Below are 72,089 nucleotides of genomic sequence, written 5' to 3' on the forward strand. Positions count from 1 at the left end.
ATTTAGCTGACACTGTATGACAGGACATCAAAAAGGGCACAACTCTATCAGCTGAGTAACAATGTTCATCAAAGTGTTGAGTGCCACAGTGTAGGTTAGTTTTATTAGTGTTGAGTGCTACAGTGTAGATTAGTTTATTAGGACAAATGCATGACAGTAAGGTTAGTTAGGGTTAGATGATAAGAAATGATTGTTTTTCATGCAAAATTAACTGGCTACCTAGAATTTATGTTTTTTCCCCATGCTATGCTATGATGAGCCACACTGAGATGTGAAGAACAACCGAGAAGTCATGGCGAGGTAAGTATCTTGAAGAAGCACACCATCGTACGCGGCCTGAGGTAAGATCAACTTCAATTTAAGACCATCAGAATATGAAGACAAGGAGCTATTTTATCTGATTCAAGACTTTGGCCATTCATTTACAAATTTTATTTAAAGCCTAATGCTGTAAGATCTAGTTAGACACAAGATCTGATAAAATTGTAGTGAATGTGACCTTCTTGACGTAAGGAATCACTGCTAATGCAATTGGCTTGCATTTCCTATTGTCAATTAAGTGATTTTATTTAAAATAAATTGAATTAATCCCAAAATGATTTTCCACTTTAGCAGAAAGGCGTTGAATCATTTATGTGAGGAGTTTTCTAAGGCAGTGTTTATCACCCTCAGATCACGAATTGGTGAGAGGACAGGACGAGTGAGACGACGCGCGACCTGAACCACGAAGCTGCGGACACAACCAATGACGATTCGGACAATAAGAAGAGATCTAAAGACGATAAAGGGCGAGAATGTCTCCTTCACTATCGCAGCAAGCGGGCAGCCAGAGAGACGGTATAGGATTACTAATGCTTTCACCAGCCAAGAAATAGGCCTGTCGCAGTACACCTACCCCATCGCCAAGCTGATGGATAAATATGTGCACCTGCGTCAACTACCTATCCCGCTCATAGACGGTGCCACCCCGGCCCTGCTGATAGGCTCCGACCATGCAGACCTCATAGTCCCGATAGACCGGGTCCACACAGGGCCCAGAGGCTGTCCTGCAGCAGTCGAGACCCGCCTAGGATGGACATTACAAGGCTCCCTCGCTAAGTCTCTTAACCGAACAGCAGCCACTAGCTGCCTCCACTCCAGAGTGACAGAAGAAGACACCACCCTCCTACAGCATGTCGAGAGGCTATGGACACTAGAGACAATGCCCTTTAAGAACGAAAAGAAAGACATTCGTTCCAAGGAAGACATTTACACCATAGCACTCCTCGAGCAAGGGACAAAGAGAGTCAAAGTCAACGGAGTGATGAGATACGCAACTCCACTCTTGAGGCGAGAGGGTATGCCCACCTTCCACGCCCCAAAAGAAGCGACGGAGCGGTATCTATTGAACACAGAGCGGCACCTAGCCAGAGACCCCGCTCAAGAGACTGTGTACCGCGCTGAGATTAACAAGCTAATCACAGCAGGACACATAAAGAAAATTGACAACCAGAGGCGACGACAACAACCGTGGGAGAACCATCCAACCCAGCCCACAGACATCCCCAAGAAAGTGGAGCAGAGGACCACGAAGGAGACTGACCAAGGAGACACTGACGAAGAGGAGATCAACCTTTGACGGCCTCCACCCCGGCACTGCAGACCAAACCCATCACCTGCAGATGGGAACCAAAGCCCCGACCATCAAGGTGGATTCCCATGACAAGATTGTCATCCGTGTGAGAGAGAGCGTCCTACTGACTAGCCACTACACCGGCGGGCCCTCGCCCTCCATCAAGTGGTACCGCAATGACGAGGAGAGGACAGCGAAACCAGCACAACACATTCAAAAACGCCCTGACCACCATGTCTCTGGGCCTGATGGGAGCCAAGCGTGAGCACAGTGGCGGATGTGTGGTGGTGATGGAGAGCAGCGCAGACAAGTGACCCTTGACAGGGAATGGACGGCGACCAGTGAATATTCCCGACTGCATCGTCAAGAAGAGACACATAGCAAATGAGACTGTCTTACTGCCACACGACAGGCTCACAGAAACATCAACTGAATGTACGATACGTTCAACACACAGCAGGTCACACAGAAGGACACATCCCCGACCGAGAACAGATGATCAACACTTCACAGCAACTGTCAGATTCACAAACAAGAACTGAAATTTTATAATGACAATGAGAAATGATCACAGAGTCACATTGCAAAATGGTATTGTTAAACAGGGCAGAACCAGTTGGATTGTTCCAAGACACCAAGTTTGTTTTGACCACAGAACAATGCATAACGATTATCATAATCACCTTTTATATTAACCACTAGGTTAACGGTTTTCAATTTTATTTTGACACATTAGCCACTAAGGTAATGTCTATTGTATGTATTTATTTAATTTTTATGTGTTACTGTTTGGCCCTGCCACACGACCGACAGAGAACACCTTGTCAACAACGACGCAACATCATTCAGATTAATACCTTCACAAGCAGGAAACTTTTCACACAATTGTATGTATCTGCAAAACGATGAACTAGGGATGTGATGAAAAGAAATCAATGAGAAAGCATTAACAATGGTTAGTAATAATGAGCTAAAATGTATTGCTGAAGGAAGAAGTGACCACATGATCACATTACATCACATTAGAATTACTTAGGTTACAAAATTGTATTGTCAGACAAGAAAGAATCAGTTGTTTTATTCTCTCATAGAAGAGGACATGTAACGTTGTTTTGCACCTGTATGGTGAACCATTGATAGTATATGCACTAGAATTACATACAGAAGCGATGCATAAGACGTTTTATCTCCTCATTTATAGAGAAGAAATGGAGAAAATTGCCTGATTCTAAGTAAAGACCAACAAAGCTGAGGCAATCACAGATGAAAGTGACACTCAAACTCAGATTAAATACAACTGGATCCTAAGTAATTTCATCAAGAATCATCACAAAATGTGCAAAAATATATATATATATTTGTGAACAGTTTCCCATAAGCAATCATGTTAGTTTTATTAACCACCAGGTTAACGGTTGTTAAAATGTTTTTGTACACATTAGCCTTATGTGTAAATCCGATTCCTAATAATTATGAACACAATTTTGTTTTTTCACCCTGGGCACTCTGACCACACAGACAGTGCATGTATTTAATTGGTTTATTACGATGCCTGTATGCACAAACGATCACATTAGCTCCCCAGAGTCACGACATGAACGACTGAAGGTATGCCAAGATATTTGCACAGCGATAGCTTCTAATGATTATGTTAATTGTTGTTTGATATCAGAGATGAGGACCACTCATTGATATAGGTATTTTGAGCGATTAATAAAAGAAAAGGGTGATATCTATTCCCACATCTCTGATATCAAAATAACACAGACCGCAGTCCAGTCGATCATGTCATGAATCATGTATGTAAATAATTCTATTAATCATGTATGTAAATAATTCTATTTTAAACTATTATCCCCACTTTTACCTGTTCCAAACAATCCTGGTATATTATACATTAATCTCACCCACATTATAAGAAAGAAAAGTGAGTATTGTGGTATAATGTGTCCTCATGTAAATATATCCACCTCCCCTGTGTTCCCTTTACCTGTGCCCCCCCCCCCCTCTCTGTGGAATAATCACCCCCCTCCCCTGTGTCCCCAAACCTGTACCCCCTCCCCCCCATCTGACCTATCAAATGGGACCACACCCCCTCCTGTTAACTATATAGATCTCCTCTTGAGATCTATCCAGGGCTTCTTACCTGGATAATTTCAGCTGATCACCTGGGGCGAGAGCCTCAACCATTCTCTCTATGTATTCTATCTGTTTGGTTAATAAACCTTGTTATTATCCAAGCCTCGGTTGACTGAGACATTCTTCATCAGGATATCCACAAATATCCCACACTATCCTGCTGTTCGGCTGCCTCCAATACCTCTGCCTGTGCTATAGCGACGGCTGCCTCTCTTTGGATGGCCAAAGCTTCAGCGTCCAGTCTCGCCTTGGCCAGCTCATATATTAATTTAGCCTCTTCCACTGCAAATGATGCACGTACACGTGCTGCCTCTGCCCTTGCACGGGCCCTTGTGGTGTAGGCTGAATATGTAGGTGTGCCGTCGCTGCTTGCGCCGACCCGAGAGGCCCTGCCGCTCTCCCTGGCAGGGTCCGTCATGCTGTTTTACATGCTGAGGTTGATCTGTTGAAGGGTGGCATTGCACCAGCTGGTCGCTTGTCTTTTTACTGTGCTGTCCTCCCGATGATGTTTTTAATCAAAGGTAGACGGCCAGCCAAACTCTTCAATAAACAACACAAATCAAACGTAGCTTCCTTGCTTCTTGTTTAATGCAGTTCTTGTTGCTAGGATAGGAGTAAAACTGAAACAGAATGAAGTGCATAGTGTTACTAAAGATGCAATCCTTATACAACGTAAATGCACCTTCTGGTTGTACTGGTATGCGCTTGGTTGACGCGCTCAGATAGCAGCACTCGGGGGTTCGGATTTTGTATGAGACATTTATTTTCCTTTCATATTTTCCATATAGATCTTCGGATTCCAATAATCTCCACAATGAACCATAGGAACTGTTTATCTTACCGTTTGACGGCGAAATCATATTGTAGAATCAAAACAATCAAAACATAGGCTGCTCTGCAGCCGTCAAAAAACTGTGTCGCCACATACCAAACATTCTTAGAACACTGGCTGTGTGACGGCCAGCCCATTTTAAACACCTGATGCCTGTTTCCCCAAATTAGCCACATGCATCTCAATTGGCATCTCCCTAATTAGCTTATCAAAAATATAATAATTACAACAATACATGATCACAAAACCCATTATGTATATAAGTCATGACTTCATTCATACCGATAACAATAATAATAATAATAATAATTTCACAACAATACATTTGGCACTAACAGTGATTATATGGATTATGGCATTTTAAGTGCTTCTATAGGCCATGTATGAAATATATGAAATATAGACTATAGACCTATACAATTATTTACAAAGTAAACAAAATCATACATTTGGCTCCAACATTTCGGCCCACTTGCGACGACTCTGCAGTGTCGGGAGGTACTCATGTCTCCAGCGGGTCCAGAATGTGCTGGCAAGGGCTTGCACCTGTCTCCATTGGCTTCGGTGGAGGTCCTTGTCTGAGAAATCTCCAGGTTTCCTGTCGAAGGTTCGACACAGTGAAGTAGGGCGAATGAGTGCCTGCTTGCGGTTGTTTGGGAGTCGTCTTCGTGGCATCTTGAAGGGTAGTGGGGGAACCCAGCTGTTCCTCTCATCCCTGTACGTCTCTGATAATATAATAATAACCATAATATTTAAAGTGACGGTATCTTCTATGGATAAGGCAAGCCTGTTGTCGTTAGCAGTCGTTTGGCACACACTGCGACCCAGGTTATCCTCTGTAACTCTCTCTGAGTTGGAATTGTGTGCACTGATCAGGCCGTTCTGTTGCTCCCCGCCGTGCCGCGTTCTCTCTTTCAGGTCTGTGAAGTTGGAAGGGTGTCCTGAAGCAGGGGAGGGGGAATGTCCTGAGACAGCAGGGGCGTGTCCGGGGACGGCAGGGGAGTGTCCGGAGACGGCAGGGGAGTGTCCGGAGACGGCAGGGGTGTGTCCGGAGACAGCAGGGGAGTGTCCGGAGACAGCAGGGGCGTGTCCGGAGACAGCAGGGGCGTGTCCGGAGACAGCAGGGGAGTGTCCGGGGACAGCGGGGGCGTGTCCGGAGACAGCAGGGGAGTGTCCGGAGACAGCAGGGGCGTGTCCGGAGACAGCAGGGGCGTGTCCGGAGACAGCAGGGGAGTGTCCGGGGACAGCGGGGGCGTGTCCGGAGACAGCAGGGGAGTGTCCGGAGACAGCAGGGGCGCGTCCGGAGACAGCAGGGGCGTGTCCGGAGATCGCAGGGGCGTGTCCTGAGATAGTGGGGGCGTGTCCTGAGACGGCAGGGGGGTGTCCTGAGACGGCAGGGGCGTGTCCTGAGACAGCAGGGGCGTGTCCTGAGATAGCGGGGACGTGTCCTGAGACAGCAGGGGCGTGTCCTGAGACGGCAGGGAAGTGTCCTGAGACGGCAGGGGCGTGTCCTGAGACGATGCGTGTAATGTGTGCGTGTGTAAAGGGAGGGGGTAGCGTGTCTTCTTGAGGGCGGGGGGGGGGAGTGTGTCTTCTTGGGGGGGCGTGTCTTCTTGGGAGGGGGGGGGCAGGGTACGGGCCATCTTAGGGTGAGAAGAAGGGAGTGGATGCAGGCTGTGGTTCCTCTTGGGCCTCTACCAGCAGAACCAGCTTTGAGATTGGCCGGCGAAGTCTTTGTCCTAACCAGCACTTGCCGCACGAATCCTCTTGCATCCGGTAGGACTTGAGTGACTTGGCCCATTAACCAAGAGTTTCTTGGGGAGGTGTCATCGATGATGAGGACCACGTCTCCTTCTGTCAAGTTTCTTCTTTTTTCTTCTTTTACTGAAAACTTTGTAGTCTTCATCAAACTTCTTGTTCCTTTGAAACGTTCTCTTTAAGTTTGAAGCTCTTTGTTCCGCAACACCACGATTGTTGGGGAGCTCAAGTCGCTCTTCTCTCAGTGGGAGCCCAATAGCATAATGTCCGTCCACCAGTGTGACCGAGTTGGAGACTAACTCCAAAAACGTATAGTCTTCTTTGGACATTTCCTTCCTTTCCTTCCTTTCCTCGTGCCCGTGTTCTGAGAGGTCGAGCTTGACTTGCTGCTGCAGCAGTTCCTCCACTCTTGTGACGGATATTCCGTTTGCACTTATGACAGGTTTTCTGGTGCGGGATGGAACCATCGTCCTTAGCGGTCCATTTACCGTCCAACCCAGGATAGTCTTAACGGCGTATGGGCCATTCCCTCGGCTGTTAATGACTCTCAATGGCTCTAGAGCCTTTGGCACGTTGCATCCAATTAGCAGACCAATTTCTGCATCAATCTGAGGGATCCTGATGTCTTCCCTCAGGTACGGCCATGAATTCACGTCCTTTTGGGTGGGGATGTTATTTTTACGCACTGGAATCTCCTTCTGAGTGTACACGTGTGGAAGCTGCACGTACTCATCACTCTCCAGACCACATATTTCCAGGTCACATGCGACACAGGTTTTAGTGGATTCCTCTTTGTTTAGTGTTTTCAACAGTATTTCTGCCTTTCGGCCGGTTACTTGGAGCTGCTGTAGAAGTGCTTCAGTGCAAAAGGTTGCGGTGCTTCCAGTGTCTAGGAACGCACAAGTCGTTACGATGTTATTACCCTTCTGTGCTTTCACTTTTACAGGCACAATTGCTAGGATGCCTTCGGGCTCCCCGGCCCCAGTATCCTTCCATCCATCCTTACCCCTGTCCACCAAGTCCACACTGGAAGCAGCACTTGCTACAGCCTTTTCAATTTGCTGTGGCCTTTTAGCGATGTGCAAGATTGTGGGGTGTTTTAGTTTGCACTCCTTACAGGTAAGCCTCTGAGTACAACCCTTACTCATGTGCCCTAGATCCAAACATCCAAAGCACAGCCCTTTAGTCTTCAGAAACTCCAGCCTGTCCTTGTGGGCTTTCTTGAGGATCTTAAGGCAGGTGGCAATAGTGTGCTCTCCCTGACAAAACATGCAGCGGTTGGGCAGCCGATTAACCCTTTTGTCTTTCGGTCCCATTGCTGCTGGTGGTGTTGTTATTTCAGTAGCTGCCTGTAGCGTTGTTACACTTGTGGCAAAACCACTCATACTCTGTTTGGCCCTTAGGCTGGTTGTGCTGGATGCAGTAGGCGCAGGAGTATAAATGGTTTTGGCCGCTGTGGTGGCATAGGAATCTTTGAGGTTACCAAACACAGGGTGGGAAAGAATCCTTGACTGTTTATCTATGAACAGCACCAGGTCTTTAAACTTGGCTCTTCTCTTCTCTCTTTCTTGTATGTCACAAGCTATAGCTCGCCATTTCTCTTTGAATGTATATGGGAGCTTGGAGAGAACGGCTTTCATATTAGTTGGGTGGTCCATTTCTTGCATGTAGTCCACTGTATCCATTGTGTTCAGACAGCTGCTGAGAAATACTGAGAAGGCCTTTAAAGCTTCTGGGTCTTCAGCTTTGATAAACGACCAACTGAGAGCCTTGTTGATGTAGGCCGTGGCGATCTGATAATCATCTCCGAAATGGTGCTTCAACAATCTTTTTGCCTCTGTGTATCCTGTGTCGGGTTGCATGTACTGGCAACTACGCACCAGCTCTCTTGGTTGGTTAACAGTGTATTGCTCCAAAAAATAAAGCCTGTCCTTACTGTCCTCTGTCTTCTTCTCAATACCATGTTCAAATGCTCTGATAAAGAACTGGTCATTTAAAGGATCTCCATTAAATGTTGGGATACTGAGTGGCGGTAATGAAGACATCTTCTGTTGTTTAACGAGTGTTTCAGTTATCACGTTTTGTTTTTCCATTATGTTTACCAGGTTGCTCCTTTCATCTCCTCCAGAGCCGGAAGATGAGCTGCTGGATGGGGGTGGCAACTGCCTTGGCTGGGCCTTTGTGGCTTGTGCACTGGAGTTTGTGTTTTCTTGTATATTCTGTACAAGACTTTGGAAGTTGGAAGTAGCTCCAACTACATTGAGGATGCTTGTATTATCATTGGGGTTACCCACTCTGATAGCTGCTCTCTGTATAGTTGGGGGAGGCAGCTGAATGAACTCAGGTTCCAGGTTTGTGCTTGAAAATAGATCCTGACCATGCACATCCACAAGCCCATCATCTTCTATGTCAAGTAGTCCATGTTCCAGATAGTCATTCATCCCATCTTCTAAATGGGGCATGGTGGGATGTGGGAGCATGGCAGTGGCAAGTTGTACATCAGAATGCTCATATTACCTTATGACACTCAGTTTTGCAGCATTTGCTGCTATTTCCGTTTCCAGTTCAAACTGCTTCCGATTTGCCTTCAGCTTGGCTTCAAGCTTGGCTTCCTCCACTTCCATAACTTGTTGCCGTGCCGACCTGTCAGCTTCAAGCTTGGCTTCCTCCACTTCCATAGCTTGTTGCCGTGCCAACCTGTCAGCTCTTGCCATAAGCTCCGCCTCCTTACATTCCAGCGTAACCTTTAGTGAGCCAAGAGATGCTCCGGAGATGCTTGACCTTGACCTCCGTGAAACTCTGTCACGTGGTCTTACAACATTTGATTCACTCTGAACGGAAGCAGCAGAAATCTAATTTTTAACTGTAGCCTTGTACTCCAGAAGAGACTCCACTTTGGGGTCATACCAGTCAACTTGATCACTTTGCATCTCCTCTGTGGTCAGTAATTCACACAGTAAGTCATTGCATGTACCCAGGTCACTGCACAATCGTGGAAGTTCATTTTCCAGTTTGGATCTCACCAATTCAACATTGCACACATTTTGCATTAATTGTGTTATTTCATTTTTCATTTTGGTTATTAAACCCAGTCTTGCACTTCTGGAAGCCTTTAAACATTTGAGCTTTTCTTTTTTCTTTTCCAGCTCTCTCTCTTCATGCTCAGCTCCACCCTCTTCCTTCGAGTGTTCAGAACCCCCTTCTTTCAATTGATCAGGCATTTTCTCCATTCACAAAACACCAACACAACGTTTCAGTTTTATTTTACTTCAGCCGCGTTGCGCGTTTTAAATGCACTTCATTCATGCAGTCCTTCTGGGTGCATTGAAACCTCCCTTTATGCTTTTACACACACCGCGGTGACGCGTTGCCGTTCAGCGGAGGGCGGAGCGCATTCATTCATAAACAACACGGCAACGCGGAAGTATTGGATCCGTAGTAAATGTCAGATACCGCTCGCTTTCCATTCGCAGCGCGAAACATGTACAACGTCCATTAACTCCATTTCATCAACAAGCAGCGGGGTTTTTTGACTATAAAGATGCAATCCTTATACAACGTAAATGCACCTTCTGGTTCTACTGGTATGCGCTTGGTTGACGCGCTCAGATAGCAGCACTCGGGAGATCGGATTTTGTATGAGACATTTATTTTCCTTTCATATTTTCCATATAGATCTTCAGATTCCAATAATCCCCACAATGAACCATAGGAAATGTTTATCTTACCGTTTGATGGCGAAATCATATTGTAGAATCAAAACAATCAAAACATAGGCTGCTCTGCAGCCGTCAAAAAACCGTGTCGCCACATACCAAACATTCTTAGAACACTGGCTGTGTGACGGCCAGCCCATTTTAAACACCTGATGCCTGTTTCCCCAAATTAGCCACATGCATCTCAATTGGCATCTCCCTAATTAGCTTATCAAAAATATAATAATTACAACAATACATGATCACAAAAGCCATTATGTATATAAGTCATGACTTCATTCATACCGATAACAATAATAATAATAATAATTTCACAACCATACATTTGGCACTAACAGTGATTATATGGATTATGGCATTTTAAGTGCTTCTATAGGCCATGTATGAAATATATGAAATATAGACTATAGACCTATACAATTATTTACAAAGTAAACAAAATCATACATTTGGCTCCAACATACCGGCCCCTAATTGTCGTGGAACCTTACATGGCAATTACCAAAAACATGCTTAACGGAGCCAACACAATACTTCTTTGTTTTACAAAGTCCGCGTCACATTGCACACTGTCCAATCTTCTGCTCCTTGAGCGTAGCGCGAATGTGAAAAACGTAGCGCACAGTTCATCTACGAAATAGTTGTGTGTATAGACGATGCGTGTAATGTGTGCGTGTGTAAAGGGAGGGGGTAGCGTGTCTTCTTGAGGGCGGGGGGGGAGTGTGTCTTCTTGGGGGGGGGGGGTGTCTTCTTGGGAGGGGGGGGCAGGGTATGGGCCATCTTAGGGTGAGGAGAAGGGAGTGGATGCAGGCTGTGGTTCCTCTTGGGCCTCCACCAGCAGAACCAGCTTTGAGATTGGCCGGCGAAGTCTTTGTCCTAACCAGCACTTGCCGCACGAATCCTCTTGCATCCGGTAGGACTTGAGTGACTTGGCCCATTAACCAAGAGTTTCTTGGGGAGGTGTCATCGATGATGAGGACCACGTCTCCTTCTGTCAAGTTTCTTCTTTTTTCTTCTTTTACTGAAAACTTTGTAGTCTTCATCAAACTTCTTGTTCCTTTGAAACGTTCTCTTTAAGTTTGAAGCTCTTTGTTCCGCAACACCACGATTGTTGGGGAGCTCAAGTCGCTCTTCTCTCAGTGGGAGCCCAATAGCTTAATGTCCGTCCACCAGTGTGACCGAGTTGGAGACTAACTCCAAAAACGTATAGTCTTATTTGGACATTTCCTTCCTTTCCTCGTGCCCGTGTTCCGTACTAGTGCACGTAAAAAGTATAGATATACAGTAAGTGTACTAAATGATTATATGTAGACATGTTGTACTAAACATTCCAAGTATTATGCACATCTACTGTATCTGCCATTAGCATGTATCATAGGTAATAGAATACGAACATAACAGCGACCCATCTACGACAATATACTTCAAAACTGAAAGATAACCTTGCAAACAATAAAGGATTACTTACAGACAATGCTTACGATGGGGCAAATCAAAGGATTACTATAGATAAGAACAGCATGTTGTTCATAATGAGAACTCTCTTCCTGGTGAAGCTGCAGGTCCCACTTCCTGTTTATCTGTGAGCTACCACTTCCTGTTTTACCATGAAGTCCCACTTCCTGTATATACCAAGTTCGACCAACAGGTGGTGCTAAAGCAAATCAAACCCATATACACTGCCTGGGAGGCAGAACAAATATAGTCAATATATTACTTATGGCCAGGGCCGTCTCAAGGGGCGTGCGAGCAGTGCGGTCGCACAGGGCCTCGCGGGAAGGGGGGCCTCGCAAATTATTTTTTTATTTTTTTATAAAAATAAATAGAATGTTAACAATCACTTTCCATCACAAACCTAAAATCTAGTTTTGCTTACATGCTTATATATTTCACATTAGACACGTTTGTAGAATAGTGTTCCGGGCTCTGCGGCTCTGCAGATATACTATTGGTTTCATTCAATTACATTTGTGCAAAGCATCGTGGGAGGACTAACACTAGGGGGAGCTGGTTGGCGTCGGTCTGGTAGTCGGTAGAGAGATGTGAAGAAGACCGGTATTATTCACGAGGGGAGGGGGTACAGGTACAGGGTCTATTTGGCGCTATCCACGGGAGCGAGTGGATGTCTTGGCCAAGAGGCAGAGCATCCTACTTTTGAAAACCAAATGTGCAGCATCGGAGCAGAAGAAATAACGCTGCATGCCGTAAGCTTATCAATACCAAGTATAGTGATTAGGTTATGCCAAGACGAAGAGGACTGAAGATGAAAGTTGTTGCGTGTTAGAACGTTCAGTCAAGCTATAGCTATGTCGGCTAGTAGCTTAGCTAAAGGCAGGGACAGCTAACTAGCGTTAGCTAACCTAGCTACGTTATCGAGTGCTAACGTGTGGCAGATAAACTAGGAACAGACTCCCAAGTTCATCCCAACGGGGGGGACAATATCATGATGGGACTGGTGAACTTTCTCCACGGTCGTCTCCTTCCTCTTGGACCTGACTCTGTGTTAGGGTGAGTTTTTAATGCAATCTACTCTGTTCCCGCCGTGGATCTCTCTCTCTCTTGCACGCTCTCTCTCTCACGCTCTCTCCCTTGCTCTCTCTCTCTCGCTCTCTCTCTCTCTCTCTCTCTCTTGCTCTCTCTCGCACTCTCTCTCTCTCTTGCTCTCTCTCTCTTGATCTCTCTTGATCGCTCTCTCTCTCTCGCTCTCTCGCGCTCTCTCTCTCTTGCGCGCTCTCTCTCGGTCTCTCTCTGTCTCTCTCTCTCTCACTCGGTGTGTTGCATCGTGCAGTTTGTGATGTGTGTACTAAGCTTATAGAGTTCGATTCAAATAAGGCAAAACTGCAAATCTGCATGTCGTGCTTGAAAAATGTACCTGGCTTTATCAGGTTCCAGGGGTGTTTTATGCATTTTCCCTGTTACTGCCAGGTGTACGACTGTACAGGTGCATTGCCACTAAGCCTCGGGCAGCGCTATTATTTAAGAATACGTTGACTGTATCATATGCCCAGCCTCGGGCAGCGCTATTATTTAAGAATACGTTGACTGTATCATATGCCCAGCCTCGGGCAGCGCTATTATTTAAGAATACGTTGACTGTATCATATGCCCAGCCTCGGGCAGCGCTACTATTTAAGAATATGTTGACTGTATGCCCAGCCTCGGGCAGCGCTATTATTTAAGAATATGTTTTTTTTATTTTTATTATTATCTTTTCCCCCCTCCTTTTTTCTGATTTTTCTCCCATCCCACTGTTAGTAGTTATGCTAATTCCCAACCCCCTTCCTGGTTGTTGCTCCGGGAGGCCGGAGACTGTCACATGTTTTCCTCCGACACATGTGCAGCCAGCCGGCAGCCAGCCTAGCAGCGTAGATTCTCACGGGAGAGTGTAACGTGTGGAAGGTCACACTACCTTTCTCCAGATCCTACCCTCGCTGTACAGGTGTCCCGACCGAACTGTAGGGGTCGCTGTCCACAACGCCCAGGACCCACCCACGGCTTCCCTCCCCCTAACTCAGCCAAACAAGTTAGTATAGCGATCAGCCCAAGCCAAGGCAATGCTGACTCTCCGGGAGTCGAGACCGCAGCCATTGACTACAGCTCAGCGTTCAACACCATAGTCCCCACCAGACTGGTGAACAAGCTGATCGAGCTGGGTCTGAGCTCCGCCCTGAGCGCCTGGGTACTGGACTTTCTGAGTGAAAGACCCCAGGCGGTCAGGGTGGGGGGTCAGACCTCCAACACCATCACCCTGAGCATCGGGTCCCCCCAGGGCTGTGTTCTAAGCCCCCTGCTGTACTCACTCTACACACACGACTGTGTGGCCAAGTTCAGCTCCAACTCCATAGTGAAGTTCGCAGACGACACGTGGTGGTGGGGCTGATCTTGGACAACGACGAGAAGGCCTACCGGGAGGAGGTTGAGGTACTGGAACGCTGGTGCCAGGACAACAGCCTGCTCCTGAACGTTGGTAAAACCAAGGAGCTGATCGTGGATTATAGGAGAGGACAGCAGGAGACACACACACCACTGATGATTAACGGGGCTACCGTGGACAGGGTGAGCAGCTTTAAGTACCTGGGGGTCCACATCTCAGAGGATCTGACATGGTCAACACACATAGACACAGTAGTAAAGAAGGCGAAACAGCGCCTCTACCACCTGAGACAGTTAAGGAAGTTCAGAGTATCGGGGAAGATACTCCAGTCCTTCTACTCTGAGCTGTAGAGAGCATCTTGACCGGAAACATCACTGCCTGGTATGGAAACAGCACGGCACAAGACAAGAAGGCCCTACAGAGAGTGGTGCGCTCAGCCGAGCGTACCACGGGTATTGCACTACCTCCCCTGCAGGTTCTATACAACAAGAGGTGCAAATCCAGAGCCTGCAGGATAATGAAAGACCCTCACCACCCCAATAACAGCCTGTTCCAGCTGCTGAGGTCAGGCAGACGCCTGCGAACCCCAGCTACTAGGACAGAGCGGCTTAGGCTCAGCTTCTTCCCCCAGGCCATCAGAGTCCTGAACAATGAACATTGAGTACCACTGTAACACTCTAGCATGAGCGGGCACACACTCAGGCCGCACGCACCCTCACTTATTGCCAAAAGGAAAGGCCACTTTAAATTAGTATTAGCAACAGTAACAGTGTATTGCACTACTATTACTACTACTGTTAACTGTCAACTGTTACCCGTCATTGCACAAATTTATTGTTACCTGCTACCTGTTATTGCACAATTTTATTGCACACATTTTTTGTATTGGATTCTATTATATGTTATATGTTGTACCAATTGCACATCGTTGCGGGCAAGACCACCCGCATTTCATTGTATATCCGTATGCCGTGACAAATAAAACTCTTGACTTGACTTGACTGCAGTCCTCCTTCCTCTTGTCTCCTCTCACCTCAGACTGCAGTCCTCCTTCCTCTTGTCTCCTCTCACCTCAGACTGCAGTCCTTCCTCTTGTCTCCTCTCACCTCAGACTGCAGTCCTCCCTCTTGTCTCCTCTCACCTCAGACTGCAGTCCTCCTTCCTCTTGTCTCCTCTCACCTCAGACTGCAGTCCTCCCTCCCTCTTGTCTCCTCTCACCTCAGACTGCAGTCCTCCCTCTTGTCTCCTCTCACCTCAGACTGCAGTCCTCCCTCCCTCTTGTCTCCTCTCACCTCAGACTGCAGTCCTCCCTCTTGTCTCCTCTCACCTCAGACTGCAGTCCTCCTCCCTCTTGTCTCCTCTCACCTCAGACTGCAGTCCTCCCTCTTGTCTCCTCTCACCTCAGACTGCAGTCCTCCCTCCCTCTTGTCTCCTCTCACCTCAGACTGCAGTCCTCCCTCCCTCTTGTCTCCTCTCACCTCAGACTGCAGTCCTCCCTCCCTCTTGTCTCCTCTCACGACCCGTCCGACACACCAGACCCACAATCCCCCGCGCCAGGGACAAGATGGAAGAAAGCAGCGGCCGCAGGAGAACAATGTTTTGGCAATAAAACCCCCGAAGCGGCGAACAAGGGAAGAAAATAGGCACGTTTTTAAAACGACCGGCGGTCATGTGTGGGTAAGTAGGAGAATCAAAGTCACCTTTATTCACGGATAATAGTCGGGATTTGTCGAAAGATCGCGCAGTGGGACTCGCCGAGAGAGAGAGAGAGATGCGCCGAGCGGCAGCGCTCAGCATTGTTTGTGTGTGTTGCGTGTTGAGCCATAATGCGGGGTTTTCAGTTGTGGAGCAGCTAGCTGGGTTAGCTTAGCTTATAGCTCGTGGTTAGCTTCTGATTAACACAGACGGGTCGTCGGGATCTTTAGCTTTATTTAGCCCTAAAGTGATCGTGTGGTGCTGGACGTTGAGGAATGCATTGCTAGCTAAACGTAGAGCCAGGTCTGATTCTACACAGCTATAAGTGAATAGAGCTAGCTGTAGTTATAGTGAACAGAGCTAGCTGTAGTTATGGTGAACAGAGCTAGCTGTAGCTGTAGCCCTGATGCTAGCAGCAGACAGATTTGATTTCAACAGCCTCATCAAAAGCCTGGGGAGCTGAGAATAGTCATTCGTTGAATTGGCTTTCATTACAAAACCAGGCTACTAATAAAGCCACGTTTGTTATCCAGCGTTGAGTTGCACTCATTTCACTGTTCGGCCTTTTGATCGTTCGACATTTGATCAATTGATTTTCGATGTTTGTACTGTAGTCCTGGGGCTTCTTTATATAGCGTCAATAAACACGTCCCGTTACTGTTAGCTCGCATGGTTCGGTGTTAGCTGAGCTAACAGACACATACAATAGTCTGTGACGTTATGGCTAATATCAGGCGAGTTATATACCGTTTATGATAGCATGTATTGTTTGGGGGGGGGGCAACCAATCATACATATTGTTATGGTTTTATATTGATACGTGATTGTGGCTTGCGGGGTGGCTTAGCCCGGTTGATTGTTTTGATGAAAGCCGTGCAGATGGATTGATTGTGTCCCATTGTGGTTAGCTAGCCTTATGCTATCTTAGCTAGTTAGCCAACTAACGTTATTCATCATAAAAGCTCATCCGCTTAATGTGCGGAATTCAATGTCGCCTTTACTGGAGTCTCTAGACTAAACAATAAAGCAGAACTTCAGGCAATCGTCTCTCCATCCCTGCCTGGACATTATGAGACGTGCGTGGCAAACATCCACAGAGATCCTTGAAATACAATAACGGTCAAAATATGGTTTGTTTTAGACTCAACCGGTGAATTTGTCAATAGGGAGACCATTGGGTCATCCGCCGAATATAGTTATAAAGTCAATTGTGTTAATGCTCACATTTCCAAAAGACGCCAGCAAGCCCTAATGTAACACAATACCCATTTCAATTTTACAGCCAGTACAAAGGCATAACATATCTTTGTTTGGCTACAATCCAAGTCCAATCCATGTGATACAAGAAAATGTCACACATAGGAGTAGCACGTGATTAGGATGGAATATTTCAAAGGTATGGATTTGATTTCGATTTTCTTTATATATATATATACTACAGAACAAAAGGCACAAGACACTTTTCTTTACCTTCCCTATGTGCTCCTCAATACATCACCTGTGTTTTAGATGCTGTAGCCCGGACACACTTTTTTATTATTAGACTACTAGGTCACGTCGCGCAAATAAACTGTGGGTTATTTTTTTTATTGGCCCCCTATGAAGATCACATGTTTTCATTAGAGAGATCACTCCTGATGTTTGAAATTGTCTGTGTACACCACAATGCTCATTGATATTTGGCTAGACTTATCACCAAGCTTGTCTACGCTCCTACCTGTCCAGAATATTTGACTGGGGTTTGATGTTGAACTCTGTTCGGCTGGTCCATTATTGAAGGCATGCTGGCAGTTGGGAGCGGTTAATCTTTGGCGTTGCTCACTTAAGTGGTTTCTTTAATCTGGGTTGACCCGGTGAGACGGAGACTTAGAGCTGGCAGTAATGGCCTTGAATGTTTCCTGTGTCTCTCTGTTGTCTCACTCTTGAACCTCAAGTCAGGCCGTCTCGGATCTATTGCTCGGCCTAAACTCCCTGACCGCTTTGCCTTTGGATGCATACGCTGTAATAGTATGTATAATATCGTAACCAGAACAGGGATTTCTACTTATGGCAGCTATTAAATATATGGAGTACTCTATAAATTGACCTAAATGTTAGCTAAATATATTTGGAGTGAAAAAGGAACAAGGTTACCAGTAATTGCCAGCCTTTCACACGCAGCTCCAGTGAGGTAAAGCCCAATCAATCCTATCAAGTCATTAATAGCTGACTGAGAGTAAATAGCTGTATCTGAGACCAGATTGGCTCATCAGTCATAGTGAGGTGTATATGGGCATGTGGCTTGAGTGCTGATTCTAGATCAGTGGTCCTGTTTCTAGAAGTCTGATAAATGGGGGGGGGGGGGGGGTTCTGGATTGACACTGTTTAGTTTTTTCCTATCTCCCCTTAGCTGTCCTCAGGATGTTGCTGTGTAGCCTAGGTCTAACGCAAAACAAGCCTGTTGTTACCATTCTTTCTTTGTTTTTTTGCATTCTTCCCTAGTAAAAATGGTGTCTCTCCATTCTCTTCCAGGATATCCTCCTGCACCCCTTTCTAGTGTTCTGGCCCTCCCTCCCTCCCCCCTGCACCAAGCGAGACCACCAGCACCATCATCATGAGTATTATCCAAGACAAACTAGGCAACGAGTTTCTGCGCAACGGCGGCATGGACCCCAACTTTGCGCCCGGCATGCTGATGTTCAGCCACCTCCCGCCCGTCACCAGCTTCACGCGGCTGGCCTCCCAGTCCGTCATGGGCGAGCTGCCGCAGGAGATGATCCTGAAGAAGGAGCGCGACTCGCCCCCCGAGCACCAGGGCGGTGGTGGCTTCCTCCACAGCATGGGCATCAAGCAGGAGCGGCTGAGCGAGCTGGACTACCGCATGCCCCTCTACGGCGGCGGTGGTGGTGGAGGAGGAGTAGGGCTGGGGGTGAACTGCATCGGTGTGGGGAAGAGCGGCGGCGACATGCTGGAGATGTCCTTTGGCAACCATCACCACCACCAGAACCACCAGAACATGCTGCTGCATGACCTCAGCCTCAGCACCGTACGGCCCATGGGAGAGCCGGTGAGAGAGGGGGGGTCTTATTACAGTCGATACAGAGCTGGGTTTGTCTAGTTGGAGCCTATGCCTTGACATTTGACTATTCGTTTTTGAGAAGGTGTGTAATGGCTGTTTTAGTTGGCGAATATGACGGTCCTCAACTAAACAAGAGTAGTCGACTATTCATAGGGTTTTATTGACTAGAATATTCCTGTCCTCAACTAAACAAGAGTAGTCGACTATTCATAGGGTTTTATTGACTAGAATATTCCTGTCCTCAACTAAAGAAGCGTAGTAAACTACTCATAGGGTTTTATTGACTAGAATATTCCTGTCCCTCAACTAAAGAAGAGTAGTCAACTACTCATAGGGTTTTATTGACTAGAATATTCCTGTCCTCAACTAAACGGAGTAGTCTACTGTACATTAACTTTTTTTGCACATAACACTGGTGCTACAGAGGTTGATAGTTTTGTAGCACAGGCCAAAATCTTGTAGCACAAGTATAAAACGTGTTATATTTGTAACAGTCACAAATGTGCCTATTGTATTTGTGTTATTTAGTTGCAGTGCCATGTTTGGCTGTCATTTTCATGCTAAGTTCACGTCACACAGCCAGACACGTTACGTGTAAGGAATTATGGGATTTGGTGTTGGATGTATGGACTCTACTAGGGGTGGGAATCACCAGTTTCATCACGATACGATATTTGCCGATATCTGCCACGATATGATACGATGCAGGTGCCTGCAATCGATATGAGACAATATCATAACTTCATAAGCCCAATCGGTAACATTTAGATCAACTAAAACTAATTAATTTACCTCTTCCAGACTTTTAAAGGAAAAACAATTGTTTTTAATACAAAATAAAATAGACATCCTATTCACTGTAAAGTGCCACGTTTTGATATATTGAGCTTTAAACTTTTATTTGGAACTCGCAACAACCTAAAACCCCTTCCTCTCCCAAACCGTTCCTGCAATTGTTTTATGTTGCATGATGATTATGTATGTATTATGTATTGTATTTTTTATGTTTAAATATCAACATTATCTGTCCACCCTCAGTACATTTACTATCAATATAATATACTCGTCTGACTTCATCAGATCTTTTCAAACGCACACACACACAGAAGGGAGAATGCCTGCCCCCCCCTCCTTCTGCTGTTCTCTCTATGGCTCTGATCAAGGTTAGCTTGTTGTTAGCTTACGCTAACGTAACGTTAATTTCGGCCTTTAACACGACGTGGTCATAAAGGAATGGCAAGGATTGCAAAGCATGTTAGATGCATTTGACCCGTTGCGGAATAAAACAGCAGGGACTTGTTTTGGGTCGCAAAATAGGCACACTAGCCTTGCTATGTTGCAATGTCCGCGTTCCAGACGCTACTGCTGTGTTGTGAGCCGAGCGGATACGACACCACGAGATTTTCAAAATAAGAGTATCGATATGAACCGAACGTTGCTAGCTGCCGGAGCCATAGATATTATGGCTGGAGCTACGCTTCTGCGGAGATGAGACTTGCCACAGGATTTTCAAAATAAGAGTATTGATATGAACCGAATGCCTATCACACGGTTGCTACTGAAGTAAATCCATTCATCGCACAGACCGATGTTGCTGTAGCACGTGCAACACATACAGGCATTAAAGCGTTCAGTCTTGAGACGGATTTCCGTCAATTTGATTATATTTATACAATATTTTGATTTATATTTAAAAAAAAAACTTTTTTTAAAACTTTTTTTTATTTTTTTTTAATATAAAGTTTGCCAATAGGGATGTATCAGTAGTATTGGCAGTGGTAGTAGTCGTAATAGTAATCCAGTCTATTTTTTTATTTTCTAAAAAATAAACTAGTTCAACACAGGTAACCACTTTTGCTTAATTTCTTTGATGGCTCAAATGTATGCTCTAGTGTCTAGTCGATTTTGTGTTTTGAGCACAAAGTTCATCATAGATCTAGCCTCTTAATTTTGCTCTCAAAGTGCACCACATTTAACTTTAAAACTTAAAAAAAAAAAAAAATGTTCCGGGGGGGGGGGGGGGGGGGGGGGGGGGGGTCATGCCCCCGGACCCCCCCTAGAGCATACCCACTAAATCCTGTGGGAAACACTGAGGATAAAAATTTTTTACGGCTGTTGGTAGGGCGTTCCACATTGTTGTGGCATAATTGCGAAACGTGTTTAGTCCCTTGTTTGTATGATAACAAGCCTTTTAGTTCATGGCTCAAAGTAATGGGAAAAGGGTGCTAGCTCGCCATCAATCAGAAGCTAGCCACAAGACTTGCATTCACGCTCTCCAGCACACAGCCTCCCTGCCTGGCACAACAACCACAACAGTAGGGCCTATAGTCACAGTCAGGACAGTAGGCTCTACAAGTAGGCTCCCTTAAAACGCTAACGCTAGTGGAGGTTAAAATAAGAATATGACTTGGCCTGAAAAAAAAGCTCAGGAGATATTTTTCTTTTCTTTAATCCCTGAACATATATCTCGCACTGTTCAGCCCTGGTCTACTGGTCATAGGTTTTTATTGACTAGAATATTCCTGTCCTCGACTAGTAGTCGACTACTCAGGGTTTCATTGACTAGAATATGACTGTCCTCAACTAAACAGAGTAATCGACTAATCACTAGGGGTGGGACGATACATCGATCCAGATCGATATATCGATCTATTATCAATAATCAAATAGGATCGATGCCACGTAAAAAGATCGATTCATATTGCGATACTCTTATTTTGAAAATCCGGCGACGGCGACGTCATCGCCCCGCGCCCAGTGTTGTGAAACTCAAACTCCGTTTAACATCAACAGCATTAGCGTCTAGAGCGTCACTAGAGCAAGGCTAGTGTGCCTATTCTGTGACCCAAAACATGTCCCTGCTGTTTTATTCCACAACGGGGCCAATGCATCTAACCTGCTTTGCAATCCTCGTCACTCCATTATGCCCACGTCGCGTTAAAGATCGAAGATAACGTTACTTTAGCGTGAGCTAACAAGCTAACCCAGAGCCATAGGCAGAGAGAAGTGGGGACTGGGAGGGTGCATTCTCGGGGATAGCCCCACTAACAGGATCTGGCCGGTACTGCACCTTGGGACTCCCAATATGCTTTTCCAGCCAAAATACAGCTCTGTGACAGTGAATAGGATATTAATATCAAGAAAAAAAAAATGAACCAAAAACAGTGAACAGGAGGTCTATTTGTATTAAAAACAATAGATTGTTTTTCATTTAAATGTCTGGAAGAGCTCAAAAATAAAAATGTCATGATATTTCCATTGCCTTTTTTTTGTTGATTTAAATGTTACTGATTGTATTAAATGGGCACATAATATCGTCTCATATCGATCGCAGGCACCTGAATCGAATCGTATCGTGGCAGACTGTGTGATATCGGATAATATCGTATCGTTGTCCAAAGAATCGATATCGTATCGTATCGTGATTAAACTGGTGATTCCCACCCCTACTAATCACAGGGGTTTCATTGACTCATTTAAATAATTTCCCTCTGTAAATGAACAGCACAAAAAACCAACTGCAAGAAACAAAGTCCAAGACCCTATATTAACCAATTAACTGACTAATTGACAAGGACCAGGCAGAGAACAGGCTCATATGGTCAGTTTGTCCTTCCCACTGTGACCATCAGTTCCGCTGTGTCCTCAGATGTCGGGACGACCGGGTAAAGAGCCAAAAGAGTCCTCGGGGAGAAGAGGGCGGAAGAGCAACGGAGAGGGGGGGGGCAAGGCCCGGCGGAAACGAGGCGACTCTGCAAAGGTAGAACTATCTGTCTTTCTTAAACCAATCTCAACCAAGCATATAATGTTCCCTCCTGTCTATCTCAACCCAATCTCAACTAGACATATGATATAATACCTCCTATCTATCCTAACCCAGTCTCATATGATATGATGCCTTCTATCTATCCTAACCCAGTCTCATATGATATGATGCCTCCTATCTAGCCTAACCCAGTCTCATATGATATGATGCCTCCTATCTATCCTAACCCAGTCTCATATGATATGATGCCTCCTATCTATCCTAACCCAGTCTCATATGATATGATACCTCCTATCTATCCTAACCCAGTCTCATATGATATGATGCCTCCTATCTATCCTAACCCAGTCTCAAATGATATGATGCCTCCTATCTATCCTAACCCAGTCTCGTATCATATGATGCCTCCTATCTATCCTAACCCAGTCTCGTATGATATGACACCCCCTGGGCCTAAAAGAAAAAATGGTTTGTTTCCGGTTGCCGACCGACCCTGCCGATTTAGGTGCGACCCAATTTATTTTATGAAATTTATTAAAAAATATATATATATATATATTTTTTTTTTTATATATAAAGTTTCATAAAAATCTTAGTCAAACCTTTAGTATTATGGTTATTAAACATTCTGGCAGAGTACATGCATCCATGTTGTTGTGAACATTTTTATTAAATAAAGAAATTCCCTATCCATAGTCGCTGTGGGAAAGAATAAAATAAAAAATGTAATAAAATAAATTCCCTACCTACCCATGGCCTTAACTGACAACCAACAGGAAACAAACAATATTTTCTTTTATGCCCTATCTATCCTAACCCAGTCTCGTATGATATGATGCCTCCTATCTATCCTAACCCAGTCTCGTATGATATGATGCCTCCTATCTATCCTAACCCAGTCTTGTATGATATGATACCTCCTATCTATCCTAACCCAGTCTCGTATGATATGATGCCTCCTATCTATCCTAACCCAGTCTCGTTTGATATGATACCTCCTATCTATCCTAACCCAGTCTTGTATGATATGATGCCTCCTATCTATCCTAACACAGTCTCGTATGATATGATGCCTCCTATCTATCCTAACACAGTCTCGTATGATATGATGCCTCCTATCTATCCTAACCCAGTCTTGTTTTGATATGATACCTCCCGTCTATCATAACCCAGTCTCATACGATACCTCCTATCTATCTTAACCCAGTCCCGAATAGACATGATATGAAACCCCCTGTCTATTTGAACACAGTCTCAACTAGGCCTGTGATACTGTTATTGTATATCGGGCAAATCCCAGGCTCAAACCGGGCATCTGTATCAAAATAATTTCACCACGACTAAAATACCAATACCCAGCATGTCATTTGACATTTTCAATAAAATTTGATACTTACATTTTTTTACAAGAGGTATCCAGATGTGAGGACACTGATCCAGTCAGCAATATCTGTATGCAATTAAACAAGCCATGGTATTGATTCACAGCATTTAGGTCGTAAATTAATTCAATCAATAAACACACTTTAATTCGCACACCTGATAAGCTTAGTGTCAAAACAAAAACGGTGCGTGCGTCCGTATTAATATCAAATGTACAGATTGATACAGTTGGGTTTCCGCATTCATATCCGTGCATCATCACAATATATATATATATATATATATATAATGTTTTTCTACAGGGTATGATGCTGGATGCGGACGGGTCTTATCTGTCTCCCAACTCCAAACCACACATCTGTGAGCACTGCAACGCCGCCTTCCGCAGCTCCTACCACCTGCGCCGCCACGTGCTCATCCACACAGGTGAGTGGCTCTCGTTGTAGGGAGAGTGTAGGGGCCATGGGGTTTGTTTTCCTCTACTACTAGACTGAGTGTAGGGGCCATGAGGTCTGTTTCCCGTGCCGTCTTGGAATGAGCCCTAATGTGACGTGGTTGTTCCGAGACGTCGGTCTGAAGCGTAGGAAATGCGGGAGGCTTGTCGTTTTTGCATTATGGATGGTTAAGACGTTTGTCAGCATGTCATGAATGATGTGGATTAACACTAGTATGGTTCGAGACCCTTTTTGCAGCACTTGTCTGATGGCTCTGCATCAATTACATTACTGTCATACCACTTGTTGTAACAAATAAAAAATCTGAACCATCCCTTTTTAATATCTTTCCCATGTGTGTGTGACTGGGCCCTTCTGTACATCCAGACAATAGCTAAAGCCAGGGTTGAGTGAGTCGGCGATGAGTCACATGTCTCAGTAGGTCTTAGTCATTCTTTTTGCCGGGAATTATACAATTGGCTCTTTGAACATGAACCTATAAATACTTAACCTCATTTCCATGATTTGTCTTTTATCCTGGTTTCATTTCTGACTAATCTTTTCAGTCCCAAGGTGAATTGCTTCCCTTAGTAATGGACACAACAAGCGACTACTTGGTTTTTGTGTTATTTTATTTTATTTACTTTCATTTGTCCTCTTTTGTAAAATGCACATTAACACTTTAAATGCCGAAAACGTGTTTAGGCGTCTTTCCTAGCCATGCTAAAGTTGCCGAGGACGCCCTAACTCGTCTTTAATATCAATATTTCAAAAATCTGTGATCGGAATCATATTTCCCCTCTGCAGCCTTCACACACAGTTCTGAGCTCCTCTCAATCCTCTAGCGGTTCAAGAGCGCCATCTGGTGGCCGATCGGCAGACGCGCCAAACAGGAAGTCATGTGGATGAAGTAGTGATCACCCATATTACTTCCGGGCACTCTCTATAGGTCCCGGGACTCGAGCTCGACACAATACATAGCGATCCGTTGCCAATAACTCGATAAACAACATGATTTGGACGTATACTATTATACAACCTGGAAATGGACCGGGTATTTCGACATCCCATAATGGAAAACTGTCTACCCCACGCTGATCGCCCAACGGCCCGTGGAGACTGGGGTGAGTTTTAGCGTGTAGTATTACCGTGTTCGACACTAACTGCTATGATGAACATTTGACCCACATTAGATGAATGGTATAACGTTGCCCACGGAATTATAAACGATCCCCCGCCCATCCGGTCATCATCAGATGATACGTAGAAACTTCTAGAAGCACGTCCATTTGAAATTTTTCATCTGGCACCGATCGCTACCAAACTGTATTTGATCATCAATATAATGCATTTGGGGCTATAAATCACGTTCTGGAGAAAGCTGCAGAAAGAGATGAAAACATACTTATACTTTAGATCATATTTTAGTATGAATATGTGAATGAAAAAGTTTAACGTTCATACACCATGAACAATACATATAGGACCTTGAATGGGCCCTAATAATGGCAATCTAGCAATAGAATTTAAAAAGTTATAGCCCTGCAAAGAAGGGGAACTTCTCCATAGACAAATAGAGCTGGCAAGGGATGGTATATCATGAATTTAGCCTTATGCAATCAAAGTGTTAACACTTTGATCGCCATGGGTTAAATTCATAATTTACCATCCCTAGCCAGCTCTATTTGTCTATGGAGAAGTTCCCCTTCTTTGCAGGGCTATAACTTTTTAAATTCTATTGCTAAATTGCCATTATTATGGCCCATTCAATGTCCTATATCCATTGTTCAGGGTGTAGCAACGATATACTTTTTCATTCACATATTCATACTATAAGTATGTTTTTATCGTTTTCTGCAGCTTTCTCCAGAACTTGATTTATAGCTCCAAATGCATTATATTGATCATGAAATACAGTTTGATAGCAATCGGCGCGAGATAAAAAATGTCAACTGGACTAGGTTCTAGAAGTTACTACGTATCATCTGATATTGACCGGATGGGCGAGGGGGCGTTTATAATTCCGTGGGCAACGTTATACCATTCGTCTAGTGTGGGTCATATGGTCATCGGAGCAGTTTATATGGAATACGTTAGAAAATAACGCTGGATCTTACCGTATCGGCCACCAGATGGCGCTCTTGAACCGCTAGACAGTTGAGTGGAGCTCACCAGTACATCTCGTGTCTCCGGAGGAGAAATATGATTTCGATCACAGATTTTTGAATTATTGATATCAAAGACGAGTTACGGCGTCTTCGGCAGAATGAGCATGGCTAGGAATGACGTCTAAACACGTCATCTGCGATTTAAAGTGTTAATATTCAAATATTTTATTTTGAATACTCAAGTATTTTGAGTTGGCACTTGTCCCCTTTTGGTACAGACCAGGGGTTCTCAAACTTTTTTATACAACAACCCCATTTTATTTAGGATTTTCTTTTGCGACCCCACACTTAAAGGAACACGCCAACTTTTTGGGAAATTAGCTTATTTGCCATCTACCCTGCAGTTAGACAAGCAGATACCATTTTCTTCTCTGTGCATGTATCAGGCTTAGGGAACAGCCGCACTGTTAGCCTAGCTTAGCATCATTCACTGGAAGTAGGTGTGCCAGTGTAGCCTAGTTCCCAACTGTCACGAAATACACTCCAAATACAAATCCAAAACTTTCCTGTAAACATGTTGTGACCTGTGTATTTACCACGTGGAGAAATCATAAAAAAAAATTGTTTTTTACATTTTCATTTTCTAAGCAGATATATAGGTACTCGGAACTATTTTTGGCCGAACCACTGCTGCCTGGGCGCAGTGATTTCATCACCTCAAAAACCAAGTTTTTTTTTAAAAACACATGCCAATGCGCAACCCCACTGTCACCTACCCACGACCCCACTTTGGGTCACGACCCGCAGTTTGAGAACCGCTGCGCTAGACTTACTATGACCAGACCAAGACCTTTAGAACCCTGAGTACTGAGTCATGTAAACACCTTATCCTGTTGACATTCTCCCATGTTAATACCGGCAACATTCTGTTTACAAGTGTAACGCTATGTACAAAGACTACAAGCGGTGAAACAAATAGTCTTTTAATATCTTTAAACATTTTGTGTTATTGGCAGTGTGGTGCTCTTGTGCTTGGGTGAGCACATCATGAATTAACGTGTTGGGCCGATTGTTGTACTCTTGATCGCACAGGTGAGAGGCCTTTCCGGTGCAGCCAGTGTAACATGAGCTTCATTCAGAAGTATCTGCTGCAGCGACACGAGAAGATACACAGCGGTGAGTCATGGGTGATGTGTGTGGGAGAGAGAGACATGGGTGATGTGTGTGGGAGAGGGAGAGAGAGAGACATGGGTGATGTGTGGGAGAGGGAGAGAGAGAGACATGGGTGATGTGTGTGGGAGAGAGACATGGGTGATGTGTGTCAGAGAGAGTTATGGGTGATGTGTGTGAGAGAGTCATGGGTGACGTGTGTGAGAGAGAGTGATGGGTGATGTGTGTGTGAGAGAGAGTCATGGGTGATGTTTGTGAGAGAGTCATCATGGGTGATGTGTGTGAGAGCGAGCCATGGGTGATGTGTGAGAGAGAGAGTCATGTGTGATGTGTGTGTGTGTGAGAGAGAGTCATGGGTGATGTGTGTGTGTGAGAGAGAGAGAGTCATGGGTGATGTGTGAGAGAGAGAGTCATGGGTGATGTGTGTGTGTGAGAGAGTGTCATGGGTGATGTGTGTGAGAGAGACATGGGTGATGTGTGTGAGAGTAATAATATCTAGAGGGATCAATCAGATTCTAGTCGATCTAGTCGTACATCATATTGGATTGCAGGGTAATGGGGATGTGTGATACATTATTGAACTGGAACAGACATTGAATCCTTCTTTGAGAGATCTGATTTAATGTTTGCTTTTTTGCTGTGACCAGCAGCTCTATAGCTCACTCTGTTGCTCACTCTGTTGATTGGTTGGTTGGTACACAAATGTTTCCCTACCCTCTAGTGCAGGGGTTCTCAATTTTTTTTTTTACCACAACCCCATTTTATTTAGGATTTCTTTTGGCGACCCCACACTTAACACTATGCCGTCCGTCCACGAGTATATACGTGTTTCGATTCCATGCGTTGTGGACCAGAGCCACGTATATACTTGTGGCAAGTTGTTATTGTTTTATTCCATATTTATAATCGAGATCCATTACCTACCCACATATTTGATTTTCGAAACATGCACTACCGGCCAGATCCGCTTAGGGGCGCCATCGCTCCACTGCAGTATCATTGAGGGGATTAAAAAAAAATAAAAAAAAAAAATCTTTTACAGTCCTGTGGGCGGATCATATGAGCCTCGATTCCAAACGAAGACCCTCCATCTTTGATCCAGTTACCGAACGTATTTTTCAGCCTCGAATAATGGGATTTATGATTAGCCAATGTACATATCGATCTACCAGAATCCGATGACCAATGAAGAAATGCTGCCGGCGATCACATGGCCTGACGGTAGGACACTATTCCCCCAAATTACAGCTGGATTGGCCATTGTTTTAAAACCTAACGTGATGATCAGTGAACATGGCTGATTGAACGCACACTATATTGCTAATCAATAATACTAATCGGCGTTCCCCGCCGCCCCCATTTCATTCATAGATGCTCTGTAATAGTCCGGATGCTACGCAGTTTGTTTTATTTCATTCGTATATATACAGCAGAAATGGCATTTGATATAACGGCGCCAACGTTTAGCCTATTTTCTAGCTTCCTGGAAAAAAGACTAGACGAAAAGCGCGATAAACCTTATATTCACGACGCTATAAAATGACAACCAACCGATGGATTTTTATTTTCTTTAAGCCATTATGAAGGCACGGTTTATGCACTCAAGTGACAATGAGAATGGACAGATAGCAATACTATAAATGATATATATATCTCTTAGAAAGTACATAGGTTTGTAAACAAACCGCTGTCCTCTGAGGCATAAATCGCCGCAAGACTGCGGACGCCAAAGTGTTAATGTATCACGTAATTTCAATGTGGAATTAAGGAATATGAAAATAAAAGCACACGTTGTTGAACTTGATCATGGATATTTATTAGAACATTTTATTACAGCACTATGTTATCAATACATATTTATAAAACGAGGCATATTTGGCCAAAATAGGTTGCAAGAATTTTTTTTAAAGAAATCTGCGTTGCGACCTGTAGTTTGAGAACTGCTGCTCTACTGGCATGTAGGTCATTGTGTGTGAATATGCATGTGTGGATGAATGCACATATATATGGTTTCAGCTATTGCGGATTTGCGCTTATCATTTTTTGTATCACTACAACAACATTTTGTATCTTAGGGGTGTAAAGATTACGGCTGGGTATCGTTGAAAAAAAGAAGTCGATACCGGTACCAATATCTTGATTTTGATATTGGTTCCTGGACGACACCAATTTTATAAAAATCCAAACGAGAAAATTACATTACACATTACATGTTATATTTTTCAGATCCTTGGCATTTTTACACTCAAAGCAGTTTCATAACATCCAAAAATATAAACATATCTAGCACAATGTGAACCTTTACAGTAGGGCCTCTTTAACTCCAATAGCAAGTGTTAAAGTGTTACCAAATAGGAAATTCATTGGGGGATCGTGGGCCACACAGAATACAGTATAATGTTAATAGATATATTACTACATGGAATAAACAAATCATGTGCATCCCCTTTCTTTAACTTTTAATGGTGGTGTTGAAATAAATTCCAGGCGGCAGCCAGTTCATAGGGAAGCTATGGGTACAAGGCTTTGATACAGAAGTGCAAAAGGTTACAGCCAATCACAGCTTTAAAGGTGCTTTAACCTGTTAAGCCCTAGCCCTATTTTCTTAAAATCCGCCTAAAAATACATACCTAAGTAAATGGAAGATTGCTCCACTTCTACAAGGTCCATTTGCATGTTCTTCTATGGATCTCAGGGAATGTATTCCCAGTGTCAGAAATATTGTGTCTGTTACTAGGCTTGAGTAAATTGTGATGAAACAAAGGAGAATATATATTATGATACATTTTTTCATCTTTGACGGTGAATAACACTATGCTAAAAATCACCAGACATGAAAAATTCAGTACCTTCTTGAGATCATGGGTACAAAAAATCTAAGAAAATGAATAAAGGGAAGATGATTAAACAGACTGTTTTGTATACATTACTGAATTCTGCCATCCGGACACACAATTTGAAATATGATTATAGAATATCAGGCCTATAAATTACCTTATTATAGCCAAGTTGCACATCTATAGATCGGGCCAAATCTCCCCTTTCCAATGGCAGAGTTCAATCTTTAGTATCACCAGGGCCCAGGAGTTCAAAACTTTTAATGCCTATCTGATCCGATCAGATCTTTAAATCCCCTTTTTTGTGATCCAGGATCAGACAACTCGGCCAGATTTTGTCCCGGTATTTCAAAGCAATCCAGGATAGGATCACCCTGATCCAGATTCAGACTTTTCAAGATGACTAGATCCTGAATATCAGTGCTTTAATCCTACCGATCTCCATCTAGTGGATATGAAAAAGAATACAAGGAAGACAACAGACCACCACATTGCAGAGACACCTATAATGTCTAATTATATTGTTAAATACATAAAGGACATAAAATCATAATGAAATTGTCTTTAAAAAGAATACTCCCACTAGGGTAACAACAAAAACACATTCATAATAATTCCATAACATCATCCAGGTGTGCTTTGAGGAGCTGAATTCTAAGTGAGGTTTCAGTATGCTGAAGGTGATGACAGATGATGAACCTTTTTTTTGTTGAAGAAAATCTTTCTTTAATCTAAATGACATTTGTGATTGACAATCTTTGTTGTGATACTTTTATGAGCATAAACATTTATGTCATCAACATTTGGTTGAAAACAAAATAGGCCACCACAAATGTGGAAGAAAAAAATTATAATATTGATTTGCCATGAAGGCTAAAAATGGTGTAGTCAAGTCAAGAGTTTTATTCGTCACGGTATACAATGAAATGCGGGGGGTCTTGCCCGCAGTGATTGTGCATAATACAAATAATAATAATATAATAAGAATCCAATAGGATGAGAATGACATTTGTGCAATAATACAAGTAATCAAAGTAGGGCATATCTGTATATGTACATGAGTTTTTACAAGAGCATGGTAAGACATGCTAGGTCCTGTGATAGTGCAATACACTGTTAGCTACGGATGAGGCACTGGGTCTTTATGTACACTGCTATACAATGCTATATTATACAATCTCAAGTTATACTATACTATTTCTTAGGGATGCACGATAATTATCGTGTCGATAATTATCGGGCAGATATCAGCAATTATGACGTCATCCCGATAAACCCGAGACTAAAGTACCGAAAAAAGGTACCGTTGGGTACCGGTATCGATTCACAGGTACCGGTACCGTATCGGTTGAAATGTGAACGGTACCCATCCCTACTGACAAAGCACAATACCTGTTGGTTTTTAGTTCACTCATTGTTCAGGGAAACACATTGTTAATGACATTGACGGATTGTGAATTTTGTGATAGACTCAAATTATATTTATTTGGAAAAATAAACTTTATTTGAAGAGTCAAAACTGTTCTCTTGGCTTTGTTTTGTTCATAGTAGTAACGCTCATGTCATGATAAATCTGGTTAGGTCAACACTACAGGAATATACATAATAAAAAAAAAGGTATAATACAATAAATATATATCGGTTATCGGTATCGACCTTGAGGAGCAGAAAGTTATCGATATCGGGGTCAAAAAATCAATATTGTGCACCCCTACTATTTTCTAAGTGACCTTTCCTTTTGTAAAGTGACCATAAGTGTGAGCGTGTGCAGCATGTGTGTGTGTGTGCGTTCATTAAAGTGACTGTTAGTGTGTGAACGTATACAGTGTGTGTGTGTGTGTGGTCATGTGTGCTTGTGTGTGGAGAGTTCAGTGTTCAAGACTCTGATGGCCTGGGGGAAGAAGCTGAGCCAAAGTCTCTCTGTCCTAGTTGCTGGTGTTCGCAGGCGTTTGCCTGACCGCAGCAGCTTGAACAGGCTGTTGTAGGGCTGGGCGATATAACGATAACGATAAATATTGCGATATATTTTAACACTTTGCTCGCCATGGTTAAATTCATAATTTACCATCCCTCGCCATCTCTATTTGTCTATGGAGAAGTTCCCCTTCTTTGCAGGGCTATAACTTTTTAAATTGTATTGCTAAATTGACATTATTATGGCCCATTCAATGTCCTATATCTATTGTTCAGGGTGTAGCAACGTTATACTTTTTCATTCACATATTCATACTAAAATATGGTCTAAAGTATAAGTTATGTTTTTATCGTTTTCTGCAGCTTTCTTCAGAACTTGATTTATAGCCCCAAATGCATTATATTGATGATCAAATACAGTTTGGTAGCGATCGGTGCCAGATAAAAAATTTCAACTGGAGGTACTTCTAGAAGTTACTACGTATCATCTGATGTTGACCGGATGGGCGGGTGGTCGTTTATAATTCCGTGGGCAACGTTATATCATTCACCTAGTGTGGGTCATATGATCATCAGAGCAGTTTATATGGAACACGTTAGAAAATAATGCTGAAACTCACCGTGGCTTCCTCGCGCCGTTGGGGGATGAGCGTGGAACAGATTTTTTCTATTATGGGATGGAGAAATACCGGATCCATTTCCAGGTTGTATAATAGTATATACGTCCAAATCATGTTGTTTATTGAGTTAGGGTGAGCGATCGATTATCCAGTGTGTCAAGATGGAGTCCCGGGAGCTATAGCGAGTGGTCGGACCGAATTTGGATGAGCACCAGTTTCCTGTTTCCGGTTTGCTGTATGGGCGATCTGCCGATCGGCCACCAGATGGCGCTCTTGAACCGTTAGATAGTTGAGTGGAGCTCAGCAGTATATCTCAGGTCCCCGGAGGAGAAATATCAAAGACGAGTTACGGCGTCTTCGGCAGAATGAGCATGGCGGGGAAAGACGAGTTCCAGCGTTTTCGGCGATTAAAGTGTTAATAATCGATATAGAATATCGAAAAAAAGATATATCGAAAAATCTATTTTTTTTGTGACCTGCAACAGGGCAGTTTTAAAACCAGGCAGAGACAGTGGACAGACTTGTCTTTCTTGCCTGCAACTTAAAGTAATGGCTTTGCTTGTCCAAATGACAATACTGACCAAATTGAGATTTATTTTTCTCTTGTCCATTTATTTTGTTTGCTTTCTAATTTAAAATACAGTTTGAAACCGTCTGTACACAGTAGGCTATGTGTGCTAGCAGAGCTAGACTCCAGTCACGAGTCACGGCGCACATGTGCGGTGGTTTGTCCACCAAAAAAGCGCCAAAAGATCGAAAATAAACTAGCAGAGCCAGAACTGTTCAACTCCCCTGGAGCCACAGCCAGCAGAGAAGCCGGCTTACTTTCGCTTTTAAACCAGCTGCAGCCTGAGAACTGGAGTGTGAGGGGATGTAACACTAAAGATGGCGGCAACGACAAAGAATTGCTGCAAAATAAATAAAATAAAAAAAAATTTGTATTTTTATTTTTTTATACTTATAACAATTTCTATAATTATCGATATCGAGAAATATGATAACATTGGATTTGCACCTCTTGTTATATAGGACCTGCAGGGGTGGTAGTGCAATACCCGTAGTACGCTCGGCTGAGCGTACCACTCTCTGTACGGCCTTCTTGTCCTGTGCCGTGCTGTTTCCATACCAGGCAGTGATGTTTCCAATCAAGATGCTCTCTACAGCTCCGGAGTAGAAGAACTGGAGTATCTTCCCTGATACTCTGAACTTCCTTAACTGTCTCGGGTGGTAGAGGCGCTGCTTCGCCTTTTTTACGGCTGAGTCTATGTGTGTTGTCCATGTCAGATCCTCTGAGATGTGGACCCCCAGGTACTTGAAGCTGCTCACCCTGTCCACGGTAGCCCTGTTTATCCTCAGTGGTGTGTATGTCCCCTGCTGTTTTCTCATAAAATCAGCTCCTTGGTTTTACCAATGTTCAGGAGCAGGCTGTTGTCCTGGCACCAGCGTTCCAGTACCTCAACCTCCTCCCGGTAGGCCTTCTCGTCGTTGTCAGAGATCAGCCCCACCACCACTGTGTCGTCCGCAAACTTCTCTATGGAGTTGGAGCTGAACTTGGCCACACAGTCATGTGTGTATAGTGAATACAGCAGGGGGCTCAGGACACAGCCCTGGGGGGACCCGATACTCTGGGTGATGGTGTTGGAGGTCTGACCCCCCCACACTGACCGCCTGAGGCCTCTCACTCAGAAAGTCCAGTATCCAGGCGCTCTGAGTGGAGCTCAGACCCAGCTCCATCAGCTTGTCCACCAGTCTGGTGGGGACTATGGTGTTGAACGCTGAGCTGTAGTCAATGAACAACAGTCTCACATAGCCCCCCTTCTGGCGGTCTAGGTGAGAGAGGGTGCTGTGCAGTACTTGGGAGACCGCATCATCAGTGGACCAGTTTGGCCTGTATGTAAATTGCATAGGGTCCATATCACTGCGGAGGGAGGCACAAATGTGATCCTTAACCAGCCTCTCAAAACATTTCATGGCCACAGAGGTGAGTGCCACCGGTCTGTAGTCATTGAGACCTGTTGGGGAGGATTTCTTTGGTACCGGGATAATAGTAGACACCTTGAAGCAGGCAGGTACCACGGATTCCGCCAGGGATAGATTAAATATGGTGGTGAACACAGGGGCTAGCTGGTTAGCACTTAAGTATACGTCCTGTTATTCCATCTGGGCCAGCAGCCTTCCTGGTGTTCACCCGCATAAATGCTCTTCTCACACTGTGTATTATTTCAGTTAACTATCGTATTTATATTGAAACATATTTTTTTATAAATTTTATAGTACATTTTGCTCTGGTAATCCACTGAATCCACTGGTGGGATCAAGATAATCCAGTTTTTTGGAATCAAACTGATCCCAATCCTGTGTTGTTGTCGGTTTGAACTACCCGTTTTGAAGATTTGATCCAGATTAAAGCTTGGATTTGATTTCCTGATCTGATCAGATATCAAAGTTATCCTAATCCAGTTTTTTGGTTTTCAACTACCCAAAATCCAAATCTGATCCAATCAGATATGGATACAAAGTTTTGAACTCCTGGGCCCAGGCGTGCAGCAAAAACCGTGAATGAAATCAAGTACAGTTACTTGTTTATAATGTACATTTCTCTGCCATTATTCATCAGATTGCAATGCCGTTTTTTGCTAGACATTCACAGAAAGGTAGAGAAACAAACTGTGTTCTAATTTATGCCAATAACGTTCAGGTTTGTGGGAGATGAAAAGTAAAATAAGAGATAAGAAAGTAAATCCAGAAGTCAAGTCAAGCGTTTTATTTGTCACGGCATACAGTGAAATGCGGGCATGATGGATGATGGACAGGGGCTGGCATGAGCTGGGTAGGGACGTTTTTCAAAATTCCAAAGCCAATCGAAAGCCCTGGGTCTCTTCTCCTCATAGGACTACAAACAGAATGGCGCCATGTATTTCCTAGCGTCAATATTCGCCCGTTTCCGACTAGATTTCTATAACTCATATTTCACTAATAACACTTTAAACTATTGGTAAACAAACGTATTGCTGAAAATATACACTTTGACTGCTGTTTTGACAGGGTTAGCGTCTTTACTCTTGGCAAAAATAAAAAAATTAAATGCAACATTAATTCATACAGTCCGTAGAGATGGATTTATGGCGTGATGTCATTTGCAGTCCACCACCGGACCGCTCAGGCTTAAGAGGTTAATAATATAGGGACTGAAGAGGCAGGGTCTGTGGATAGCCACAAAATGTCATCCGCATAAAGAAACAACTTGTGCTCTCTTCCACCAGCTCTAACCATGCCCATAGTTGGGTCTGCTCTAATAGCCACAGAAAGTAGTTAATGAAATAACATTAACAATAATGGAGAGAGCGGGTCTCCTTATCGTTATTTCTTTTATTAGCTATATCCATTCATGTTCATCCATCCAGCCTGATGTTATCATTGGGAATGGGTCTGAGCTCGCAAAAGGGCAAATACCGCCACCTACGCCTTCCAGCCGGTATTGCACTCTATTAGAAATTGTGTAGTTTCTTTTCTGGGCCGATCTGAGCCGTGCGGGTGGGGTTTAAATACTCCGGCAGGACTAGCGTTTACAGTGTTACATCTGCAATGCATATCTTGCGTTGATCTGATATTTCTTTCTACCGCGATCGAAGCTGTGTGTGTGTGGCTGTTTACCATTGGGTGTGGGGGGGGGGGGGGGGAGCGCTGCGCTACGAGGGCCATTACATGTATGCACAAGGAAGGATAATAATGATAATCTAGCGTTGATTTCAGGAAGATTCCACTAAAAACGCTATTATTGCGTCTTTTCCTGGGATTACTAAGAATCACAAACTATACTCGTATTCAAAACGGTATAAAACTGAAATGTACGGATGAAAAAACAATCGGTTTTGTGCATGTTTACTGGAAGTAACTCACTGACAATCGACAGATGTATTAGACCCATAGCTATAATATAAGATATATTTTAAGCACTCGCAAATCTCGCAGTCTCCCCATTGATTAAAGCGATGGCGTTCTAGCGCCCCCTGGCTCACTAAGCGATGGCGCTGGATGAGTTAATGGAGGAATATCAACCCAATTATCAGGACGAAGCCTGTGGGTCTGCATATATCAGTCTAATCAAGGGGTTCTCAAACCTTTTCATACCGTGACCCCATTTTATTTAGGATTTCTTTTGGGGACCCCACATCGTGTAATTTCAATGTGGAATTAAGGAATATCAAAATAAAAGCACACGTTGTTGAACTTGATCATGCATATTTATTAGAAAGTAATTAGAAATGACAGCACTATGTTATCAATATACACAGTTATAAAACGAGGCATATTTAGCCAGGATATGTTGCCAGAACATATATCAAAAACAAAACAAGAAAAAATTTAATTTTGTTTTTACTTGCCCCACTGTCACCTACCCGCGACCCCAATTTGGGTCGTGACCCATAGTTTGAGAACCACTGGTCTAATCCAATTTCTTAACACATTGGGCGCCAGAGGTCGCTGTGGGCGTATGGGCATACGTTGTGGAGTAACGTTACAGGACACACACGGATCACAATGAAGGCATAATCAACGCAAGATTGATAGCATATAGCCCTTACCTTGACTAGGATGTACTGCAAAAAGATTATTCCAATTATCTGATCGCCATTCCAAGTATTGATGTCGATCGTGATGCCAAGATAATCCACCAAAGTACATGAATCCACTGTGCTTGGTTCTCCCCAATCCATGTGTTATAAACTTTACTACTGTCCGAGTAGGGAAACCCAGACCGGACTTGTTAGATCAACATACAGGCTGAGCCAGAGAGAATCCAAGGATGTGCAATATCGGCCGTTAGGCGGCGGTATTGGACGTTTGCGGTCTCAGACCCATTCAGGACAGCCTGCACAGGCTGCCTCGATGGATTATGAATGGCAATAGCGAATAAAAGAAATAACTACCCAGAAACGAGAATCTTCGTTTTCTGGGACTGAACCGTTGGGCCACAGAAACTCCACTATGGTTCCCATCTTGATGTAAAATGTTCCATGATTAATAAACTTGTGACAACACGGGTATTACCGGAGACAACAGACATTTTACTAAATTATGCCCAACATCTCTAAAGCACTTACTGTGATATTTAACATTATGCGGCTACATTGATCCACGGTGGAGCTGCATCAAGTGAACCAGAGGGTGACCTTCCACTTATAAATCCAACCTAATCTGGATGTATAATGTCAGGCAGGAAATGCTCTCGGAACATGAACTTGTAATCAACCCCTGCTAAACTGATAGGCCTGTAGCTGGTTTGATTCCTTTCTTTTTTTGAGGGTCACTGCCTGATTAAATGTACTGTGTAACCTGTTAATATAGCCCCAGAATCAGGGAACAAAATAAGTACCAGCCAACCGCCAATGGCTGGTAAAAAATCTGCCTGGCTCTGGTAGTTTTTAAAATCTACCAGCCAAATGGCTGGTAAGTCAAAAAGTTAAGTTTGTTCCCCCGAGAGCAGAGCTACACAGCAGTGCGCCTATTTTGCGAGCCGAAATAAGTCTGTGGTTTTTTCTTCTTCTCACAACGGGTCAAATGCATCTAACATGCATTGCATCGTCGCCATTCCTTATGCCTACATCACCCGAAATGAACGTTATGTTAGCGTAAGCTAACAAGCTAATCCTGATCAGCGGCAGAGCCATAGAGCAGGGGTTCCCAAACTTTTCAGGCCAGGACCCAGAAAATAAGGCGTCAGAGAGCCGCGGCCCAATGCACATCGTCAGGTTTTTTTTTTTTTGCCAGGCGACCGATTTTTTTTGCCAAATATCACTTCAATCCTATTAAGTTAGTTCAAGTTAGTTATTCATTTATATGTGCTATTTATGAGAGGGCTAACTTGTTGCAAAATAATAATGATAATAATAATAGCCTCATTAAAATACTATTGTTGCTTCGGTTGTTTTCAGCGTTTTATGTGCATAATCTGTTATTTAGTTTGAAATGTTCGTTGAAATAAGTAGATTTTTTTTAGTTTTTGTTTATTTATTAAGTTAATATAAAACCATATAGTCACATTTTAGAATACAATAGAATAGAATACAACTAGAAACACTGTCCTGGCCTGCTTCTAAGTTCAGTGGCCTGACAAAAATAAAATAAAAATAAAATAAAAAATTATTTTTTTTTCTCTTTTTTTTTTAAATCATCTCGCGGCCCACCCGTGGCTGCTCGCGGCCCACCTTTGGGTCGCGACCCCGACTTTGGGAACCACTGCCATAGAGAACAGCAGACAGTGTGGACTGGGGAAAGGGAAATGGGGGGGGGGGGCACTCTCCCTTTCTCTGTGTGTGTGCGTGCGTTTGGAAAGACGATGAAGTCACTAGTCAGGACTCAGGAGAGGAGTATATTGTAGTAAACTGAGGATTACTGAGGATGCACAGATAATGTTGATATTCAAATATAAAAAGGTTTCGAGAGGAGTGGAAGTTTGAAGACAGACTAGACTACAATATGTGCAGGGGTGGTGAGTTGAAACAGTGTGTGTGTCCCCGACCCCACTTCTATGTTTCAATAAATTATTTGCATTTAAAACTATTAACGCTGACTCATTCCTTCAGTCCACTCAAAATTATGCTAATATTCCTTATGTTGTTTATGATATTAATTGAAAATAGCATATGAGAGTATTATATAGTAATAATAACACATGGCGATATACTAAAAAGCTATTTTAAATTTTTGGCTGGTAAAAAATCTGCCTGGCTGGTAGTTTTTAAAATCTACCAGCCAAATGGCTGGTAAGTCAAAAAGTTAAGTTTGTTCCCTGCCCAGAATATACATTTGTTGAGATATGCAGCAGACTATCAATGTGATTCACTGTGATAATATCAAATTCACTGTGATAGAATAGTCATAACAGGGAAGACATCTAACCCTGGAGCTTTTCCTGACTTCATTGATTTAATACCTTCCATAACCTCCTCCTCTGTAGTCCTCAAAGTTTATACTTGATCAGTCAACTGCTTAGGGAAACAGTCTCATCAGAAAATAAAAATAAAGTAATAATCGACCACAGGAAAAAGGTACATAATGTATGTTATCTTATAGACATAAGTAATATATTTACGTTTTTGTATTGGCAAAAGTCCGGGACTCAAACCAATAATGATTAAGGTTGCGGGCGAGTGTTTTCACCAATAGACTAACCACCCACCCACCCTGATACAAACAGTAATACTATAATGATGGCTCGTTTTAACATGTAATGGTCATGGTTAAGATAGAAAGTTAGGGCTAGGTTAGAGTTATGGTTAGTTTAAGGAAACCGTGTGGTTAGGGTTTGGGCAAGGCTATCAGAATAGTGTGTCTTGGTAGTCTTTTTCCTGTAGTCGATAAGTACTTTATTTACATATTTTAAGCAAGATTGGGCTGGCTAGGGATGACTCAACTTTTTATTGTTAATCTGTTGCCATTTTACATATTGTGATACTTATTGTTGTGAAGAAGAATATGAAAGAAAAAATGGGAAAGATGAAAGATATAATTTTTTTAACTGGTTTATTGCAATAAGAATAAGGGATAAGAATATTGCTTCTTCCTTTGTTTTGTTTATTACTTTATCTGTAAGCTGTGCTCAGGAAAACAGTCTGGGGTAATGTAAAATACGTGTGCTGATTAATAATATTTATTGTGGTCCTTTTTTTAAGGTCTGGGAAAAGTATGGAATTCAGAGAACATTTGCAGTTGGAACTAGATCTTGGTTGTTTTCTTTTAACAAAAAGTCGTTCCTTTTTTAACTCTGACACTTCTGCACCTTTGTGTAGGTGAGAAGCCGTTCAGCTGTGACCAGTGCAACATGCGCTTCATTCAGAAGTACCACATGGAGAGGCACAAGAGGACTCACAGTGGAGAGAAGCCATATCGATGCCACACCTGCCAACAGGTTAGTCTGCCCATGAACAGCTGGCAATAGGGTGGTAATGTCACATCACAATCTAGAAGAAAATGTTGAGCATAATAGTATTTTACAAATTACACTGTGTTGGGACATCTGCCCCTGTGTGTAGGGCCCTATGGAATCCGCGATCGCGGAGGAATTGAGATATGAACTCATTCAGCGCCAGCGATTATCCCCACCCTGTAGTCAATGGGCCACACACACACAAAAGATAGGCATTTTCACGATGCTTGCAGAGCTATATCTATATTCTATATTATAGCTATGGAGACAATACTATGGCTCATTTGACAGTCACTATCTCTCGTCCAACATGTAAAAAAGAATGGCGTGGAATTTGTTTAAATTATACATCGTTTTTCATATAAATCAATCTTCACTACGACTCTAAAACGGTGGCGCTGCATGGGCTACAGATACGCAGAAATTACAGCTACCAAATCCATTACGGGACAAAGGAACGAGTCTCTCTCTCTCTCTCTCTCTCTCTCTCTCTCTCTCGGAACGCTCTCTCGGAACGCAGTGCGTGCTCCATAATAGTCAGACTCGCGTTGCGTGTAATGTAGGGGTGGGACGATACATCGATCCAGATCGATATATCGATCTATTATCAATAATCAAATAGGATCGATGCAACGTAAAAAGATCGATTCATATTGCGATACTCTTATTTTGAAAATCCGTCGACGTCATCTGCCCTGGTGAAACTCCGTGTAGCGCTAGGGAGCGTCTATTTTGAGAACCGATATAAGTCTGTGCAGTTTTTCCCTGCAGCGGGTCAAATGCATTTAACATGCTTTGCATCGTCGCCATTCTTTTATGCCCACGTCGCGTGGGCAGACCTAAATTAATGTTACATTAGCTGCTTAAGCTAACTAAGCTAAGAGAGAGAGAAACGGAGAGAGGAGAGGGGAAGAAGGAGGGGCGGGGGCATTCTGTCTGTGTGTGTGTATGCGTGTGCGTTTATTATATTGACAGATAATGTTGATATTTAAACATATGATCATCATGCAACATAAAACAATTGTAGGAACGGTTTGGGAGAGGAAGGGGTTTTAGCTTGCGTGTTGTGAGTTCCAAAACATTTTACTTAACGTTTAAAGCTCAATATATAAAAACGTGGCACTTTACAGTGAACAGGAGGTCTATTTGTATTAAAAACAATAGATTGTTTTTCATTTAAATGTCTGGAAGAGCTCAAAAATAAAGACGTCAATTGATATTTCCGTAGCCTTTTTTTAGTTGATCTAAATGTGACTGATTGTGTTAAATGGGCACATAATATCGTCTCATATCGATTGCAGGCACCTGAATCGAATTGAATCGTATAGTATCGTGGCAGACTTTGTGATATCGGCAAATATCGTATCGTTGTCCAAAGAATTGATATCGTATCGTATCGTGATGAAACTGGTGATTCCCACCCCTGGTGTAATGCAAGTCTCTCTCTCGGAACGCAGTGCGTGTTCCATAATAGTCAGACTCCCTCTCTCTCAAGAAGCCAAACGTTACTGTCCAAATATCCAGTTCGTTTTTTTATAGTGTGTGTGCGCGTGCCGTGCGTGCACCGTGCATGCAGATGAGGTCAGAGGAGTTTGATAGTATTTACTGAGGATGGCCAGATAATGTTGATATTTAAAAATGATTATACAGAGAGAAGCTTCAGCAAGTACAAAACGCTGCTGACCGACAAAAGAGAATCCCTCACTAAGTAAAACACAAAGCGCCTAACCATCATGTATAACAGGGCTATTCAACTGGCGGCCCGCGGGCCATATCCGGCCCGCGGGATGATTCTGACCGGCCCGCCAAAGATTACCGTACATGATAATAAAAAAAAAAAAAAAAAATTTATATATTTTTTTTATTTTTATTTTTTAACTTTTTTCTTTTCATGTCAACGTTAACACGCACAATTGAGCCAAAAGTCACTCAATTAATGACAGATTTCATTGATAAATTGAGGGAAAACTTTGCAAGTCGATTTGATGAATTTGACATGTCCAGAGAATTGATGCATTTTGTGAGCAACCCATTTGCCAATGTAGCTGCTATTTCCACAAAAGGACAAGAGTTCCTTGCATCACTTCACATTGATGAAGGTATCCTGCAACTTGAAATAATTGACATGCAAGCATCATCTGCTCTGAAGCAGGCACTTGAGAATGAATCCACCACAACATTTTGGATAAAGTGTATTCATGTCAAGACATTCCCCAAAATAAAAACGCTGGCAATATCTGTGCTAACAATGTTTGGCTCAACATACACCTGTGAATCCAGTTTCTCTCACATAATAATAATAATAATAATAATAATAATAATAATAATAATAATAATAATAATAATAATAATAATAATAATAATAATAATAATAATAATAATAAATCAAATTTATATAGCGCCTTTCATAGAACTCAAGGTCGCTTTACAATCAGGACAAAAAATAGGGCAAGGAAAGTAGGGGGGGAAGAGGGGATTATGGACCTAATTTAATCTAAAACTAACTGATGGGGAAAGCCTTGGTGAAGAGGTGTGTTTTTAGAGCGGATTTGAAGGTGTCCAGGGTTGGGGCGTTGCGGATTTAATGCCATTAAAACAAGCAATGTGCCTCCTTGACAAATGAGCATTTGCATCACTGTTTGCGGGTAGCCCTCACTTCCTATGAACCCTCTTTCTCTGCCATTGCCCAGTCAAAGAAGTGCAATCGCTCTCATTAGATGTGTGTATGTAGGCTAGGCCTGTCTGCCCCCCACCCCCCTGATGTTTGAGAGTTAAGAGTGGACAATAAGTGCTAATAAGATGCTGTGATTTGCTGTTGTTGCACAGACATGAAGCACTTTTTCATAAGCTCAGCTGCACTATAAATGTGTTTTTTTGTTCAAGTGTAGAATGTTCAGATGCACATATATATTTTATTTTTATATTGAAATGTTGAAGAGGAGATGTTGCAGTTGTTGCACAGTCATAAATGAAGCACTTTCTGCAGGAGATGTTGCAGATGTGGCACATAAATGAAGCACTTTTTTTGAAAAGTATACTACTTTTGCAATGTAGTTAAATAAAAGTTGTGAAAATGTCGTTGCATGTTGTGTCAAGTGTACATATATTCATAGCACGGGGAGGCGCCGTGGCAGTCCGGCCCCTGGCGCCTTGGGTTTCTGACAATGTGGCCCCCTGAACAATTTAGTTGAATAGCCCTGATGTATAACAATGGTGATGTCAGCCAGATATGGGGAGAAGCATGAACCTTTTAAAGGACATATCTTTGAAATAAATGACATTTTAGTGTTTTTCTGATTTTCTTTTAAACAAATTATTATTTTGTATTACCGGTATTTAATAATTATTACATTATTGCACTGCACTGGCAGTTGAACTGCATTGAACTGAATAAATCATTGAACTGCACTGGCACTGTTATACGGCAGATGTACTGTTATTAAAGTTAGTTAAAAACATAATTTTGTATTGCTTATCTTTTTGGTTAAACTTAAATCCAAAGGAAAGAAATACGAGAAATCCGAAAAGAGGAAAATATAAAAATGTGAAATCCGAAAACAGAAAAATTCAAATTTGATAAAAACAGATTTCATAGGGCCGTGTGTGTGTGTGTGTGTGTGTGTGTCTGTCCACAACAATGGCAAAAAAGATCTGTGAGTGCATGTACTTGACACGCATGTGTGTAATTACATTGCAGCCCGTTTTGCAGCTGCTGGCTGTAGCGATCTCCCTCAATACTGGCACAATTGTAAAAAAAATCCCCATTATTCATTTAGAGTAAGACCAACATGATGTTGCACTATTTATCTGCTTGACGGCACTATTAGCTGTCAAGGACAAGAGAATATAATAGTAATTTTCTTTTCAATCTGCATAGTCTATGTCTATAGCCCCTTCCACAGTGCCCATTATAGCCGCGAATCATACCCCATTATCTCACGGCATGCCGTTCTGTGTGAAAGGAACGAATACAGTATGGGGGGGTCAAATTGTATGCGTAATTTTGCCGTCTTCAGGTATACAAATTGCCGGGGTGGGTTTTATCCCAGCTTCTGTGTGTAGCGGGATAGGGCGCACCAGCACGCACACGATATAATAATAATAGACTACATGTTTTATGTCTAATTAAAAAAAGTCAGACGCAAACATTGATCAGTTGTCGCATAGAAAGAAAAAAGGCTGACCACATGATATAATAATAGACTACATGTTTTATGTCTAATTAAAATAATATAATTTCAATATATATATTATTATTATATTAACCCTTTATCTGTCAGGGATTATTCTGATCTTAATCACCTCTCTTGTTTATCGTTTTCTGCAGCATTCTGCAGAACGTGAGTTATAGCCATAAATACATATATTAGATCATCAAATGTAGTTTGATACCGATTGACGTCAGATAAAAAATTTCAATTGTACAAGGTCCTAAACGTCATGCCTCATCATCTGCTGGTGACCGGGGGGGGGGGGGGGGTTTATAAGTCTGTGGCCGACGTTAAATCATTTATGTAGTATGGGTGATACATAGATCAGAGCAGTTTGTATGGACAATAATAATCAAACACGCTGAAACTCACCGCAGCTTCCTCGTAGCGATGGGGGATGCTACTGGAGCAAAAAGATCGTTATTATGGGATGTCGATCTTGTTGGTCCAGTTCCAGGTTGTATAATACTATATACGTCCAAATCATGTCATTTATCGAGTTATTGGCAACGGATCGCTATCCAGTGTATCAAGCTGGAGACGGACGAAATATGGGTGAGCACCACTTCCGGCCGCTCACTTCCGGTTTTGGCACCTCGCCGATCGGCCACCAGATGGCGGTCTTGCACCATTGGAGAGATGAGAGGAGCTCTACATCACCCGTCAAGTCTCCGTGGGTGAAATATGATTGCCATGACAGATTTTTGAAATATTGATCTCAAAGACGCTGTACGACGTCATTGGCAGATTACCCATGGCGAGGAATGACGTCTAAACACGTCATTGGCGATTAAAGGGTTACTATTATTATATTATAAATATAATATTTATTATTATTTGGTGAGAAGACGCCAAAAAAAAGCTCAACTGGCTGCCCTGGACTTGTTGAAAGCCTAGAGAATGCTCGTCTTAGGTAATCATTGTGAGTTATGCGTGTCATTGCATGCGTGCACCTTTTGCAGACCTATTTCCACGCTGCGTCTCCATCTATCTGACTCAGGAACACGGCATCATGGCATTCTATCTTTGCTAGGTTCAGTGTGGACAACCCAAAGCCGGCAGAGAGAGAAAGATAATCCATGTGGTATAATGTTTCTGTGTAAAAAGTCTCACTTGTACGTTAACTTTTTTTGCACATAGCACTGGTGCTACAGAGGTTGATAGTTTTGTAGCACAGGCCAAAATCTTGTAGCACAAGTATAAAACGTGTTATATTTGTAACAGTCACAAATGTGCCTATTGTATTTGTGTTATTTAGTTGCAGTGCCATGTTTGGCTGTCATTTTCATGCAAGTTGATGTCACACAGCCAGACACGTTACATGTAAGGAATTATGGGATTTGGTGTTGGGTGTATGGACTCTACTACTGGGAATCACCAGTTTCATCACGATGCGATATCGATTCTTTGGACAGCGATACAATGCAGGTGCCTGCAATCGATATGAGATGATATCATAAGCCCATTTAACACAATCAGTAACATTTAGATCAACTCAAAAAAGGTAACGGAAATATGATTTGAAAAAAAAAAATTAGCTCTTCCAGACATTTAAATGAAAAACTATTTATTGTTTTTAATACAAATAGACCTCCTGTTCACTATAAAGTGCCACGTTTTGATATATTGAGCTTTAAACTTGTAAGCAAATTTGTTTGGAACACGCAACCTAAAACCCCTTCCTCTCCCAAACCGTTCCTGCAATTGTTTTATGTTGCATGATGATCATGCATACATTTATTATGTATTGTATTTTTTATGTTTAAATATCAACATTATCTGTCCACCCTCAGTACATTTACTATCAATATAATATACTCGTCTGACTTCATCATATCTTTTCAAACGCACACACACAGAAGGGAGAATGCCTGCCCCCCCCCCCCCCCTCCTTCCCAGTCCCCACTCTGTTCTCTGTATCGCTCTGAACAGGGTTTTAGCTTGTTGTTAGCTTATGCTTATTTACCTACCCCGTTTTTCGATTAAAAAATTCAAAATGTTGGCCTTTTTGGCGGATTTCTGACTGTTTACGCCTAAATCACGGTTTTTCATATTTGTAATTTCTTTGGCAATTTTTATCACCATTCAAAACCAAATATTTACTGCAGTTGGAAATGGTCCTTTTTAAAAATAAAACTTTTATTTAGTTTCCAATAAAGCCTTTAACCTCTTCCACCCGTGGTATATTTTCTGAAAATCTGCCTAAAATATATACCTAGGTAAATGGAATATTGCTCCACTTCTACAAGCCCATTTGCATATTCTTGGTATCTAGGGACATCTACGGACCTCAGGGAATGTATTCACAGTGTCCGAAATATTGTGTCTATTACTAGGCTTGCTTAAATTGTGATGAAACAAAGGAGAATATTAATTATGATTTTTCTAACTAATTTCAGATCTAATTGTTGCTACGTGCTAACAATAGGGAGGAGAAACTAACTGTTTCAATATTTGTCAAAAACGTTACCTTTTGTGGTAGAATTATCCAGAATATTAACAGTTATTGAAATAATCCATACAAGTGAGTACCTGTCCTGGCTGTTGATCCCAAGAAGATTCACCGTGCTAGGGATGAGGTGATGAGAAGGTGCAGTCTAGAGAGAAGAGGGAGATACTAGAAGGGGATGTCAAGACTATCATGTTAGATTCAAGAATCACCAAGACGAAGGTTTGAGACTTCAATCCGGACACCAAGAAGTTCTACACATCCATGTAACACCATGACTGACGGAGATGGCCGCTTTCTCGACCACTTCATCAAGGAGAAGGTTCCTGGCGACTCCACCATGTCATCATCACAGGCACTCACTCTCCAAGTCTTTGAGTGGCGCACCAAGTACGGAGTCTCTGACAGCCTAGAGTCCATTGCTGGAGACAGCACCAACAGTAACACCGGGTACAAGGGTGGGATGTTCCACTTCCTGGAGGAATACCTGGACAGAAGACTGTTCTGGATTGTGTGCCAGCTGCACACTTAACGAGCTGAAGCTGAGGAAGCTGATCACTCAGAGAGATGGGAAGAGCAGCAGCAAGGACTTGTGGAGGGAGAGCTGGGAAAGTTGCTGCCGACTGTCAGCTCTCTGGAGAGAACCCTCAGCTTCCCGGCAATCCCGGGGAAGACAAGTCTCTCTGATCTTCCTGACAAGGTAGTCAAAGACCTCTCCTCAGACAAGCACTATGGATACAGGATCACCAAGGCTATCAGAAGTGGCAAGATGGACAATGATCTTGCTGCACTGACAGTTGGCAAGACTGGACACAGCAGGTGGCTCACCACAGCTAACCTGTTCTGTGACTGGTGGTGCCGCAGCCATGGACTTAAGGGCAAGCTGCTGGCCAGACTGAGGGAGATTGTCTCCTTCATAACCATGGTGTACTTCCCCTGCTGGTTCCAAGTGAAGATCAACAACAGCTGGGTGGACGGACCTAGGAATGTCCTGTTTGAGCTGTCCTGCCTCCGCACCCAGCCCAAGGTGGTGCAGTTGACTGTCATGTCGACCGTCCGGTCCTCTGCATGGTTCGCTCACTCTGAGGCGATCCTGGTGACCATGCTCTGCAGCGAGGAGAAGCAGGAGAGGAGGTTCGCAGTCCTCAAGATCATCTCCATCAGGGGGGAGCAGGAGCTGGGGGACACCTCCCTCAGGCTGCGCACCCTGCCCAACCTCAACACACAGGCAGCCACCCTGGAGAACATGATCAACAAGATAACCAGTTGCTGGAGTTCATGGGGAAGCCCATGGAGGTGGAGTACTTCCCCTGCCACACGCAGGCTATAGAGAGAGCTGTGAAGGAAACGACAGCAGCAGCCAGTGCTGTGTATGATGCTGAGAGGAGGGACGGATTCATCCGGGGGAGGGCAGAGCACATCGACCTGGTGCCCAGGATCAACAGCAAGCAGGACCTCATCGGCATCATGAAGCTTGCCATGAAGTAGATTGTACATGCAATCAAACTGAATCTCCACATTTATGGCTTTGAAATACAGCTAGATGTATTGCTACAGTATCTGATAAAACATTTTAATTAAATAAAAAGTATAAAATAACAAAGACAAAAAAAAAATAAGCATTATAAAAACCAAAATGCTGTCCTGCCCTGTTTTCACTAATTATACAGTACCACACACTTCCGATTATTTATTTATGGTATACCATGGTATTGTATGTTATTGCATTGTAACATGGTATGGGCTACCATACCAAGCTTAAGGTAGGGGTAGTAAGTCTGAATGAGGTCCCAGGATGTAGACAAGCAGCCACATATATGAAAATGTGATTTTGGCGGAAATTGTGGAAATCTGCCAAAAAGGCAAAAAAAATCACATTTTTAATTGAAAAACGGGGTAGGTAAATAAAGTCAAACCCACTCTTTTTGCTTTTGATTATAGTTTGTTATATCATAATCCAACTTGAAACCATAGGGCCACCTCTCATTTCTCAATTTTCCATTTCTTGACACACCCCATCGTGTTCCAGACGCTACTGAGATGAGTACTGCTGTGTGCTGTGGAGCCGAGCGGATATGAGTCACGACTAGGGATGCTCGATATAGGCTTTTTTACCGATACGATATACCGATATTATCCAACTCTTAATTTCCGATACCGATATCAACCGATACCGATATATGCAGGGTTCCCCCCCCCCCAAAAAAATTAATAATTTCAGGTAATTAACATTACATATCTCTTGTTGTGGAATTAACAGAACATTATGCATACTTTTGACAATAAATAAAATCAGAATTTGTTCTTACTTGCTTGCCTGGGTAAATAAAGGTTATAGAAATGCAAAAAAATAAATAAATTAAAATTTAAACCGATACCGTTATTTTCCGATATCACATTTTAATGCCGATATCGGCCGATAATATCGGTAGGCCGATAATATCGGACATCCCTAGTCACGACACCACGCGATTTTCAAAATAAGAGTATCGATATGAACCGAACGGTGCTAGCTGCCGGAGCCATAGTTATTATAGCTGGAGCTGTGCTTAGGCGGAAATGAGACCCGCCACAGGATTTTCAAAATAAGAGTATCGATATGAACCGAATGCCTATCGCACCAGTGCTACTGAAGTAGATCCATTCATCGCACAGACCGATGTTGCTGTAGCACGTGCGATATATATCTCTCACAGTACAGCCCTGTGGATCATCCAGCCCTTAGGAACTTAACTAATTGAACTTCTTTTGTTTCCCTCCTGTCCCGGCTCTCTCCCCTCTCTCTCTCTCTCTCTCTCTCTCTCTCTCTCTCTCTCTCTCTCCCCTCTTCACAGTTTTTCTCAAGAACAGACCGGTTACTGAAGCACAAGCGGACTTGTGGAGAAGCCATAAAGAAGGGCCTGGACCCCAGCATGCTGGAGCTCAGCGAGTCGGAGCTCGGCCAGGGCAGCTACTCACTCACTCAGGGAAACGCAGCCACCACCTCGGGACGGAAGAGGGCCAAGTCCAAAAACGGAGAGGGCGGTGAGCGCCGGCGGAAGAAGAACGCCTCCTCCGCCGCAGCCGCGTCCTCCGGGGGGATGTCCGGCGACCTGCATGACTTCAGCATGGAGCAGCCCGCCATACAGGGACGCACCCCCAAGCTGCTCTTCAAGAAAGCCGGCCGCAAGGGTCTGGAAAAGGGCCTCCCCACCCTGGAGGACGGAGGGGAATCATCCGCCTCCCTCCTCCACGGGCAGAAGATGCTGCCGCAGAAGCCCGGCCCCATGGACCACGTCGGGGCTGCGGGCCTGGACGGCATGGTGCTGCTGCAGGGCCCTGCGGGGAACAAGCAGGGCTCCGCCAACAGCAGCAACTACGACGACGCCATGCAGTTTGTGAAGAAGCGGCGCTACCTCCACGCGGTCCACATAGACTATGGGGCCAGCAGCTCGCTGCACATGGCGCCCCAGGGCGGCGGCGGCGTGATCCAGGGCTCCCTGGGGCCCGAACCCACGCTGGCCATGTTGGACTCCTCGCCGCTGGATCTCAAACACGACAAGTCGGGGATCCCGGACGAGGTGCTGCAGAGCCTGCTGGACCACTATACCCACAAATCGGAGGGGTCGCACCACCACGACGTGACCTTTGACCTGTCGGACCACCCGCACCATGTAGACCTGCAACCGGCCGCCCCCGTCACGCCGGAGCTGGAGGACGACCCGACCAACGGCGGCGATAAGACGGTGGTGATGAGCGAGTACTCCAAGTTCCTGCTGCAGGCCCTGGAGCGCACCAGTCACAGCGGGCCCTTCCCCAGCCTGGGCCCCAGCGGGCCCTTCCCGCTCCTGTCCAGCAGCTCCAGCCCCACGGGGCCCCTCTTCTCCGACAAGCACATCTACGGCACGTCCCCGCTGGAATGCGGCTACCCGCCCGCCGTCTCCTCCCCGCTGCCCATCGCGGCCCCCTCGTCCGCCGCCTCCTCGTCCTCCTCCAAGTCCCACTACGGCATGCTGGTGGGCTCCCCCTCTCAGCCGGCCTACCACCTCAGCCTGGAGTCCGCCGGCCACCAGCAGCTCACCCCCTCTCAGGAGCTAACCGAGCAGCTGGAGAAGCAGCACTCCCCGGGCGCCTTCAGCCTGACGCCCCAGGATCTGACCGCCCCGGACGGTCCCAAGGGGCAGCGGGCCAAGGGCCGGGCCGGCGACGGCTCGGGCTACCCGGACCTGGCCCCGCCGGATCCCCCCGAGGAGCCCCCCACGTACACGATCGAGAACTTCGCTCAGGCCTTCGGCTCCCAGTTCAAGTCGGGCCGACGCACGCCTCTGAGCTACGCCGCAGACCCCGGGCCGGAGGTCGACCACCGAATACGGACTCCCGTGTCAGAATTCTCAGGGTATACCAGTTTGTTAGCTGACGTCAGTGAGCCGGCGAGTACAGGAACGAAAACCCAGACAAGCCAAAGTTTCAGATAAGGATTTAAAACAAGGTGAAACCCGGTTGGGGGCTGTCGATCACTGTCCGCGCTGTCCCTACACCCATTCTTAATTTTGTTCTTGTAGCGAGGTCAATTTTAAAAACAAAAAAAAAACACTGCCATTAAATGTTGATACGAAATACTCTACCAGGGAGGGTCGTCAAGGCCTCAAATGCAATTTTTTGATATTCTCTTTTTTATTATATATCTAGTCTCTTAATTTTTTCGTTTAGAGTAGTGGGTATGATATGGCTGTAAACCGTAGATTTAAATGTAATTTAAAAATAAATTAGAGGGTAGCTAATGAACTTGCTTGATTATGTTTGTTTGTTTTCTTTTTTCTTGTGTTTTACCAATCATCATACCGCTGTAAAGTAATAATGAATGATGTTGATGATTTCAATAACGTTTGTGGCAGGGAAAGTCCCAGAATTCAAATGGCAAAAAAAAAAACACAAAAAAACACAAAAAAAAGTTTATATTGTCTGTTACAAGCAACGTATTAACTCAGGAAATAGGCAACAATTGTGTAATAAGACTTTGTATTATGAGATGCAATTAGCACACTTTTTACAGGTGTACTTTGAGACTACAAAGCTTTCTTTTATTTCTTTTCCTTTAAATTTTTTCCTACTCCTCGGACAAATAAACAAGTTCTAGATTTTCCGGTTGTGGTTCCTCTACCACGTGTCGCTGCGTCGAGATTACAGTTGTGTGTCGACGTGTAGACATCACGTCGACGTTTTCCCTTTGTATAAAGGGCCGGACTTATACACAAGCTATAAAAAAAATGGGTTCTTTATGGGTTTTTCTAACCCCGTGGTTTGCGCAACACACAGTACGTTCTGAGCTGAGGAGGATGTTTATGTGACAGAGGACTTTTTGTATACGCCGAGGACTTTTTGTATACGCTGATGAATACATAATGTCAGTTGATGAAGCCTGCCTAACCCATGCACTCCCTCATAAAGACGCAACCTTGAAGACTCTACCTAACGAGTCAACGCGATCATCCGAGAGCCACTGCGTCTCTGACGTCACGGCCTTCTGTCTCGGAATGCAATGGACACCGGTCTGTGTTTAGTTTTTTTGTTTTCGCTGTACTGTCGCCGACTAGACGCTTTTGGACAAGTCGCCCACTTTTCTACTTCACTCCTTACTGTTGAACCTTTTTGATTTTTTTGATAATTTTTTTTCGTCAATGGAATCAATCAAGCACTTTTTTAACACATCCATCATTGAAAAATGACAACAAACCCATTCAATTGCATTATGTGATAAAAGTGATTATTATTATTAATATTATTTTTAAGAGGAGAAAACTGTGAATGGGGGTTTGGTGGGTGGGGGGGTGGGGCTTATTGTTTTGATGGGGACTAGGTAGGGATATACTAGGCATGACCACGGGCATTTAGATGTATTTTGTTGCTTTTTTTGATGGGGGGGGGGGGGGTACGTTTTTTCGGCGGTTTGTCGGGTGATGTTGTATAAAGATGAATTGCCATAACTTTGTTATACAATATTCTGAGAGTACCTCTTTTTGTATTTAAGTTGTTCTTTGGGGGGGCGGGGTCGGGGCGGGCAAATATGCTGGAAATGTTTTTATTTTTATGTTTTTAACCCTCACTGTTGAATTTCTGACTGCTGGATACATACCCAAACTATTTCCTCCTGTTTCTTTTATTTATTCTTTACGAGCTGCAACAGAACTTGGTAGCAGATATAATTTTTGGCAAGTAAATCACCGGACCTACATGCTTCTTTTTTTTTTTTTTTATAACACTGCAGAGAAACTGGCTGACAAAGTACGGTACACCCCACTCTCCACCCCCTCCACACACAAAATGCAGTCCCCGCACTCGCAAGGATAAACAAAGGCCTTCTTTGTCTTCCATGGCTAAAGCCATTCTGTTCCAGCAGCCAGGGTTGATATTTAATTAAGTTAATTTCCTCTCTCCCTTTAACCCCCTTCCTCCCAACTTTTTCCTCACTCCCTTTAACTTTAACCCCTTCCTCCCTCCTTTTTCCGCTCTCCCTTTAACCTCCTTTTCCCCCTCCCTCCTTTTCCTAAGTCTGAGCTCCTCCGCTCCTCCCAAGAGACTTTGAAGCTGCTCAGATCACAGGGAATAAAGACTAGCCAACCAGCCACTTCACTTGGAAACACTAACACTACAAAGACAAAGACACACACACAAACATAAACAACACACTAAAAAAAACGAGCGGGATAGAAAGTGACGGAGATTTAAGGAAAAAGAAACAAATAGGATTGACCTGAATATACCTCATATCACGGAAGCGCAAGAAAGCAGGGACACACGCGTTTTCATGTATGTAGTGGAAATATTTGTAGTGTAGGGTTCGACATGTTGTATAATCACCACCTGTGTTTACAATTATAGAGAGCAATTGACTTGTCGAGAAAAAATGCAAAATGTATTTTCTTTTTTCTTTTCTTTTTTGTCTGTAAAAGCATTCACACCAAGCAGTGTTGCATTCTAGATGCCTCAGTAGAACTTTTCTCATTTCCTTTATATCCCATATTTTTGTTACTTGCCATAATGTGTTTTTTTATATGATCTCTAGAAGGATATTGTTTACAAAAATGTACAAAAACACTAAAAATGTGTTTTCATATTTTTTTTTTGTTTTGTTTTCTCTGATATGCATGATATGACATTTTTTTTCTATGGCTTTTTCTCTGACCCGTCACCTCAGCACCAACATTTTGTAGCAGATGCCCCCCCCCATCCATCCCCTTGTCTTATTTGTTCTAGAACCCGTTGTGATATGATTTCCAGGGCTGTACCTGTTATTGAGTTTATGAACGGATTAGAGAAGCCAATAAAACCATTTTTGTTACAAAAAAAAAAAAAGTGGACTCGTCCTTTACCGGGTTTTTCAAAAGGGAGTGACCGAGAGAAATTATAATTTCTTCTTTCTACTGACTCAATTTGTTCTCTGCTTTTGTTCTGTGTGATTGTGCTCAGCGTTTGAGTGCTGTTCCATTACTACTGTCCTCATGTATGTTATTGATGCACCAAATACCACGCTTTCACTGCAGATACTGCTTCTGAATACTTGTGGTCCAGAATCCTGGGGTCACTGGACAAAATTGTTATGTTATGCTATGTTATGCATTTCTCTCCATTGGAGGGTTCTAACAGGCTTGTGTGGCAAAAATAAATCGTCACTTGACTTTGTGAAATGTCACGCCCACTTTATCTGTTTTCGTATTGGGTGAACTCCATTTGGGTATCGCTAGTATAGGGGTGGGACGATACATCGATCCAGATCGATACATCGATGTAATTATCAACGATCGAATCGGATCGATGCAATGTAATAAGATCGATTCATATCGATACTCTTATTTTGAAAATCCTGTGGCGAGTCTCATATCCGCCCAAGAACAACAGCAGTAGCTCAGTGTGTGTAGACGTTACAGCATAGCATTCTCCCTTTCTGTGTGTGTGTGTGCGCGCGTCTTTGGAAAGACCAGATGAGGTCAGAGGAGTTTGATGTTTAAATGTTATTTAAACATAAACAATATAATACATAATAAATGTAGGCCTATACATGATCATGCAACATCAACAAATTGTTGTAGGAACGGTTTGGGAGAGGGAGGTAGGGAGGGGTTTTAGGTTGTGAGTTTTGAGTTCCAAAAAATGGAGCTTAAAGTTTAAAGCTCAATATATCAAAACGTGGCACTTTACAGTGAACAGGAGGTCTATTTGTATTAAAAACAATAGATTGATTTTCCTTTAAATGTCTGGAAGAGCTCAAAAATACAAATGTCAAATGATATTTTCGTTACCTTTTTTTAGTTGATCTAAATGTTACCGATTGTGTTAAATGGGCATATGATATCATCTCATATCGATTGCAGGCACCTGAATCTAATCTAATCGTATTGTATCGTGAGAGACTTTGTGATATCGGCAAATATCGTATCGTTGTCCAAAGAATCAATATCGTATCGTATCATGATGAAACTGGTGATTCCCACCCCTAATCGCTACCTATGTGCATCTGTGGTATATAATTCATGATGCATTTTGCCGCCATTAAAAATGTATGCAGTCAAGGGTGAGGTGGGGGTGAGAATCAGAATCGGAAAGGTCTTTATTTGCCAAGTAGTTTTCACATACAAGGAATTTGCTTTGGTCGTTTTCGGTGCGACATTAGCGGACATACATTAACAGACCTATACAATAAAGAGTTGGAGTAAGATAATATGAACTAAGTTGAGCACAATAGAATCTAGTATAATTATGAACTAAACTATAGGCCAGGGCTGTACAACTGTAAATAAAGAGGTTGAATAATATTAAATGGGATATAAACTACGGTAAATTAAATAGTACAGCCAAGAACACGGCAATAATTGACCATTTTGAGCAACAATGAACTTGAAGAGTTGCTAGTTCGATGCAATCACGTGTTTACACCAAAGATTCACGCCAAGATGGCCGACTTCCGATTTGATGACGCGCCGTGAAAACACTATAGAATCTGAGAATTTACAATAAAGATAAAATAGGCCAGGGCTGTGCAATGGGCAATTGTGTGCAAAGAGGTATGAGTTACGTTATGAACAGGTATGTTTGGTTGTTTATGCAAGTATTTAGTCTAGTAGGGGCAGGGCCGCCTGGGAGAAATGCGAGGCCCTGTGCGAGATTTAAACGCGAGGCCCCCCCCCCCCCCCCCCCCCAAAAGGTAAAAAATATATATATATATATATATATATTTTTTTCATACAGTCAACATATTCTTAAATAATAGCGCAGCCCGAGGCTGGGCATGATACAGTCAACATATAGCAAGAGAGAGAGCGAGGGAGAGCTCCCGTTCTACAGTCAATATACAGTGTACAGAGAGAGAGACACATTGGAAAGAAATTGAAATGCTATTTGGCCCTAAACAGAGAGTACACAGTGGCAGAATACCTGAGCACTGTGACTGAAGATCCTTGACTAGGTACAGACTCAGCGAGCACAGCCTAGCCATCGAGAAAGGCCGCCATAGGCAGACTGTGTGTGTTAGAAAGAGAGAGAGAGCATGTGTGTTTGTCGTGTGTGTGTGTTAGAGAGAGAGCATGTATGAGAGAGATAAGCAAAGATGACCCCCTAAAGGATATTCAACTTTTAATGAAAGAACAAAACAGAAGGAAAAGATAACTTCACAAAGGCAACATGAATATACATAGATCCAAAAGGACAAAGATCAACACTTAAATCCAAAGAGAAGAGGGTCTATACCAGAGAAAACAAAGCAGCAAGGAGCCAATGGCCGACATCAGCTAAATAGGCTAGCCAGGTAGGCTACTGACACCAGGCCACACACAGCTTTGGCCAACGGCCCAACGCTACCCAAGCTACACAAACGACCAAGTCAATTCACACAGCACATGTCGTATCTCCAAATGTTGTGAAGTAACATATGTTTTGCCTGGAAAAAAACATCGTTATTAACAAAACATTCGGGAGGGGAAGGAAGGAAGAGTGGGGTAATGTCATGACATTTTCATTCATCTTACCTGCACCAAGGAACGCAGGGCGAAAGGCCGCAACACAGGTCTCCACGTTGACGAAAGGCCTCTCGCTGGTGGGACAAAAATAAGCTATGGCCGGAGCCTTGTCATGGTGCAGGCCCGACTACATCTTCTGTCAAAGATGATGTCGTAGTCAGAGTGCCAGAACCCCCTGCTATTCTCACGGCTAATGTCAATGGTCGTAGCACAAGCTAACAGCTAACTCTAGGCTAACTGATAGCATCAAGCTAACGTTCCCAGCCGAGCGCAGCCAGCAGCTAACGTCGTAGCTAAACAGCTAACTGGCTAACAGTTAGCTCAACCCGGCTATCGCTAACCATTAGCTAACGCAGAAGCAAGCTATGCGGCTACCACTGAAAAACTGTACAACGTGAGAAAAGCAATACAGGTGCTGACACCAGGCCACACACCGTTAGCTACTAGTACTACAACAGCTAGTCGGCCAGTTTGGCTCCAGAGAGAGAGAGAGAGAGATCCACGGCGGGAATAGAATAGAGTTAATAGAATAGGTTAAAAACTCACCAAACGTCCAAGAGGATGGAGACAACCGCGTGGAGTTGACGAAGTTCATCTGCCAAACGACCATCCTCTTCATCTTGGCTGCATGCGCTGTCTCTAGGTTAGCTAACGCTAGTTAGCCTTTAGCTAAGCTAGCTACTAGCCGACATCATCATGGCTATATCCCGACTGCACCATGACAAGGCTCCGGCCATAGCTTCTTTTTGTCCCGCCAGCGAGAGGCCTTTCGTCAACGTTCCTTGGTGACCGACCGACTGATAATGACCGACCTCTTCGTCTTGGCTGGCATAACTAAGCATAACCTCCAAAGCTGCACGCGCGAAATAGTCAAACGCAGCTGACGCACGCCGGCGTACACATGATGTAACCACTCCCTTCGTTGAAACCAATAGTATGTCTGCTGCAGAGCCCCAGAGCTCCAATAGTGAGTATGTCTGCTGCAGAGCCGCAGACCCAGGAACAAGTCAGACACATTCTACAAACGTGTCTAATGTGAAATATATAAGCATATAAGCAAAACTAGATTTGTAGGTCTGTGATGAAAAAGGGCCTCGCGGGAAGGGGGCCCTCGCAAAAAAAAATAATAATAATAATAATAAAAAAATATATATATATTTTTTTTTATTTTTTTTTGTGCGAGGCCCCCCTTCCCGCGAGGCCCTGTGCGACCGCACTGCTCGCACACCCCTGAGGCGGCCCTGAGTAGGGGTGTGTTAATGTAACACAGTTGGGGGGGGGGGGCGGTGTCAGTGAAGGTCCCGGGCCTTGTTGATGAGAGCTGGATTTTTATTTTATTTTAGGAGCACATGGAGTCTCTCTACGACTCCTTTCTCAGCCAAATCCATGCTGTACCTTTGTCTAATATGCAGTTTTTGATGTGAGGTACAAATTAATTCCATCTACAGCCAAAACGGCTGAATTTCAGCTCAGAGCGCCACTCATTTAACTGTGATGTGTATCTGTTGTTCAGGAGCCAGCCTACAGAGGGCAGTATGGGAAAGGCTTGGTCCACTGCGCTCCCAACCATAGATATATATACAACACTAGATAGCTTACCCACGCTGCCGCGTCTCTACATTTCGTAGCCGCATATCTGCAGACCCCTCTCTGATTGGTTGAACTCCATTTCTGCAGACCCCTCTTCGATAGGTTGAGCGAAGCCCCTCTCTGATTGGTTGAGCGTCATGGTACAGTTAGCGTAAGTGGGGAGTGTAAACAAGTTGAACGCATCGCGTGAAATAACGTTATGTGAATAAACCTATAACGTTACAATGTACAGTTTCTGATTAACCCAGTTAATGCTTTAGACAGGTACAATGTAACATTTAGATTAACACAGGTAATGCCTAACTAGACAGTTACAATATAACATTTAGATTAACACAGTTAATGCCTAACTAGACAGTTACAATATAACATTTAGATTAATTAACCCAGTTAATGCCTTAAGAGAGAGAGGCTGGTGGTCAAGTCAAGAGTTTTATTTGTCACAAGTTGTTTATTTGCATACAAGTTTACAATGAAATGCGGGTGGTCAGAGAGAGGCTGGTGGTCAAGTCAAGTCAAGAGTTTTATTTGTCACAAGTTGTTTATTTGCATACAAGTTTACAATGAAATGCAGGTGGTCTTGCCCGCAACGATGTGCATAATACAATAGTAATAACATATAATAGAATCCAATAGAACGACATTGTGCAATAAAACAAGTAAACAGAGTAGGGCATATCGGTATATGTACATAAGTTATTTAGGTCCTGTCAATAGAACGACATTGTGCAATAAAACAAGTAAACAGAGTAGGGCATGCATATCGGTATATGTACATAAGCAGTGGTGCAGTGGTAAATTGACAGTAGGCCAAACGCTCCATGCGCTTGCGCGTGCACGCGCGCGCGCATGCACAGTTTTTTTTGCACAGATTTTTTATTTTTTTGCCTTGAAATAGAGAAGCTGAAAAAGGTAGCAGGATGTTGCCTATATTGTCAACAGATATGGTTGAAAAACAAACAATGTTTTAAATGTATTGATACAATTTCTTTAATTGAATCAACTTAAACTAGAAAAGTAAATATAAACTAAATTAACAATGTAAGTTACATTGTTAATTTAGTTTGTATTTACTTTTAGTTTAAGTTAATTCAATTAAAGAAATTGTTTTACACACAAACACAAATGCAAACTTAAAATAATCAGACAACTTGTGTTTACTTGAAGTTCTTTATTTTGAGAAGGGGAAAAAGTACACATCACTTAAATTTTTTCAATGTAATTTGTTTCACAACAGTGGTTTCAAAACAGTTTCAAGTTTCTTTAATAGTTGTCATACAGAAGTACAGAATACTTTTATACAAAATGCTTCTTACTGTTACGCTCCAGAGACTGTGCTAGACAAGATAAGTATGAAATAAAATAAAGTAGCATGTAAAAAGAAGTAAAAATAGAGGTCCCAGTGTTCAGTATAGACATATGTACAATGTTCGATGCAGACTAGAAGTAACTGAGTTACCATACAATCAGTCAAGCAAGCCCCCACCAAGTGGTCCTGGGCCTATGATTTGGTTTTGCTCTCCTCGTTCTCTTGTCCTCAGCTGAGCGATGGCCTCTCAGCCAAGTTGCGACATATGTTGTTGAATCCCAGAACTGTGGAGGTGGCCCGTTGATCTTAATGAACATCAAAGATGCTACCCGTGAAATCATTAACCGTGTGCGGGTTGGGGTGATAATTTGATTCATGGCACTGAATCCCCTTTCACATTCTGCAGTGCTACATGGAATTACTTTTGTGCAATTCAATAAAGGCCTAAGCTCATCGGGTATCATTTCTCCATTGCTCTCAATGAAGTCCCTGAATCCATCAATAGTACTGTTAAGGGGCAGCTTGAATCTTTTGCACAGATGCCTTATTTCCACCTCGCCAAATCCTAGTGGCATTTCTTTTGGCCAGCTTTTACACTCAAGAACTTGGAGTTGTGCAAGCAATTGAACATACTGTGCTTCAGACTCTTTCTGTGCCACTAATGATGACCCCTTAAAAGATGCAGTGGTGGTTAGATTATTGCTCAGACTTCTGATAAACTGTTTCCGGTTGATGGAAACAATTTTCGGTCTGTCTGTCAGATCAACTGTGCCAAATTTACCTGCTTTTACTGCAGTTTCAGCTTCAAGGACTTTGTTGCCTTGTTTTTCTCCCATTGCATCAATGAATTTAATGCATCGCCTCATACGTTTGTCTGCAGAGGTTAGTGTCATTTGGCGGTTTTGCAGAGCTTCTGAAAGAATGCTTAACTCACTTAGGGTGTCGTACAGCAGTGCTAAATCTAGCAAAAACTGATATGAAGTCATTTTCCTGAATAGACCTTCATATGTTTTCCTATCAGAGCTCTGTCGTCTCGCATCTGTCATTGCCATGCTGAAGTGAGCACAAAGTGCATCATAACCATCCCACACTGCAGACACTGTGCGGAAAGAACTGGATACCCATCTTGTGTCTAGCACACGGCCAATTTTTCTCACTTGTTTTTCCAGGCTGGCTGCACACACTTTCAGTTGCTCTTGGTTTAGTGGTGATCTACTGTACACAGTATACAATTTATCCATAAACATCTGGAAATGGTTCATAGCTGTGATATCATTAACTGTGTCACCTACAGCAAGTTCCAGTCGGTGATTTAAGCAATGCCAGGTCAATATGTTAGGATACAGTTCCGACAGTTTTGCAGCTATACCAGCTTTTCGTCCCAACATGACACTGGCTCCATCACTTGCAAATGCAACCAAGTGCTTCTTCAAATATGCATCATCAAAGCCATGTTCACTGAGGCATTTCAACAGATGGTGCATAAACGTTTCTGCTTTTTGGTTGGGAAGTTCAATCAGATCTAAAAATAAGAACTCTGGGTCCAGGTGCTTGTAACTTTCAGTTTTGAGGTACACAATCAGTGTAGTTTTATCTGCAAGGGTAGTTGACTCATCAATCAGAACTGAAATTTTACCTTCTATGGATTGGATTTGTTTGCAAAAAAAATTGCGCATTTCTGTACCTATATGCTTGGTGATGTTTGCTGCACTCTCTCTTGAGTGCAAGCTGAAGCCAGTGTCAGACCCAGTTCTCTCTAGTAAAGCCAGCAGATCAACACTATCTGAAAACGGCCTGTCCGCCTCTGCTAAATAGTACACAGACTGGAAAACATTATTTGTAGCCGTCAGTTCTGATACGAGCATGGTGTCAGTGGATTTCTCAATTCTCTGTTTTTTTGCGTCATTGAGAATGCGTTCTGCTTGGAGATGCGCACTTGAAGTGTTGTGGGTACACACCTTTCTCCTGAGAGTCATCAGCATAGCAGATTTTACTGTTCCACTGTGTGTGATCTCGTAGTTAGTCCATTCTGCTGCAAATCGTTGACCTCGGCTTTTCTGAGCGGCTGAGGCTGAGCACACTTTACAGCCGAACTTCCCATCTTTACAATCCAGCCACGGGTATTTGGCCTGTCGTTTTCCACATCTTGTCTGACCATAGGTCAGGTATCGGTGAAGCTGTACTGGAATCAGGTTGAACAATTCCATCTCCCTGCTGAAAAAACAAACAAAGACAGAAAAAAAACATCAAAACACATTCCAAACTTATGAAAGACAATGACACATCAAATGTATATACACTCTTGTATAGATGTAGCAGTACTGTCTATCTGTATGTCGTGTATGTCATATATGTTATGATGAATTGAAAATGGGGGACCCTGATGTAAACAAGACGAAAGTCTTTCTCTGGTCTGCATCCCCTTAACAATTGTATGTATTTAGCTGTACTGTACCCATTCTGCAATCTGTTAATAAACTTTTCAATCAATCACTTACATTATTTGTGTCATTCAGTGATGGTGGTACTTTTTTTCTACTAGTGGTGGGCATGGTTTCATGGTCTTCCTGTGAATCCTGTTGATACAACAAAACAGATAACATTAGAACATATACATTACAGCAGATTTAACCAGCATATTAAGAGCAAGTTCTCTACTGTGCAGAGAACATCAAAACACATTCCCAGCGTATTAAAGACAATGACACTAATTGCCTCTATGGATGGGATGCAAGTTAACATTCCATGGCAATCACAGACACAGCCCATCGTTCACACCAAACCTGATGAGGGGCAGGGTTTCAATGTGAATCGCTCTACCCAAAGCTGTAAAGGAATGTGAATCACTATTCAAAAACACTCAAAACCCAGTTGTACAATAAATGACCATGTATGGCTTTGTCAGTATTCCAATGTACAGTGTGCCCCCCCCCCCCCCCCAATGTACAGCCCCCCACCCACTCAACCTCCTCCAATATACAGTTTCTACGTCAAATGTATATACACTCTTTTTCTGGACACTTTTTGTATCACAAACAGTACTGTATTTGCAAATCTGGTATGTCATAAATGTATAGATAGCAGTACTGTCTATCTGTATGTCATATATGTTATGATGAATTGAAAATGGGGGACCCTGATGTAAACAAGACGAAAGTCTTTCTCTGGTCTGCATCCCCTTAACAATTGTATGTATTTAGCTGTACTGTACCCATTCTGCAATCTGTTAATAAACTTTTCAATCAATCACTTACATTATTTGTGTCATTCAGTGATGGTGGTGCTTTTTTTCTACTAGTGGTGGGCATGGTTTCATGGTCCTCCTGTGAATCCTGTTGATACAACAAAACAGATAACATTAGAACATATACATTACAGCAGATTTAACCAGATTTAACCAGCATATTAAGAGCAAGTTCTCTACTGTGCAGAGAGCAAATCATTACTGAATGATTGTATTATAATTCTTCCAATGCGATTGCGTGGCAAATACATTTCTTTGTAAGAATATATCTGCATTTTGTCAATACAATATTAATCAGTGATCACATTGAATTAAAACATGATTATTTCTTGACTCTGTAAACAAAACACGCATTTGTCATGTCTCATGATTCATGAACCAGTGCCACGATTATTTATTTCAAGATAAACAAACAGGCAAATAGCCTATAGCTTAGTCAATCTGGACAAATAAAGAAAAAAAGAAAAGAAAAGTTGTTTTAAATGCGGTTACTTGCCTTGTTGTACTGGAGTGGCAAGAGGACTGCTGCTCGACTCAGTGGAGTCGGAGATGCCGGCGTGGGAGGAGGTCGAGCCGCGAAACTGAGTTTGCTTTGTACGAAGCCGAGTTGCATGATCTTTCTTCTCTTGGGCGGTGGCATCCTTGCGTTGCAGGTAGGAACATGATACTATTGTTGTTGTCAAAATGATCCGTTTATACCGTGTACTCGCGGACGTGGTTGGAGACACTTAGTCTACCTGTGCTTTTTGTTATGTAAAAACGGTGGCCGCGGGCCGGGCCGGTACTTAGTTACAACGAATGGGAACAGCGGATTTTTGTGTGCGTGACTGCGCGTACACGCGGGTACATATCCGTGCGCGATTGCGCGTACTTCAGCCTCAGTGACCGAGGCCAAACGCCGTTTGACCGCGGTTGCCCAGCACTGCACCCCTGCACATAAGTTATTTAGGTCCTGTCAATAGAACGACATTGTGCAATAAAACAAGTAAACAAAGTAGGCATATCGGTATATGTACATAAGTTATTTACAGAGCATGGTCTGAGAGATTCGCGTATAACGTTATTTCGCGTGACTTCGCGGTTTATTCATAACGTTATGCACATTTCACAACACAGCCAGCTGTCAGAAACTGTACATTGTAACGTTGTTATTTCGCGGCCTGCCCATTTGATGTTCCCAAATCATATTCAGAAAGTATCACAGAGACTTCTATTGACCAAGGAATTAGTTATTATTAGTAAGACACAACATTTCCGTAGCAATTGACCACCAGACTCTTTCTCTTAAGGCATTAACTGGGTTAATTAATATAAATGTTATATTGTAACTGTCTAGTTACACATTGGTTCCGAAACATGTATGTTCCAGGCTGCAATTAAAACTTTGAATCTGAGAGAGCTCTGGTCAGCGAAGCCGGCGAGCGATTATTATTGGTTTTTAATGACAAACCAATTACATAATCCTATCCAACATATGTGTAAAGGCACACACAACATATTCCAGTTAACGGTATATTTTTTTAATGATTCGTTATGGCATAATCAATACTTCCATGCGTATAAATTGCGTTCGCGACCTCCATGTTTTGGGGCTATTCATCAGAAAACTTCGGATCCCATCCGTCGGGCAACAACTGTGGGTTTTCAGCCTCTCTCTCTGGAGCTTAACGGAGTTTCGACTCCTGGTTAGAGGAGCTTGTCGCGGCTCATGCGCATGCGCGTGCTCGGCCAATCAGAGAGGGGTCTGCAGAAATGGCCTCAACCAATCAGAGAGGGGTCTGCAGAAATGCGGCTACGAAATGTAGAGACGCCGCGCTGCCAGCCGCCTGTAGCTGTTCCGCAACCGTTCCTACTTCCGGGGTAGGCCTGATTGGCCCCGACAGGCACGTGACCCGCCGCGGCCACGCCCCGCAGCAGCCCCAGGAGCAAGCGCGCTACTGCTGGAGTTCGCTTCGCCTTTCACATCGCTGCCGCTGCCGCTGGTTCTCCAACATACAGCGGTGTGCTCTTCAGAATGTACCGGGAGAAACGTTTACTGTACCCCGCAGACATAAGCGTCTCACAGGGCTGAGCTGTGCACGGCTTTAGTCTCACTCGAGTGAGGAAGACCGCTGGTTCTCCAACATACAGCGGTGTGCTCTTCAGAATATACCGCTGGTTCTCCAACATACAGCGGTGTGCTCTTCAGAATGTACCGGGAGAAACGTTTACTGTAACCCGCAGACATAATAAGCATATAAGCAGTGCTTACTAACGTTATTAGTTACGTTATTTCTGACCGAATTAGTCATTCATTTGTCTGCTTTCGCCAACGGCAGCGATGTGAAAGGCGAAGCGAACTCCAGCAGTAGCGCGCTTGCTCCTGGGGCTGCCGCGGGGCGTGGCCGCGGCGGGTCACGTGCCTGTCGGGGCCAATCAGGCCTACCCCGGAAGTAGGAACGGTTGCGGAACAGCTACAGGCCTGCCGGCCAATGGAGAGCGACGTCGTCGTAGGGCCGCCATCTTGCTCGAGTCAGCCTTGAGTGAGGGTGAGTGATCTGCACAGACAAAAATACTCATAACTCGCTGAAATATTGACGGATTTACAAACGGGTTGGTTTGCTATAAACATCAAAGATGTAGTTATGATACTGCATACTTATAAAATTCTTTTTTTTAAAGATGTCTTTTTTACAAACCGCTTGAATCATAGCCACATTAATAATGCTTGTAATAAACCAAACCGTTTGTAAATCCGTCAATATTTAAGCGAGTTATGAGTATTTTTGTCTGTGCAGCTCACTCACTCTCACTCAAGGCTGACTCGAGCAAGATGGCGGCGGTTCAGTGACGCTGGTGACTCCGCCTTAAGCTATCTAGTGTTCTATATATCTATGCTCCCAACTGCCTAGATGACTTTTTGTCACAATCATGTGCCAGAGGATTTTTATTGTACTCTTGTTTTTACCTTTATTTGCTGAGCGTGTCTTTCAGCCACTACGCAACAGCCTATTTTCACGCTATCTCACCGCCTGGTTATTATAAACACTTTTTCGATCTCGGTCTCCAGTAAGTAATAATAACTTTATTTATATAGCACCTTGAAAACTTTATTAACAGATTGCAGAATGGGTACAATACAATACAGCTCAAAGTGTACCACAGCAAATAGCATAACATTTGCATACAGTTGACAGAATAAAAGCAATGTATAAAGTGCAGACATAAGAATAGGCATGAAATAAGTAGTGTTGCTCGAAAGCATACAAAAGTAAGGATAATGTTATCGTCAGGCATGCAGTGGTGGTCAAACGCGGTTAAACGCCGTTTAGGCTACGTCACTGAGGCAGAATAGAATAGAATATAAATACTTTTATTATCCCGTGGGAAATTTGACACTGCGAGCGAAGTGCGCACAATGATGTGCACGCGCGCACACAAAAATGACTCGTCGCGTCGTATACCCTGGCCCGGCACTTATCACCTAGACTTTGCATAATAATAGGATACCGACAACCAAAATACAAGCCCTGTAGGTGGGGGGTTGCTTGATCTCCCGACTGGAAGGATGAGACAAGTTGTGCTTCAGTCTGAAGGAAAATGTCCTTCAGTAAACTAACTCTAAGTTACATTGTTAATTTAGTTTGTATTTACTTTTCTAGTTTAAGTTAATTCAATTAAAGAAATTGTAACTACAATTACATTTAAAACATTGTTATGCATAATAATCATCTGTTCTGTGCGCAACCGAGGGAACATGTATGCGCGCGCGTGCGCGGGAGCGCGCGTGCACGTGGCGTTTGGCCTTGGCCCATATTACGACTGCACCACTGGTTATCGTTAACAAGCAGAACATGTGACCTATGACGTAGCCTAACACGGTTGCTACGCTATTTTTATGACTTTACATTGTAGTCACTTGTAAGGCAATACATGGTCAACTTTAGTTGTCACCTCCGTTCCATCAGATCACATTCCACAGGTGGTATGGGGACTTTACTATGTGTCACAAACAGGTAATTTATGACAAAAAAATCAAAAGGGTGCAGCTTGGGTGTTGGTACAACCTGTGCCTGGGAGTGGAGAAAGCAGACAGAGAGGGAATTAGAATGAGACACATATATTGAGGTGCAGGCAGCTCTGCTCTGCACAGGTGAGTCTCATACAGTTAACGAGCCACCCACTCCACCATGCTTCCTGGTGAGTCAGACTCTCCATTAGCAGGTAGAGTGGGGTCATCACACCCTCCCCCTAAAGAAAAGGGTTCTTCCCTATTAACAAATTACATTTTTATTTACAAGTGACTAACCAAACTAAATCAATACATAAACTCAAGTAACACAATATTTTGTCCCCTATATTCAAATAAAAAATAAACATTGTTTTACCCTTCACCCATTCCCCTCACCATCCTGCCTCCGCTCTCAGCAACATAGGGCCCTAAGAAGCTATTTAAGAGAGCAGGAGACAGTAGAGATTGGGGAACAGATAGAGAGAGGCAAAACAAGGTATCCTCATGGGACCAACTTAGGGTATGCGGGACAATGCGTCCGCAATCACATTCTGAGACCCTTTAATGTGACGAATGTCCAAAGAATAGGGCTGTAAAAACAAAGCCCACCTCATCAACCTCTGGTTGGGATTTTGGAGGGACTTTAAAAAGGTCAAAGGATTATGATCCGTGTACGCCACCAGGGGAGTCACCCCTGACCCCAGATACACGTCAAAATGTTGGAGTGCCCAAATCAGTGATAACGCCTCCTTCTCGATAACTGAGTAGTTAAGTTGGTAGGTGTTAAATTTCCTCGAGAAGAAGGCCACCGATTTATCCACCCCATGCACATCCGCCTGCAGGAGGACTGCCCCTGCCCCCACGTTGGAGGCATCCACCTGTAATGAAAAGGAGTCATTTAAACGTGGAGCCGTTAACACAGGTTCAGAGCACAATAGGGCCTTCACATTTTCAAATACCACTTGGCATCTGCCTGACCAGACATACTTGGAGTCCTTCCTCAACAAGTTAGTCAACGGCTCGACTACGGATGAGAAGTTGCGACAAAAACTCCGATAATAGCCCACTAAACCCAGAAAACGCATCAAATCCTTTTTTGTCGCTGGAGGGGGATAATTTACAATAGCCACAACTTTATCCTGAACCATGCGTACGCTGCCCTGACCGACCACCTTTCCTAAATAGGTGACAGTGGCTCTTGCAAATTCACATTTGGCCAAGTTAATAGTCAACCGTGCCCAGACCAATTTTTTGAACAGTGCCCGGATACGCTGAAGGTGTTCAGACCATGTGTCGCTGTAGATCACCACATCATCCAGGTAGACGGCACACCCATCCAGACCAGCCACTACTTTGTTCATAAGGCGCTGGAAAGTAGCGGGGGCGTTTCGAAGACCAAACGGCATGACTAAATATTTGTACAACCCAGAGGGAGTGATAAAAGCACAAACCTCCTGGCCACGCTTAGACAGCGGGACTTGCCAATAACCTTTTAAAAGGTCAAACTTACTCACGTAAGTAGCCGATCCCACCTGATCTACACAGTCTTCCATGCGGGGAAGAGGAAACACATCTGGTTTGGTAATGTTATTCATTTTACGAAAGTCAGTACATGGTCTATAGCTTCCGTCGGGTTTACCGACCAACAGGCAAGGCGACGCCCAACTTGACGAACATGATTCGGCAATTTGGTTGTCCAACATATACTGAACCTCATTGTCCAAATGCTTGCGTTTCTCGGGTGAGACACGATAGAAGCGCTGCTTTATTGGGGCTGCCTCTCCCACATCCACATCATGTTCAATTAGATGTGTGCGTGAGGGTACATCTGAAAATAAAGCAGGAAAACGGTTAATCAGAGCTATTAACTCAACACGCTTCGAGTCATCCAAATCTGCCAAAATCACATCCAACCTCCCCAATGACTCTGAATTTTTCAACCGCCCCTGCAACACCACATCCGGGTTTACTCCTTCCTCAGGGCCGGCTACTGGAGAGGTGGACCTATCCACTGTAGTGGTACAAAGAGAAACCTTCTCAGTCTCCCCATTATTCCCCCCATCATTCACCCCCCCTTCAGCACGGCCAGAGTAGTAGGGTTTTAAAAGGTTCACATGACACACCCTATTTGCCCTCCTGCCTTTGGCAATAACATAATTCAGGTCAGACACCCGCCGCACAACAGTGTAAGGGCCCGTGAACTTTGCCTGAAAGGGAGACGTTACTACCGGCTGTAAAAGCAAAACCTGATCGCCAGCCTTAAAATGCCTAAGCTCAGTGCGACGATCATAAAGGGACTTCATCTTTCCCTGAGACCTCCCCAACTTCTCCTTCGCACACTCAACAGACAAAAACAACCTGCATCTGAAACCATTGACATAATCAACCAATTTCCGAGGGGGTTCTGTCATGTCCCAGCTGTCTTTCAACACAGCCATGGGACCACGGACTTTGTGACCAAAAACCAGGTCATTAGGGCTAAACCCCGTGCTCTACTGGACTACCTCCCTGGAGGCCAATAGAAGCCAGGGCAGCCCCTCCTCCCAGTCACCCCCTAACTCCACACAATAGGAGCGCAGCAACGACTTCAACGTTTGATGAAAACGCTCTAACGCTCCCTGAGACTGGGCATGATACGCTGCCGCTTTGTTGTGCCTGATGTGCAGTTGCCGGAGAACTGCTGCAAACATGTGTGAGGTGAAATTGGAACCTTGATCACTCTGAATGACCCTGGGTACCCCGAACACAGAAATGAACTGCGGCAGCGCCTTAACAACAGACTTTGTCGTTATTGACCTAAGTGGAAACGCTGCCGGGTATCTGGTCACCTGACACATTACCGTAAGCAAATACAAATGTCCCTGTTTGGAACGCGGCAATGGTCCAACACAGTCAATAATCAAATGTTCAAATGGCTGATCAACCGCAGGAATAGGAGAGAGCGGGGCCGGTGTGATGGTCTGACTCGGTTTCCCAGTTAACTGACACGTGTGACACGTTTTGATATATGCGGATATATCACGTTTTAAACGGGGCCAAAAACAGTGTCTCAGCGCACGGTCATACGTTTTCCTCACTCCCTGATGCCCTGCCACATTGTCATGACAGGTCTGCAACACCAATGGACGAAATTTGCATGGTACCACAAACTGAAAAATGGGGTCACCCACGAAAGCATCCCCATGCGGTATCCACTTCCGAAACAATAAACCGTCATGAAGACAGTATCCCTGCGCCGAGCTACCTATGTCTTCAAACGGCACGGCCTTCTCAAACAGTTCTCGTAAAGCTGGATCATTAACCTGTTCTGCAACCAAATCAGCCTTCGACATGGACTGGAGTTGCTCAGGCAGAATCAAACCCACATGAACCGATTCAACACCTGTCGCCTGGGTAACACCCGGTGTGTCACCCGCCGCTGTCATGACACGCGTAACCGCACAGGCTGGATACACAATGACATCAGATGAAGTGTCTAACAAAGTTGGACTAGGTGACTTTTGGGTGACTACATTAGGGAGAGGCCCATCGGCCCACACTCGTACCCCGGCCAGATTGTTACCCAAAATGATGTCCACTCCATCAACAGGCAACTCAGCACGCACACCTATCTGCACATCACCATTCCCCAAACCTGAAACAAGAGAAATGTTATGCACAGGAACAGGGAACACAGACATCCCCATCCCTCGAATCAAGATAACATCCCCTGTGTCAGAATCAATTGAAAAAGGCAACACCGACTCACGCACAAACGAATCGATTGAGCCAGTGTCCCGCAGTATCTTGACCGGCACCCTAACGTCACTTCCCTGTAAAGACACAAAACCATCAGAAAGAAACGCACCATAGTCTTCCAGGCATGTCTGTCCTATGGTCTTAGCAGACGGTACCGATGGTGACACCATCCCATGGGTGAGGGAATTGGCCAGCAGAGCAGGTTTTACTTGTGCCTTAAACCCACCCCTCGAGCCAAGAAGTGGGCACTCATCCTTTCAATGTCCAGAACGCTTACAGTAGTTACATGTTTTGACAGACGCCGGTGGCTGTCTATACCAGCAGATCAGAGAGTTGTTCAAAGGTATCGACACCAGACGCTACACACCAACGGGTAAACTGGGTACCTAAATCCTGTGAAAATTCAAGATGAGACTGTTTGTCCCTCTTCTTCCACGTACGGAAGCGCTGTCTGTACGCCTCAGGTATAAGTTCGTACACCTTAAGCACTGCCGATTTCACCCGCACATAAACCTTACAGGCCGTGGGACTTAATGCAGAGTACGCTTCCTGGGCTCTACCAGTGAGAACACACTGTAACATCATACAACTATCCTCACTACTCCAGTGCCTTGCATCTGCCAAACGTTCAAACAATGAAAAAAAAACATCGGGGTCCTTTTCATTAAACTGAGGAAGCAAACGCAGTTCACGTAAAACGTCAAATTTACCCCCCTGAGACG

At 43.6% G+C, this 72,089-nt stretch overlaps 1 protein-coding gene across 2 annotated transcripts; it reads left to right on the forward strand.

Moving 5' to 3' along the window:
- The first annotated feature begins 15,501 nt into the window (after nt 1-15,501).
- On the forward strand, nt 15,502-53,224 carry LOC311235105 (zinc finger protein 281-like). 2 transcript variants are annotated; one of them, XM_084322457.1, is made up of 7 exons: nt 15,502-15,608; nt 18,138-18,672; nt 22,334-22,444; nt 24,136-24,259; nt 27,468-27,551; nt 40,710-40,828; nt 50,341-53,224. In XM_084322457.1, the coding sequence occupies exons 2-7, from the start codon at nt 18,220-18,222 to the stop codon at nt 51,958-51,960; spliced, it is 2,511 nt and encodes an 836-aa protein (XP_084178583.1). In that variant the 5' UTR covers nt 15,502-15,608; nt 18,138-18,219; the 3' UTR covers nt 51,961-53,224. The 2 variants fall into 2 exon arrangements, with proteins under 2 accessions (XP_084178583.1, XP_084178582.1); XM_084322456.1 differs by having other exon boundaries at nt 24,136-24,258; nt 27,458-27,551.
- Nucleotides 53,225-72,089: the final 18,865 nt, after the last annotated feature.

Source organism: Notolepis coatsorum (genome assembly GCF_963971535.1).
Source record: "Notolepis coatsorum genome assembly, chromosome: 10".
NCBI classification, from domain to species: Eukaryota; Metazoa; Chordata; class Actinopteri; order Aulopiformes; family Paralepididae; genus Notolepis; species Notolepis coatsorum.

What these genes read in the sequence shown, in the direction of transcription:
- LOC311235105 (XM_084322456.1), top strand. Translation starts at nt 18,220, where the DNA reads ATGAGTATTATCCAAGACAAACTAGGCAACGAGTTTCTGCGCAACGGC. An exon ending in TACGGCCCATGGGAGAGCCG is followed by an intron (nt 18,673 to 22,333) that starts GTGAGAGAGGGG and finishes CTGTGTCCTCAG; the next exon opens with ATGTCGGGACGACCGGGTAA. An exon ending in ACACGAGAAGATACACAGCG is followed by an intron (nt 27,552 to 40,709) that starts GTGAGTCATGGG and finishes ACCTTTGTGTAG; the next exon opens with GTGAGAAGCCGTTCAGCTGT.